The sequence below is a fragment of the Haplochromis burtoni genome, unplaced genomic scaffold (assembly GCF_018398535.1).
Source record: "Haplochromis burtoni strain Fernald_Lab_line unplaced genomic scaffold, NCSU_Asbu1 Contig_81, whole genome shotgun sequence".
Taxonomy (NCBI): domain Eukaryota; kingdom Metazoa; phylum Chordata; class Actinopteri; order Cichliformes; family Cichlidae; genus Haplochromis; species Haplochromis burtoni.
Genome location: NW_024582442.1, coordinates 693,986 through 766,074, shown reverse-complemented (window position 1 = coordinate 766,074; position 72,089 = coordinate 693,986). Strand labels below are relative to the sequence as shown.

At 43.9% G+C, this 72,089-nt stretch overlaps 2 protein-coding genes and 2 long non-coding RNA genes across 7 annotated transcripts in view; all 4 read right to left on the bottom strand.

Annotated features, from left to right (window-relative positions):
* Positions 1-21,079: 21,079 nt before the first annotated feature.
* On the bottom strand, positions 21,080-21,838 carry LOC102306910. Its single transcript, XR_315972.2, has 2 exons — positions 21,440-21,838; positions 21,080-21,318 (listed from the first exon to the last, which is right to left on the bottom strand). It is a non-coding gene; the product is annotated as an uncharacterized LOC102306910 (long non-coding RNA).
* A 1,214-nt stretch (positions 21,839-23,052) lies between these two features.
* On the bottom strand, positions 23,053-40,769 carry axin2 (axin 2 (conductin, axil)). The gene is made up of 11 exons (XM_005925398.3): positions 38,011-40,769; positions 35,736-36,668; positions 33,897-34,028; positions 31,642-31,744; positions 29,660-29,800; positions 29,040-29,572; positions 28,772-28,948; positions 28,465-28,680; positions 28,223-28,351; positions 27,378-27,536; positions 23,053-24,726 (listed from the first exon to the last, which is right to left on the bottom strand). Exons 2-11 carry the CDS (start codon positions 36,542-36,544, stop codon positions 24,600-24,602), a joined length of 2,526 nt encoding a protein of 841 aa, XP_005925460.1. The 5' UTR covers positions 36,545-36,668; positions 38,011-40,769; the 3' UTR covers positions 23,053-24,599.
* Positions 40,770-45,290: 4,521 nt separating this feature from the next.
* The window catches only part of cep112 (centrosomal protein 112), a 139,900-nt gene continuing 113,101 nt past the window's right edge, over positions 45,291-72,089 (bottom strand). For 2 of the 4 annotated variants that reach the window (XM_005925400.3, XM_042222204.1), the window contains 4 exons: positions 61,951-62,040; positions 53,474-53,575; positions 50,729-50,793; positions 45,291-49,936 (listed from right to left, as the gene is read on the bottom strand). In XM_005925400.3, the coding sequence (XP_005925462.1) occupies positions 49,933-49,936; positions 50,729-50,793; positions 53,474-53,575; positions 61,951-62,040 (261 nt within the window). In that variant the 3' untranslated portion in view covers positions 45,291-49,932. The remainder of the gene's footprint in view (positions 49,937-50,728; positions 50,794-53,473; positions 53,576-61,950; positions 62,041-72,089) is intronic. The other 2 variants (XM_042222203.1, XM_005925399.3) reach the window with 1 other exon arrangement.
* Positions 55,074-61,944, bottom strand: LOC102305778. Its single transcript, XR_315971.2, has 2 exons — positions 61,101-61,944; positions 55,074-60,995 (listed from the first exon to the last, which is right to left on the bottom strand). It is a non-coding gene; the product is annotated as an uncharacterized LOC102305778 (long non-coding RNA).

Sequence of the window (72,089 nt, the reverse complement as noted above, 5' to 3'; positions counted from 1 at the left end):
TGCCCCATAATAGGAGGTGGCGGTGGCAGTGGGAGGGGGACTAATTTGAGAATATGAGAGGTGACAGTTATCCTATCTGGTCAGACAGGTCTGACACTGCTGCACACACACACACACACACACACACACACACACAGACACTCAAATACACAGACATGATATGCAGGCATACAGCGCACGGGTAATTAAAGTGTTGGATGACAGTGCTGCTTCCTTTGGAATCTCAAAGTAGGAGCCGCCACCGAACGCTCTCCAGTTTTGCTTGTCTTTTCAATTCTGTGTTTTCTAGTCAGTGTGTGATTTACTGGCTTGGCTGAATGGCTTTTTAACTGACAGCCTGAATAAATGTTCTAGCTGCCTGACTGATTAGCCGACTCATCAACAAGCCGGCTGGCTTCTCAATCCATCAATCCTGCTGTTTTTTCTTTTCTTTTTTTTTTCTGCATCCACTATGTACTCGGATCAGATGATTGTGATTCACAAACATCAATTTGACCTCGATTGACAATTTAGAAAGCTAAAAGCAGAGGGCTTCCTAAAAGGCTTAAGGATTTGTCGATTTTCTTCTTAAAAAGTGGAAATCGTGCCAAGCCCCAACCTGAGCCAAGCCCTGGAGCCAGCGTAGTCTCACATTTCAACCACCAAGAATGGGCAAAGGTGAGACAAGAGGTAGATTCACCACAAAGAGTTGAGTGCGTGTGTGCATACATTCGTGTGTGTTCAGTACGTAATCTAACCCTGCCAGATAGCTCCAGGGAAAAGGACATTCACTGTTGCTGCTTCCCCTTCTCTGCATTCCTGCCTCCCCTTGACGTGTGGCACCAAAAAGGTGAAGCAAGAGGAGGAGGAGGAGGAAGAAGAAGAGATGAACCAGATTGTTTCATGCCAAACTGATTGCCTTGGTGCTCCCTCCCAGTTACTAATCAAATTCATTCCAGCAGGCACCTGGAAAAAAAAAAGTACCATGCAGACATTTGGTCTGCTCTGTCTTCTCTCTGAGCCACCTTCCAACCAGGCTGCTCTGCTGTCAGGACTCAGAGCAAACAGGAGTTGGCCCAGCTCTGAAGTGAAAGCAGCACTCTATTTTTGAGTACAGTGGATGATGATGAGGCCACACTGCAGCTTTGTGCCAAGCGTTCGGGGCTGGGGAAGCTAAGAATATACAAAATAAAAGCAGAGCGTGACAGCGGGAAAAGAAGGTATGCTCAGGTTTTGTTTGGAGTTGAGCCTACTATGTGTGCAGCGGATTCAGAAGTTTGTTACAAAGAGCAAAGTAACTCTGCTCCTGAGGGAAGCTCTACATCAGCCCACCTGCACCGAATTCTAATATCAGCCTCTCAAAGTATGTAAATACACAACATGAAACTGCAAATGCTATTCAAACCGTGTGCTGTGCTAACCGTGCAGGTTACATGTAGATGGTGTGAGCAGATCCGTAAAATATAAGGATTTCTGTTTACACTATTTACACCTCTAGATTTTAAAAACACTGAGGGAAGACAACAAAGAGCCCAGAGTCCCGCAGTGCAACAACACTCGGAGAGAAATGTCTGACTACACAGCAAAAAAACTTTGGTGTGCAACTTTACCATCTTTACTACCATGTATTTGTTTTTGCAAATGGAACGAAACCCTATATACCAAAGATCCATATTTATCCATATTCATTCATTGCAAATAAAGGCCAAGATTTCACCACTGATGAATAGTTCGTGTCATACTACTTGTTATTCCAGTCTGCTTCGAGATTATATTGGAAGCCAGGAGTATTCATGTGGACAAGTGCACATGGTTGCAATAAATGAGTCTAGTCATACATCCAGGTAATTGCAATTTTATTTATATAGCACAATTCATCAAACGCAAACCCAAAGTGCTCAACAAAGACAATAAAAACAAACTGTATAGGTTTCCCTTGCCTTAAGGCAGTGAAGACAGCAAGGAGCCCTCTTCTTCGAGATACTGCCACTACAATGAATGAGTCCTTAAAATTTGTTTATGGTGTCCGCAGCTGTTAGTGAGTGCTTCCAAGTATGATCCCAGTTTTAAAGAGCAAATGTCCACACGAAGACTTACTTTCATCCTGTTATGAAAGAAACTACCTGACTTGGACCCACATACAGGTTTTGCAACCATGTGATGTTAAATTGTCCGCCATTTTGGACATGTGACAATCATGGTGACAGAGTAGGATCGCGTGATTAAGGTCCAAGTCAACCACTGGTCGTGAGGTAAAACTGAGTATGCCCCAACCAGTTGTGAGTGGTTGAAAAGTCCCGCACATTAGACATTAAGTTGGCAGGTTGATTGCAGTGGCTGGGGAAATATCACTAGCTGATAGGTAATGTGTTTTCCCCAGCCAGTAAACAAAAACCTCCTTGTGATTGGTTCGGTTGCCAGCACATTGTTGTCGTCATAATTTGAATGGAAGTAACAACATTTTCTACAAGCACTGGCCAGCGACTCTCCGAGCTGTCGTGAAACTGTTAAAAGTTTGATAAACCTTCAAAGTAAAAGTAGCGCCCTTTTTGAAGGCAAACCTTCTCTATTTCCAGTTTCATCAAGCTGTACCAACACTAGTTGGCGAGTATTTGCAGACAAACATGCAACCAAAGCAATCACAAGTAGCTTTTTGGTGGAGGACCTTTGTAACCCATTTCAAACTGCAAAAACTTCCAGGAAACACTGCCGATCAGCAGGGGAATACACGTTTTCCACACATCAAATCCAATATGGCTAACAACTCTCATGCAACATGCACATGATATCACATGAGAAACCTGAAGAAGACTTTTAATCTTCTTCAGGATCAATATTTTTTCCACTGGCTATTTCTTTGAGGTCTGAAAGTACTTCAGAGAAACAATGTCAGTCATCACGCAACCAACATTTTTATCCTCTTCATGTGGATCCCAAACCCCAGATTTACGTAACAGATCATCAAGTAAGGGTGTGGAAATCAAAAAAGATGGATGAGAAATCTCAGATGCATTTTTTTGTAATTTTTAACCACAATCTTTTCATCATAACCAGGTTTGTGTGTGTGTTTTGGTACAGGACAGCATTTTAGAATCAAGGCTAACATCGGACCTTAGTGGTGATAAGTTCGGTAAATATGACATGCGTGCAGAAACTTCTCAGTTTGTGCCCAGATTTCCAGCAACACTAGCAAAAATATGACGTCGGGGTCAGTTTGGTAAAAATTCATGAAGCGTTCATCAGAAATACAATGCTTTCATCAGAGCTGCCATGCTGAATACTAAACATTTATGGATGTGAACGTTGGTGAGGAGCTGCAGATTTGTGTTGATGTGTTGCTGCTACGAGGCAGACAGGACCTTAGCATGTGTCCCAAACACACAAACACACACGACTGCATCAGCACAGCTCTTGCCCAGCCTTCCATCCGTAGGGATTAGGCAAGCTTTGTTAACACGATGTCAAGCAAACTTCAAAATAACCCCCATCTCAATCCTCTGCCTCTTTACCACCCCTTCCACGCACACACACGTCCTCATCCCTCACTCACTTTCTCTCTCTTTAAAGCATCACTGCTTTGCTGTCAGGGGAGAAAAGTGATCAGAAGCTCACAAGACTGTGGCAAAGACTTCTCTCTCACGCATACACATACACATCTGATTCTCATCACCCACGGTAAGCAGCAGTAATTAAGTCACACACATTAGACAGCTTAGGACGTGCAGATTGATGCTCATCTCTTTAGCAGAAGATGACGGTAATATGTGTATTTCTAAGTTTGTGAGCGCGTTTGTGAGCGCGTTTGCATGTGCGCCGGCTCTTGTGATTCTCCAGCGTTTGCTAATTAAAGCAGAACATGTAGCAGGGGGTTAGCAGACCTGTGTGAGGCGTCCCTGGCATGATTGATTGTGACTGTCAGGACTCTCAGCTGGGTGTCCTCCTGCGTCGGGCCCGAATAAAGGATTACACAGACCCTTGGTAACCTTGGCTGGCTTTGTGGTCCTGGGTCCTGCATCAAAGACCCAACGGGAGACATTAGCATTTTTAATCAGCCAGCCGGGCCCCGTGCTGGCACAGGATGTTGGATCACTTTCATCGGAACAACGCGGAGCGCGGAGGTGGGAGGGTGGCACTAATGGAAACAAACGCAACACGCTACATACATCAATACAGCCAGACACAGGGACGCAAATGTCTATGCTCACTGTATATCACAATCCTATTTGCCTTTCATGCATCTCTGTAACAAGGCTCTGCCCTTCCTCACTTTGTTGAGTGAATGGAAGAGCATGTTATTATGTTGTCTTCTAGTAGATGTAAAGAGAGGATGAGGCTCATTTTGTTCACGGAGCCGCTCAGTTTTCTACTAATTAAGACCCCAAGTTGTCTTTAGAAAGTCCTGTAGACTGAGATTGAGGGTGAGACTGCCTGTTCTACGCACACTTACAGCTGTGGTCAGAAGATTACATACACCCATCATGGGCATGAATGTCATGGTAATTAATCTAATTGGTGTTTCTTTCTGTTCTTTTTCCAGAGTGGAATAATTGTAGAGCAAACATCTTTAAAGACTTAAAAAAACAATAACAACTGTGTGCACGTCTGAACTTATTTTGGAATTTTTCTTAAATTCATGCAGGGTTAAAAGGATTCATATACACAACCCGAGTAAATACAAAATTAAGTTCTTAAATGATGATTTCATTTATTAAGGAGGAAAAGTTATCTAAACCTGCCTGGCCCTATGTGGAAAAGTAACTGCCTCCTTTGTTAAATCTTAAATGTCCTGAGATTAACCACACCACACCCAGGTCTGATTACTGTCAGACCCGTTCAGCCAATAAATCACTTAAATAGAACCTGTCTGATAAAGTGAAGCGAGCCAAAAGATCTCAAAAGGCAACACATCATGCCACGACCTAAAGAAACAAGTGAGCAACAAAGTCATTGACACCTATCAGTTAGCAAAAAAGCTTTTTCTGCGGCTTTGGGACTCCAGTGAGCCACAGTGAGAACCATTAACCACAAATTATGAAAACTTGGAACAGGGCTGAACCTTCCAGGAGTGGCTGGCCTACCAAAATCAACCAAGAGGTCAAAAACCAGCCCAGAATATCATCTAAAGAACTGCAGAACTGAGATAAGACCAGAGTTCATGATTTAACAATAAGAAAGAGATTGGGCATCAATGTCAACCACAGGAGGGCATCAAGGTGTAAATCACTGCTGACCAAAAAGAGCTCAAAGGCTCATCTCATCTCATCTTTTTGATGAAACAAAAATCTGAACTTCATGAAAGGTTTGAGTCCTGTTACATCTGGTGTAAAACTAACAGCATTTCATAAAAATAACATATCAACAGTCAAGCACGGTGGTGGTAGTATGATGGTCTGGAGCTGTTTGCTGCTTCGGACCTGGACAACTTGCAGTAATTGAAGGAACCATGAATTCTGCTCTCTACCAGAAAGTCCTGAAGGTGAATGTTCAGACACTAGTTCATACCCTGAGCTCACAGCACAGAATCTGACTGACATGAAAAAAGGATCATATCCAAATAAGTTAGCGACATATTTCAAAGAAAACTATACTTCCCACACTGAGACTACCCACCTTGGTGCCAAACCGTATTTGTAAATTTGCTCACGACTTCTGCACCAGAACCTCCAGGAGATGATTAATAAATGCATGCCTCCATCCTCATCCTGGGCTGAGTATTTGGAGAGCAGCAGCAACAGGGGCAAACATATGCCATTTGTGCCATCTGACAAGCACATTAAATCTTCATCACAGGAAAAAGTCGCTTTATTGGCAGCTGTTGTTTCAACACAATGCCAAGAAGAGCCAGAGGACATAACAATGCAGGAAAACTGAAGGAAAAGAAAGTACAGATGGAAAACAACACTGACAATAACAGCAACAGCTAAAGGGAAACAGGAAGTAGAATATGGATGAGAGGAACAGTAGATTGAATTCATATCCAGTCCGGTAACATCATCTGAATACCTGACTTTGCTCTCTACGGGGGTTTATCATCACAGATTCCTCGCGAGCATGTGACGGTTTGGAATAAAACTTGATCTGTAGAAACAGTTGAGCCAGTGTGTGAGATGCAAATTCACAACTGAGTGGATAGTAGTTAAATCTCTGCCCTTGAATGGCCCAGAGAGAGACTTCCAAGACTTAATATCCCTTTAGAAGTCCATTATCTCTCCCTGGCAACTTGCTTCTTGACCAAACACACAACCCTGTACGAACAAAGCTTTAAAGTAAACTGCAGTGTCTGGATCTGGCACTTTTAAGTAAGTAAACCTTATCAACAGCTCAGTCCACTGTTTATCCGTGTCTTTACTCCCCTTCTTCTTCTTCTTCTTCTTCTTTTTTCCCCCCTTTAGTGTGTCTTCCACACAAATAAGCTACACACACCTCCCCCAGTTTTTCCTTTGAGGATGACGTTTAGATGTGGACACAGTTTGATGTGACTCATCAAAGCAGAGATCAGGGTGTGACAGGAGCGTCTCCCGATGTTTCCTTTGCTCTCCCGCTGTCAGCAAAGCGGACACACAGTCAGACGCCCGGAGGTGACCACTGGAAACTTTTTATTTGATCAACTGATAGGCGCATACAGAACCCTTCACCAGCTTAGTTCAAAACAAGAAACGAGGATATGGACGTGGCAGGATGCGTATGCAGAGAAAGGTTCCCTGGTGGGCTCCCCTCAGAGAGTGTGTGTGTGTAATACACAGGTGTGGTAAATCTGTGTGTATGTGGTGGTCTTTTGGCAACATCTACGCCGGACTGCGCGCTCTCTCCCGAGAGAACGTAGAGAGAGATGAAATGAGAACAAACAAGTGCAGGAGAAGAGAGGCAGTCCTCAGCAGTATCCCGCCTGTTGGACTTAAAAGAGCAGGAGACTGCTCGCCTTTTCTTGCCTGGCAGCTCCAACAGATAAGCGGAGAAGCAGCAAAAGGAACACGAGGGACAGAAAGCAAGAGGAAAATAAACTGACAAGCGTCTGCGAGATGATAAGCGCTATAAAAGAAACTCAGACTCATTAATCTGTCAAGATGACGGCGATTATCAGCAATGTTTGAGTTCAGTCTTAGAAATTAAAGACGCTTCTTAGAGAACTTTTTACAGAAGAGAAAGCCCCATCTATAAAGCAACTCACTCTTCACCCATTGCTTTGTAGATGACAGCTGGTTGCATTAGTGATAGTGGGCATTGCACTCAACTCAAGTCACCTTTTCATCTGTCTTTGCTTCAAGTCTCTCAAAAACTGAAGTTCTGCTACTTATAAATTGAAGTTGAGGGCGAGTACAACCCTATAGAGTCACCTGGATATTATAGGGCCATGGCCACTTTGATTAACAGAGGTCCCAGTGAAGGCACCTGTAGCCAGTAGCTGTGTGCTAGGAATCACCTCCACTAATTAGGGTCTCTGAACTCCTTTTTTGAGCTTTTTATTGGAGTTATCTGACTGATAAAATGGCTTAGTGAGCAATGCAGGGCATCCAGGGAGATCGTTACGGTGGCCCTGAGAGGTCAAACGGACTGCAACTTAAGAAAGTTGCAGTCCGTTTGACTGCAGAAACGGACTGCAATAAGAAAAACGCTGCAAAAGCACACAAAACACAACGGAAATAGGAAAAAACAAAACAGAAATAAGAAAAAACAGAGTTTCAAAAGCACAGGGGAAGTGTTTCTGGGGAAACAATAACCCGACGGACCAGTTGCAGGAACCACAATATGCTAAGAATTGCGCTGGGAGACACTTAAAAGAAGTGGAGGATCTATTGGTTTTGTGAGGAAAGAAAAGATGAGAGGTAAGTGTGTTAGCTTAACTATTAGCCTAAAAATCCATCATCAGTATTATATGAATCATGATAAAACACACCTACCATGTTTTGGGTTCCTGCAACTGGTCCGTCGGGTTATTGGCAAATGCCCGGTATGCCCGATGGCCATGTCCAGCTATGGCCGGTAGGAGGGAAATTCTTTTGCAGTTCGTCTGAAAGAAGGACTTGCGCTTTGGGATCTTTTAAACATCATTAGGCGCGCTGCTGTGCGCTGCCCTTCCCGTCTGTGAGCGCAGAACAAGCGCTCACAAAGCAAGTTTGGGGATGAGGTCACACACATGGGTCCTCTCTTGGACTATCGGAAAACCTGGACATTTTTATCAGTCTTGAAAATCCCCCCGGACGCCCCGGACAGAACGTGAAAAGAGGGCATGTCCGGGGAAAAGAGGACGGTTGGTCACCCTAAAAGTTTATATACACCTTATATCCTTCTTAATTGCTGGGCCAATATGAACAACTTTGCATGAACATCGACATCATGTATCCGTGCTGGAAATTTATTCAGCTCACGACTAAATGCAGAATGAAGAATCTGAAAAAGCGCCACAGACCTGCCAAACAACTCCTGTAGGCTGGCCTTTTGCTAGTGTTATTAGAGACGTTATACCAAATCTGTTTTCATTTAACCACAAGGGAACATTAATCTGTGCAAAACTTCAAGGCAACCATGTCACAGTCGGGAAAGGTGACTGTAAAAGCAGCGAAGGCCAAGAGAGACACGCAACAGTTCAAATGAATATACCTTTCTTCAGTTTAAAACACTGGATCTACTGTATTTCTCCACAAGCAAAAAGTTGAGCTAAGTGACATCATGTTCGAACCAGTTGTCTGTTTTGCCACATCAAAGGCAAATCCTTGCTTTTATAAACAGAGCTGCATGCCTTCGCCCACTGCTGTGCAGTTAATGCGGCTGGTGTGATGGTCTGTAGCAATATAGCGTTGCAGGCAGTGCAATGGCAACTTTAGCTAGTTGAGCTAAAGTGGTGAAATGAATGCAGAGCCTACAGCTGCAGTTCAAAGCCTATCAGCGTTTGAATCTTAACAAGAAGGAAAAAAGGCCCCTGTGCATAGAGAGAGAGGGCAGAGCCCGGCTTAGATCTTCAACCTCTGTGTGCGCGTGCACACACATACACACACACCAATTCACAGCTTAGGCAAACACATATACTGACATCAAAACACAAACATTAAAGGGCACGCAGACAATCACATCAAGACACACAGCAAGAGCCACAAGAGTGCTGACACACAAATATACAAAAAAAGCAAACAAGTTTCTACACACACACACACATCGAGACATCATCAAGCGCATACACACACACACACACACACATGGCAGGAGTCCTGTGTCCCTGGCTGGCCAGCTGTGGGAGGTCACACAGACATGACAGTTCTGCTATCAGGCCAGCATTAAGGCCTGCCGCTTTAAACACAGTCTTTTGAAGTCACACCAAAGTCAGACACTAGGATCTCTCATCTCCCATCTCCCTTTTAACACTGCAGTGCCGACATTTCATTCTGCCCTCCTTTTCATGCTCACAGCTTTGAATTCTGCCTTTTAAAAGACTAATTTTAACTTCTTCAAGGCTGGAAAAACAGGCAAAGGCGCATCGAAGATTCTTCTGCCCGACGTGCTTCTTTTTCAGCCAAGTAACGGGTGTTCAAAGGTAGCCGAGGTCCACCAAAGTAACGCCATGTCTCTGATGTTCAATGTCAGCAGGCTGATAAACTGAGTGTTGTATCTTTGACAGGCTTTGCACATCAGCTTTTATCTTGAGCGTGTGACTGTTTGTTTCCGTGCCAGCAAAACTTATTTGCATCTTCTGCCGGCCTGGCGCCCCCGTTGGGACTATGGTCCCAGTCTAACCATCATTCCAAGAGCAACATCAATTAAATGGCACAATTTGTGAATTTGTTTGCATAGAGTTCAATCAGTGAATTTGGTGGCTGCAATGATTCATGAGAGATTCAATACAACTGAATTAACTAGCTAGCTCAATCCAAGTTAAGCTAACCCTAAAGAAGCGGTCCACAACTCCCGGGCGGCCTAGTTGTTTGGTACTGGGCCGCCAGAGTTGAGGCTTGGGTGTGAAATTCATGTTTTTCAGGGTTTTTATCGGTCTTTAGCGTTATTTTTTTAAAATCATTTTTATCGTTAACTCGGTTTCCCTGTGTCTTTTCCCATGTGTTATAAATAAATCTTCTTTTTTTTTTTGGTACTGGTTTTATTTTGTTGTATTTATCCGCAACACCTTAAAGGCCAGTCCGTGAAAATATTGTTGACATAAACCAGTCCCGTGGCGCAAAAAAGGTTGGGGACTGCTGCCCTCTACAGTAACGTGAACATGGGTCTAGCTCTGGCACCAGTGGTGGTTCAGATTAATTAAACTTTTAAGAATTTGCTTGCCAGTCTGGAGAAACGGGTCAAAATGTTACTGTATACAAAATTACTGCTAAATACAACAGTGGTTGTCTAAATTGTCAGTTAGTACTAGACCACAAAGTTGTCGGAGCCACGCTCAAACTATCGTTTCTGGCTAAAAGCTTTAGCTGTCGAAACACGCAGAACTGGTTCAAAATTTGGCATCGGCATCAAACACACCCGAGAACTTCTGAGGTGGAGAAGGGATATATGTCCTTAAGGCTTCAGCACTGTCAGCACTGGGAGGGCAGATGGCATCACAGTGTCTTTTTCCATCCTGAATAAGACTTCATTTTATCGTTTTAAGATGAATAAATCAAACAGGAATATAGACTCTCCAGTCACTTTATTTGCGCCTTGCTAGTGCTAGGTTGAGGATTCTTTTGCTTTCATGATTGCCTTAATTTGGAAAACTGGTTTAACTCACTGGGTTAAGCTTGTCAGCCTATGTCACAGACCTCAGGTTTGAGTTGCCCTAGGGCATTTGATGTGTCTTCCCTCTGTTCTCCCTCCCAGGATTCCTGTCATAATAAAGATTAAAAATACTTTTTTTTAAAAAGAAGAACTGCCTGAATTCTTTGTGGCAGACTGACATGCCAGCATCACACAGTTTCTGCAGATTTGCTGGCTCCGCATCCATCATGTCAATCTCCCGTTCCACCACATCCCAAAAGTACTTTATTGGACTGAGATCTGGTGATTGTGGAGGTCATTTCATCTCTTAGTCACAGTGAAATGCCACATTCAAGAAACCAGTTTAAGATGATTTCAGCATTCTAGCATGGCATATTATCCTGCTGGAAGCAGCTATCATAAGATAAGTACACTGTAAGGGTACCCATCAAGGGATAGACGTGGTCAGCAACAATACTCAGGTAGGCTGTGGTGTTTAAACAATGCTTTGTTGGTGCTACGGGGCTGAAAGTGAGGCAAGAAATCCTCACCCACAACATTACACCACCAGGAGGATGAACTGTCGATACAAGGCAGGATGGATCCATGCATCATGTTGTTTATGCCGAACTCTGACCGTACCAACCAAATAAATCCAACAGACATTGAGACTCATCAGACCAGGGAACATTGTTCCAATCTTCTTGTGTGCAATTTTGTTGAGTCCATTTAAAATGCAGCTTCAGTTTCATGTTCTTAGCTCACAGGACACGCACCCGGTGTGGTCTTCTGCTGCTGTAACCCATTGTGAATTCAGAAATGCTCTTCTGCAAACCTTTGGTTGGAACAAGTGTTTGTTTCAGTTGCTGTTTGACTTCTTGCCATCAGCAGTGGGGCCATTTTCCTCTGACCTCTGACATCAACAAGCATTTTCTCCTAGACCACTGCCACTCACTGGATATTTTCTCTTTTTCAGATTATTCTCTGTAAGGCAAGTTTATTTATATAGCACAATTCAACAGCAAGGTGATTCAAAGTGCTTTGCAGAGACATTAAAAAACAAAAACAAATAAAAAGCATGATATAAAATGGAAAAAAAGAGAAATCAACAGTAGATATAATCAGTAGTTAAAATGTAAGTTTTGAAATGTAAGCTTAAAAGTAAAAAAGTGCGGATTTGGTGCTTTATTCAAATGCATCTGAGAACAGGTGAGTCTTCAACCTGGATTTAAATAAACTATGTGTTTCAGCTCATCTGAGGCTTTCTGGGAGTTTGTTCTAGATATATGGAGCATAAAAGCTGAATGCAGCTTCTCCATGTCTGGTTCTGACTCTGGGAATTGATAAAAAACAAACAGGATCCAGGTGACCTGAGGGATCTGGAAGGTTCATACTGGGTCAGGAGGTCACTGATGTATTTTGGTCCTAAACCATTCAGAGCTTTATAGCCCAGCATCAGAACTTTAAAGTCTATCCTCTGACGGACAGGCAGCCAGTGTAAAGACCTCAGAGCTGGACTGATGTGGTCCACTTTTTTGGTCTTAGTGAGACCAAAAAAGTGGTAAACCTGTGTGTGAAAAATCCTAGCAGATTTCTGAAAGACTCAGAACAGCCTGTCTGGTATCAATAACCATGCCATGTTTAAAGTCACTTTAATCACCTTTTATCCCCATTTTGATGCTCTATTTAAACTTGAGAGGTTCATCTTGATCATGTCTCAATGCCTAGATGCAGGTATTCACTGCCATTTGATACATGGTGGTTTGATACACTAATAACGTTTCATCTTGGTGCACTGTACCTAAGGCCTTTGCAGTCTTTAGATCTCAATCCAATAGATCACCTGTAGTCAGGTGGAATGGGGAATTTGCATCAGAATCCGACAAATCTGCAGCAACTGTGTGATGCTATCATGTCAATATGGTTTAAAACCTCAGAGGAGCCTTGCTCAGTGTATGTCATCAAGATTTAAGGCGGTTCTTAAGGCAAAAGGGGGTCCCTCCTGGTATGCTGAACCCCCTAAATAAACATAAAACATAAAACCATCTTCCTGCTATGCTGCTGCTATTTAAAGATCACTGTGAAATGTCTGAACAAATGACAGCTAACAACTTTTGCTTGAGTTTTTCTGGTGAGGACAGCTCCCATTAACATTTATGTTGGATTTACATTACTCAGGCCATTCATTTGGTAGAATAACATCCTTGTTTAACTCAGAAGCTCACTTTGCTGGAAAGCTCCACGTTTCATTGGAACTCAAAATAAGTGATGACAGGCCGAGTTTGAGGTGCTGAAAAGTGGTCGTAACAGACGATGGTGAGAATCCCCATTCGTTTGCTTTTGGGTTGGAACAGCTCACTTGTTTTGGTGTGTATGTACTTACCCCCCTACCAAACACACACACATGCACGTACAACCTCTACAGCTCCCCCCTGTAGCTGACCAAGGCTAATTTTTCTGTTTACTCCACTCAGTGTTTCATAGTCGAACAGATCAAACATTCTGCAAAGCTGTGGGTTTGTTTACTCCAGCTCTGACCCACACCCAGCCAGGGACGCACAAGCACTGCAGCTCTTTTTCCACATTTGGTATTTTTTGCTGTCATCACAGACTTCTCCCCTCTCTCATTTCTAATTTTTATGCCCCCCACCCCACCTGTCTTTGCCCTTAAAAACGTTCCAATACTTCTTTTTAACCATTCATCTAATGTTAATCAATTACCCCTTTCATTTCTCCCCTTCTACCCGTGTAGCCATCGTCCATTTTTGCGAGCCTCATGGCTTCTTTTATCACATTTATGAGGTGTTATTTTTGAACTCAAACACTCTCCTTGATTTTGTTCTGCCTTCTCACACCTTCCTTGTTATCCTTTTTTTCCTCAGACTCTCCAGCTACTTTGAAGCAATCCCCCCTCTCTTTGCGAGCTCTCCCAGTCATGCACAAGAATACATACTGCCGTGCCGTGAATCCACTCACGTGCATGCTCACACGTAGCCTGTGCTGGTGCAGCTGCGTGTGATGTGAAGCCAGATCCATTCTTTTCCCAGGCAGACCATCAGGAGTGAGGACTCCGGCTCACAGTTCACCGCGCTCCTTGGCGCTCTCACCTTCCTCCCTTTCTTTCTTTCTTTTTTTTTCCAGCTGGTGAGATGACATAATTCAAGGGGGTCGCAGGATGGCGACAAGATGAAAAGCAAATAACCAGAAATTATAATTGTGTACGGTTAGCATGTAATGACTTTTTTCATTGTTCTTTTTTTTTTAAAAGCTTACCTTATGGAGCAATCTTCATCTCCTGAGGACTTTAAGAGCTTAAAATCTATCAAATTGGCAATGAGTTAGGATTAATTTGGTTTTGTAGTCAAACATATAAAGCATCTGCCTCAGGTAATTATTAAAAATTAAACAGATATTAAACAAAATTATGATCTAACTAGTTTGTAGTCAATATACTAAAATGTAAAATTTAAGTGACACCGCATCATGTTGCACAGATGTATGTACTGTTTGTGCAGACCAGCATATGTACTGTATGCCTGAGTAGTAGTATTCATTAAGGTTGCCTGGTACCATTATATTACTCAAATTTAACAAGTAATTATAAAAAGACGAACTTACATTCAATTTTATCAGTGTAACTACAAAATCAGGGTATTATTACAATGTTATTACATCAATTGAAATGTTTAAAACAAATAAGGTTAGCGTATTCACATTTTAGGGCCCCCATGTTACCCCGCTTACAAATGTAAGATACAAACAGAAGACATCACATTAAATTTTGTTTTTAGAGGCGCTGTCAGAAGCGGTTGAGAGAGTTTTCTCCCCTAAGATAAGAGGGAGCGAGTATAACATCAGCTCTGTTTGTTTATTCGTCTGATTGTTAGCAGTGTAATTCAAGATTAATTTTGTGTGATGGTGGATGTCAGTAACAGCTCGAGCTGATTGAATTTTGGGGAAAGGTCACACCAAATGTGAAAATGAGTAAAAACTTGAAATTACCCACAATACTTTAATGGATCACCTACAAACTTCACAACAACATGCCAGGCTGTTTGAGACATGAATACTTTTGGATGAGCGTATGACCGTGACCTTTGATGTTAGCTCCCAAGTTCAAAGTTGACCAAGAAAAAAAATGTAAGAAACCATATTAAGTAATATATCACATGGCAGGGCATGGACAGAGCTGTACAACACTTTTTAAATTGTTTCAATGCCTTTTGACGTCAAAATGAAACCATAAGATTTTGCAAAGTTACACACTACATGAATATATCTTAAAATCTTAGGTTTGACAGCTCATAGAAGCCAAAGATTTCCGCCAATGCTGCTCCAATCACATGGATAGAGATAAAATAAAAATACACCATTTTGTTATGTAATGCTTTCAGGGTCATAGGTCAAAGGTCAGGCTCACATGAATTAGGAAAATGCTTTTGTTTCCACTGGATCATCTCCAAGCAACATATTTGTCATTGGGGGGCATAAGTACTTTGTTTGTTTGAGCTCTTAAAACATTATTTTTGCAAATAAAATATATAACTTCACAATAACACAAGATTGTATATAGATGAATATACTACACTAGTTTTCTATAACAGCAATGCTAATGGTTGACGAATGGTTGTCTGTCTCTGTGTGTTGGCCCTGTGACAGGCTGGCGACCTGTCCAGGGTGTACCCCGCCTCTCACCCTGTGACAGCTGAGATAGGCTCCAGCGCCCCCCATGACCCTGAAGAAGGATAAGAGAAAGCGAATGGATGGATAATGTCCTCATGTTGTAATAAAAAATCAGAGGTTTAGGTTTTTGGAAAAAAACAAAGCAGTTTTATTTGAACCAAAGCAAAATGAGTTTTTAATTTACAATTTATCTATAAAATATTATTGCTGTTGACAAAATTCATGTTTACTTCTTTGATTAACTTGCAGTAACCTGGTGCTTATTGAAAATTATCCTGTAACTCCTGTATGACAAAATGAATTTTGGTTAATTTTCCCAAAGGTCCGGCGGTATGATCTGGTGGCCTTTTGGTGTCCTCAGGGTGTGCGCATGTAAAACAGCTCATTACTGAGTGGAGTTGTGTGGGTGATGCTTGTATCCAACAGACTGAAGGCGTGCTGTGATGTTTGATGTTCACGTGGTCCAACTTTACTACATTGTGTATCGAGGCCAGACTCTTGTTGCATAATGCTAATATGCTCCCATGTAGCTACAACCAACAAAAAGGATCAAATATTACAAAGAAACAAATATTGATCTGTAAGAGCTGCCTTGTGAAAAGTGGTGTGTTCTTGAATTTTGCTTGTTCACTGAGGGAAAAAGCTAGTCTTGTGACTCTCAGATTTTAAAAAAGGAGAGCGTGCTGCTAATTCGTTGTGATCCTGCTGTGTTTAGCTGGTTCTGGTTCACATCGAGGGGGCATGAGAGGCATCCATATTGTTTAATAATCAGTGGGCTGTTTAGATTACACATGCAGGTTGGAGCAAAGAGAAGCCAGACCCACCATCTCTGCATGTAGCACCCCAAACAAGAACCACATGTCTGATTTCTGGTTCTTTAATAATTTCTCTCCCCTGCTCGACTTCCCTCTCTCCACCCCATCCTCGTGCTATATACTTCCCCCGACTCCTTACCCTGGGAAAAAAAAAAAGAAAAAAAAAAGTGGAAGCTCAAAGATTCAAAAACACATGTGGTTAACCATAAAACTTCACATGCACTCTGTGTACTGCAGCCCCCTCCACACCCCACACTCTCATCCCCTCCAACCACCCAACCAATCGACACACACATCGACCTAGAAGGAGAAGAAAAGTCATACATTAGAGGAGACATGGAAACAATGGGAAGAGAGGAAGCAACATCAGGCAACAATCTGAGCTGTCTGAGGCAGGGAGCAAAAACAAAGAGGTTTGGGGGGGTTGGTGGTGGGACAATGGCGACAGTCAGAAAGAAGGTGACTGCAGGCTACCATTCCTGCACGGGGCCCAGAACAATGCCTATCCTGTGGCTTGGTGGGGCCGCGCTGTGCACTAGGTGAAATTTAAGACAAACGTAAACACCAAAGGAGGACAAAGGCGCTCCCTCTCTTTACAAAAGATGCCTTCCCTTCAGTTGTGGGGAGGATGCACGCAAAATTCCCCAACGCGGCCCGGCCGGCTATCACGCCTCATGTCCTCAGTGCCCTTTGGCAGCATAGCATCCGGGCGCTGCTTCACCGCAGCGGCAGCAGATTGGGTTTCTGGCTTTCAGTGTCATGCCCCTGTCTTCTTTATTCCCCAAAGCACAGTGAGATACATAATCTCTTCAGTTTCTTGCTGTTTGATTGGTGAGGAAAATACAACGTCTGTACCGTTGGATAAAAGAGCAGCTACTCCTCTCAAGCCTTCCGAGAGAATGTTTATAAGCCCGCAATGACAATGCAGATCCAGTTTATGCCTTACAGTGATAACTCTGTTAATTCCTCTCTTATGGGTACCGTCCAGCTCACCGTGGCCAAGCAGCCGTTGTCTAAACATGACATCGTTAGTATAAAGTGGTGTAAGGTCACTTGATTGGTTAAACGGTGAAGGGATCAGTTTCCACAGTGGCGTCTACTCAGGATCCAGACGTGGGCCGCTGATTGACCACAGTCACTGGTTGTCTGGGTTGATGGTTGCGACTGCAGTTGCTGATGCAGGTTAAATGATGGGGTTTGTTAAACCTGGATGGAAAATTGGGGGTCTCGTTCTCTTTTACAAGTCTATGGTGAAACGACTGAAGGGTTTTTTTGTCGTTTTTTTAAAAAAAGAGGTTTGCGGTGACAGAAAGCGAGCAACTCAGCTGTTCTTTAGGTTTGTGTTTCTAACTCTGGATCAACTTATCGTGTGCTTTAATGTACACTGCCGTGCCATTTCGCCGTAAAATCCAAAACATTTAAGGCTCAGGAAGGGGATGTGGCAAGTGCATTACCACTGCTTTGAAATGGCTTTACTCCAAAGGGGGGATGGGATCAAGGTCACACCTTTTCTTCACTAACAATCCATTTTTGAAAATGGGCTTTGTAACGGCCGCACACAAACGCCAACGGCTCGCATTTGCCATTCAGCGTGCCTCTGTGAGATTTTGGTTCCACATCCTGTTTAGGTTCCTGTTTGCCATTGTTCCAAGTCAGAAGCCTTTGATCTCACATTGTGTGGGCGGGACAGGTAGCAGAATTTGGATATGAACTGGTGAAACAATAGCAGGCAGAGATGTGAGGGGGAGGCTGAGGTGGCAGATTAACTCAAAGTCGTGCCAGTTGATTAAAGTTCACAGCTGCTTACTTTGAATTGTGCACCCAAGTATGTGCCAGTACTTACTGCATAAGATCCAACAGAAAGATATCAGTGGATAAATGTAGAACTGGACAGAAAACAGATTAAAGTGTAAAAGTTCTTGCTTTTGTTCTCAATTCCATGAACTTTTGTTTGCCTTCTTTTTTTAATCGGCAAACACACTTTGAATGTTTTTGTGAGAAACGGGCCAATGGTCTCGATCCTGCCGGGTTCACTGTGATTTGATTACATGCAAATTTATTTGGGAAATTAGATCTAGCACCTTTCTCACACATGCTCACATGCATGCATTTTCCTGTCAACTATCACATGACACAGCATGGCTAGCAGGATGATCACTGCGTCAAATGTGGTTTTACAGCCATAAATTTTTCCCTGTAAAGCAGACTAAACGCTGGGCACCAACCAGTCAACCTGTCATTAGGAAGGATGTATCAGGGGGTAACCTACCAAAGATGAGACTGTAAATGAGCAATAGCCTTGGAAGAAAGGGGCGCAATATGCTAGTTTTTCAGCCGGGATGTTGTGAGGCATCACAGATGTGGCATCCCCTGTGATACGCTACGTGCCCGTGCGTTGTGCCCATCCCTCATTGTGCATTCCTGTCCTCCTCAGATGGTCACATTTCCTGAATCCTTCCTTTCCTGGGGCCCGTTCTTCGTACCTCGCTAAGTAAGTTAGCTGGATTAGATTGTTGACGATTTCGCGTGATCCTGGATCGTTCGGTTCCCCGAAGCCCATCCGGGACTTGCTGTCATAGCAACAGAGCCGTAAGCGTAAACCTGCTGGGGAGCAGGTTTACTTTATGTAAACAGGATTAGATCGCGGCCACGCAGGTATGCCCGCGTCATTTATACGAAAGCAACAGCGATATTCCACCACTGTTTCACCATAAATAAATAACATCAATGTAACTAAAGACAATGCAGCACCTGATCCATTTATTGATGTCACACAGATACATACAGGTCATTTCCTAAAAAAGGGAAATGTACTATTAACATACTATTACATGTATGTGATTATTACAGATGTAATTCATATTTCAGAGTAGTAATTGCAAATTACTTCGTGTAATCAAGATGAGAGACCACGGCTATAAAAGCGAAGGTGGATTTGGGAAGCCTGTCGCAGCCATGTCCTGCGGAAGGTGCAAGATTGATAAGGAGAGTTTTCAGAATTCAGCGTATATTGCGGGACAGACAGGATCCTTTAGCTCAGCGCGACAGTGTGCTCATAGAGAGATATCGATTTTCCCGTGAGGGTATTATTTACTTAACCAACTTGTTGACGAGGGGGTGCAGGACCACCACCTGTCTTTTTTTGCTCTGCCCTTTTCTTGGTTGCTGTTATAAACAAACAGATTATTTCAGGGTCTCTTTCCAAGAGACTAAAAGCAATATAAGTGATAAATATTACCATTCTGTAGAATATTCCTATATTTCACTTTTACCTGTTCCCATGTTCTAGTGGGTCCTGTTGTGGCTCTAATGTGAAAGGGGATATAATATAACATATTATAATATAATGTAATATAATATTGGATAATATAGTGTAATATAATAAATCTACCCTACCGCCTACTGGTGTTGGCCAGAGGGGCCGATGGCGCGATATGGCAGCCTGGCTTCTGTCAGTCTGCCCCAGGGCAGCTGTGGCTACAACCGTAGCTGCCTCCACCAGTGTGTGAATGTGAGAGTGACTGAATAGTGGCATTGTAAAGCGCTTTGGGTGCCTTGAAAAGCGCTATATCAATCCACTCCATTATTATTGTTCTTATTAAATTACTTACGAGTTTAATTTGTCAGCAACTTTCTGCCAGCCCTCTCTCCTTGCTTTTGCAGCCTTTGCAGTGTTCCCTTGCGTTTTAATTAAACTCTGAAACTCCTGAAATCCCTCACTCAAGAGTTCTTGCTCTGCTGCCGAAAAATACCGAGCCGAGCGCGCTCCGTCGACATTTTCGCCGACCAATCAGAGGGTTGCCGATCAATGTTTCTACTATCGATGCGTAGCCCCTTTTACGACACCCAGTGATGTCACATTACTGCGTCCAGCTGTACTAATCGTCAACAGCAGGTGTGTTCGGGGAACCGGATTAGCGCGCTCACGGTTAGCGCGATGGTTTGGTCTTGGATGTTTCATTTGATCTTGGATGTAGTGAGCGACGTACGAAGCACAGGGCCCTGGTCTTTCAGCTGCAGTGTTTTTCTTGTCCTTTTAAAACATTAGAAATTAGATTAGAAAGAGAAAAAGTACACTTTTCTCCATCATGGATATGAACAGACCAAGCGAGGCTTTCTAAACTCTCTAAGCTGTTGTTCAGACTTGAAGTAGTGTTTATGTGCATTCTCCCATTAGAAACCCATTTTAGCCACAACACATGAACGCACAATCTTTAATGCCAATAACTCTGAACCAGCACAAAGGATCACTGCTTGGTTTCAGGATTTCTATGGCACTAATTGATGATAAGCTAAAAGAGATATAAAAGCTGACGGTGAAAAAAAACAACCCCAAAATGCATCACTCACTCATGTTTAAAAAGCCTTCCTACATTCATGAATAGCAGTCTAGAGTCTTCCCAACCCCATGAATCCTTCAAAAAGATGACCCCATCTAAAATAGCTCCCCATACAAAGGTGGGTTCACAAGGCCTTCTGACAGTGGAGCGCCGCTCTGTGAGGGCCTCTTAGTTCTAAAGATTCTAAAAGATGCCCTTCAAGTGTATGCACTGACCTTTGCTGATGAAAGGGCTGAAAATGGTATTTTAACAATATCATGATGCCCTTTCAATATGAAAGGCAGCATAAGCAACACTCTTAAGCAATGAAACTTGAAGGACGCGAGTGTGACAGAAGGACGTGACGGGTAAAATAGCATCGGGGGGCATCGGTGTGCAGGTGAGGCTATAGCATAAGATGTTAGCTATTTAAATGCTGCCTGCACGCTAGTTTGAGTTAATTACATCACCATACGCAGCCGGAGGTTTCACCTGATGCGCACTGAGGAACAGTTTTGCAAAAGATGGACAGTGTTAATTTAATATGTCCCATACGTGCAATGAAAAATCTGAAAAGGAGTTTCTAACAAGTATTGCACACAGTCATGGTAGAAGGAAATCAAATGCACTTTATTGATTAATTGATCATCAGCAAGTGTGTGCAGCTAAGTCTGGTGGTCTGGTGTTAACGCACACTTAACTGTCATCGGCATTGCTCTTAGAGAGGCAATTGCTGCCCATCGGTCTAAGCAGAAGATCATTTACAGCTGCCAGTCTTCCCAGGGATGGACGTCCAAGTAAAGTCGTGAAATGCTCAGAGAAAGGGCTCCATCTCAGACTCCACAGGCCTCAGTTAGCATGTTAAACATTAAAGTTAAAGACAGAACAATTAGAAAAAGGCTAAACAAATATGGGGCAGCGTGCCTCACAGCATGAAGAGTTGTGTTTGAGTCCTGAGTTTGAATCTACCATCTGGCTGGGATCTTTCTGTGTGAGGCCTTCAGACAGCAACAGATTGGCAGAAATTTGGTGATGCAACAATGATCCCAAGCACAGCAGCAATCCTACAACAGAATGTCTGAAAAAGAAAAGAATTAAGGTGTTGAAATGAACCCGTCAAAGCATACACCTCAAGCCTGACTGCAATGCTTTGGTGGGACCTTCAGAGAGCTGCGTGTAAACGAATGTCTTCAAACCTCGATGAACTGAAGCAACACTGTAAAGAAGAGTGGTCAAAAATCCCTCCACAACAATGTGAGAGACTACTCCAAGTTATAGTCGCTAATGGTGGTTGTACAAGCTACTGAATTGCCATTTAGCTTAGTTATTGTTAAACAAATAATGACACGATGTAGCAAGTAATGTCATTTGAAGCTGTATTTACCTCATTTTAAAACTTCCTGAGAATTTGTATGTCCTCATACCTAAAACCTTCAAACTGAAATAAGAATACTTTCTTTTTTTTTACCATGACTGCATGTAGCCAGAGCCTCCGACAGACCTCTTTCACGTGAAACAGTAAACACAGGTGGTACTAATCACTTAGATTAAGGCTATATTAAACAAAACCTTCATTAATGTCATTAGCAACACCTGTGTTTACCTCATTTTTAATGTAAAAAAAACAACCCACACACATATGCTGAATTAGCTTCACCACTCCTACTCACTTTTGCATCAACTGTGTTCACCCATAGTTGCTAATTGTTTAGAAAATGATGGTGCTGAAAAACTTCTTAAAAACACTGCATATGCACAGTAGTCTGGAGTTAGACGGGAAATCACGGGGGCGTAAAACCAGGTTATGAGAATCTATCAGGGGAAAAAAGGTTTGACACGTGCACGGCACAGTCATATCCCACTCTTTGCAGTCTTTAATGCCCCACCGCTGCAGTGCAAAGTCCATATAATATCTGATCGTGCCGCTGAATCCACAGCGAGCGAGCGGACATCACGTGTCCCGTCTCCTGGACTCACTTAACCAAACATACCTTTTTCCAGTAAATAAGATTATTTTTTACCGTTCAGTTCAGAGACACAAAGTTGATGTAGCCCATCAGACGATCTTGGGATTCTCTGTTAATGTCAAACAGCATTATGTTTGAGAGTTCTCATCCCTTTGCCCTAATTGGGACTGAGCAAAAGTGCACGTTATACCCTCACACGCAGTTCATAAAGTGCCACAGGAGGCCAAAGATTTTACCATGTAAATAACTGGCTAAAATGTACTTATAACATATATTTGCCAAATGTCTCATTAACACACACTTAGCTCTCCCGGTCTCTGTCTGCTTCTTCCCCTAAAACACACGGAGGCTCTAGTGGCCAAATTAATGCTGCATGTTTTCATTTCCAACAGGGAGTACATTAAGAGCTGATAATGGATGCAAATTTCTCACTGGATCCAATGAGTTTTACTCTGCGCAGCAGGGGTGTGTGTGTGTGGTGAAGCTGCTTCTAAACACAAGCACACACAGACGCGCCACCATCCTAATATCCCAATTAGAGCTAGCAAAGTCCAATCAAAACTCTCTTTCCCTCACACACTCACACACACACAGAAACAAGAGGAAGCAATTTGCTAATTTGAAAAATAGAACATTTTATTAAAGGCTACATCTCTTCATAATTACAATAATTAAAGTACCGAGGCATCTTTTCAACTGAGCTCTATAGAACGCATAATTTACAGTTTACAAGAAGAACCAAGGAAGCCATGAAAAATACCATAAAACATAAACATGATGATACTAAAAGGCATAAAAATATCTTTTCAACATAAGGCCCCTTGTAAAAACCAAGGGAGTAACAGGACCCTGAAAACTGGGTGAAAAACATGGCAAGAATCCATGTAGGCACAGCTACTGTACTCAAATAAAGACACTATGAACATAGTGTATATATATATATATATATATATAGATATATATCACCACCATCATTAGCATCTGCAGCTCATAGTGCAGGCTTAAAATACTCTCAGTCACGCACACACACACACTCACTCACTAACAGGTAAGCACATAGGGGAACACATTATAGAACTTTTTCTTGGTAAATATGAATATGGTGTAAACACATTTTGGGGACTCAAAGACCTGTTCAGGGCAGTTTCCTCCTCGTAAATATATAGGCTATTTGTGCGATGCCTGCGCCGCTGAAACAAAGGCACTAAGACGTGACAGATCAAGGCTAGCTGGGCACAGTCCCAGAGTATGGAATTAAACATTAATAGCATTTTTTTCTTTTTTTGTTTTAAATTCCATAGCACACTGAAGACCCCCCCACCCCTAAGAGCAGACGGGGACACATCCACAAATAGCACTGCAGTAGTAAATATATTATCGAACTTTTAAGTGATAAGAGAGCCATTCTCAAAGCTTCAGCAGTAAGCTCTCCGGCCAGGAGAGCGGAGATGTCCCGGAGTGGGAGTGGAGTTCTTGAAGAGGTATTGTTGATGTTTACAGTTCAATATGAGGGGCTGAAAAGGAATAAAAACCTTTGCTTGAGAACTGATGCTCAGAAGGAGAGGGTTGGGTGGAGTAGGGTGGGGCGTTCACAGATGTGGATAATTCGAGAAGTTTGTCCAACTCCAAGCAGCTTGTCCATGGAAGTAGAAAATGGATAGGATTTGGGAAAGGGGTATTTCCAATAAATAGCTATAGAAATCTTTACACAGCAATACGAGCATCACAATACAATGCAATGTACATGTATATCTGCGTATACATATTAGTAATGCGCTAGTGAGCAACTATAGGCAGACACGGGCACGGGGAGGGTTCAAGTAGGCTCTCAGTTTCAAATTAAACCCACAGCGCCCTGCTTCTTTGACAAGTGGTCATTCACCTAGAGTCTCTAGATATTCCTCTTCTGGGAAGTTTTGAGCCCAGCAGCATAAAGTCCACGTTTTCTTCACTTCTAGATGAGCTTTTCACTTGATAGTCCGGTAATGTGGAGATCTTGTCCCGCTTCCAGTCCGCATGCCCAAAAACCAGCGTTCCTTCAACAACATCTCCAGTCCTTCAAGTCTTAGCTTAAAAAACACACACACACACACGCTGCGTACATGTGTGAGAGCACATGAAGGAGGCTCATCCGCAGAGTTATTGATCAACTCCGGCAGCGCTCACTCCATCCTCTCCACCTTTCCCAAGATCTTCCCCTCGTAGGTGGGGAGCAGGGAGCAGTCGTCGGACACCTCCTCGAACACGGCACCGCACTCGAACTCGTCGCTGGCCTTCTTGAAGTAGTACCTGTGACCGAGAGACGAAAGCGTTAACACAAAATACTTCTCCCTTTGATTCAAGATACTTTAAAGCTCATAAACAAAAAGTCCAAAGAAAAATAAGAAAGAAAAAGAAAGCCTGATAAGTCTAACGCTCCCCTTTTAAACATAAAGTTTCATTTCCGCTATCTGCAGCCGAGCCACTGAGTACACAATCAGCCAAGCCTGCTGATACCAGGGCAGGGTGGAACCTGCTGCTGACAAGACTTGGTTTTAAACAGCAGGCTTCCTCTCTCCACATCCCTCCCTCCACTTGTTCTCTTTTACTTTTTCTCCCGTTCCTTCTCTCTCTCCCCCCCTGTGTTGCTGTGAGTTTTGCCCTGGCTAACAGGGGCCAATTAGACCCGTGTGCAAATGAAGGGGTCCTTTGACAAAGGCTGAAATTTTGGGTGCCTGCAAGTCTGCCTGTCATTACCCCTGACTCCTACACACCCGCTCGTGCACAGGGCTTTCACTCACTCCTCATCCCCGGTTCATTATTACAGGGACAAAGAAAAGAGACAAAGTAGAGGGGGAGGAGGAGGAGGAGAACGAGCAAGCAGTATGCCGTGTGTCCTTCCTCGCCCGTGTTGACAGTGTGAGCGCTTACTGAGACCTATAGGAAGGGCAGCCGACTTTTGTGTATGTGTGCAGAAGAAGCAAACTCAGGAGGGGCTTCTCGTCAGCCATGACTTCACTGGGCCATAATGATGTAACCCCCCCCCCCCAGTCCTTATTTTAGAGGAAGAGAAATCAGCAGGGGTGGGTTGGTTAACCGGGACTCGAAATTCACTCATTAACTATGTAATGGAAAAATTCCTCGATCTGCTCGGTGTGTGGTGACTGGAATGCGGGCATGTTTGCGAGCATTTTTTGTGGTTGTTCTTTGTTTTTAAGACATGCAACACTTATAAAACCAGAACTGCAGCATTGCAGAGGTGCACAAGCGTGCACGTGTGCTAATTAACACGAGGGTAATCACTAATAAAGGGCAACGACACAGGGTGTGAAATAAAGCGACCTCCTTTTAGGAAAAAGCGCGCCGATCAGATGAAATCAAAGAGCGAAGGACACGCCTGATAACTGTTCCCTCCTTGGAGAGGAAGAAAGAAAAGTCGAGCCCTCCTACTTTTAAAAAACCCCCCAAAATCTTCAAAGAGCTATGATCGCCCTCTTTTTTTTTTCTTGCTAAGAGAGACAGACAGAGACACAGAGAGCCTGAATTTCCACTGGAACATGTTTTATGTGGCTGGATCTGCCTCCCCTCCCCTTCTCCCTCCGTTTGCACTGACATCTGGCACCAATATCGTCTGGCAGGACCGAGCAGTACTGTTCTTTGTTGAACCGCTGCCATGTTGAAATGACCCAACTCCACACATTCTCTGGCTGCTATTAAAGCGCCGTGCAGCTCTCTTTCCAAAAAATGTGGATGGTATGACAGAAGAACTGAGACTGTGAGCCAGAGAGAAAAGAAGAGTAAGTAAGGGGTGTAAGGAAGGGTGGGGGCAAACAGACAGATGTGGAGAACTCAGCGCTAAGTGCTTGTCACGTTTGTTGATCTGAAAATGTTGTGGACATCTGGACAGGAAGAGGTTTTGCTAAGTTCTTTTGCTTTTTCTTCTCTACCCCCATCACCAGTTTGATACCTGTAATTATTAACACAATACTTGGGCCGTGCTTATCTTGGAGACCGTGGCAGTCTAAACAGTAAATGTTTGATCTTTTTCCCCCTTTAATGCCCACTGGAAAGAAACAATCAAATTAAATCTCTCTCCAAAAACACACGTCGAGGCCGAGCGGCCTCGGTGAAGGCCCCGTAGCAGAGCAAACAAGCGGATCTGGCATTTAACTGTATGCCTTTCAAAAATATCCATAAAATGATTACAACATGTGTAAACACTGTGCGCGTTCAACGCAAAGCACATTAATGCGCGCGCGGGTACACGCACGCACGCACACAAGACCCCAGAGCAGGAAAAAAAGAGGCCCTGATAGCATCAGTGAAGAATTTGCACGCTGGCCATTTGTGTGAGTCTTTGTTGGTTGAAATGAAAGGGGCTGGGGCTTCAAAGCCATGTGTATTAAGTGTGCCTTAGCATGGAAATCAATACCAGATGGGACCCAAAAATCGCTCCAGTTCAAACTCTCCCACTAACCCATGCACCACCCTCCCTCCCTCCTCTTGTCCCTTCCTTTTCACTGCACCCCTCACACCAAACGCACACTTGTCCAGAGGCCTGCCTGAGTGCAGACACCGATGGAAACAAATGCTGATATCGGTCCTTGACGTAGTCACGGAGACAGTATTTCAGGTTTTTATGCTTGCAGGTGCTGACCGCCATTCAAAGGCAGAATTTTACCACTACAGAAGGTAGTAGGGTTTATGTCTCCATCATTCTGATTGGTCACTGTGTCTAAAATGCCCTCAGTAATGTTGGACATGAAGATACTCCCACACCTTAGAAATCAAATGATCCCACTGTAAACTTTGTCTACAAGTCAGCACAAAGACTGTTTTAAATCAAGGCCAATGAACTAATCCCAGTTCATAAAAAGTTAACTGTATTTATGTCACTAAAGCTGCATCACTACTGTAAAACTTTAAAACTGATCTGTATATTTCAATGTGCCTGCACACACCTGTAGTTGCCCTTCTTGCGGAGCTGCTCTTTGAAGTGACCCAATGTCAGACTGTGGCTCTTCATGGTCCTCCGATAAGGAATCTCCTCACCGCAGAAGAAGTACGTCACCACTGTCTCCCCGCTGCTCACCGCGTGGCTTCCTGAACCCTTCTTACACCTGCCGGGAAACAAAAGACAGAGAGGAAGGGCGTCAGAAGCAGCGAGCGCTTTCGCTATACCAGACAACATCTCGACAAAAGAGAAATAAGAAGTTCTCCAACAAGCAATCTACTAAATTTTTCCCACAACAGACCAGAAATACAGTAACTAAGAGCATCCTGAGGGACGGAGTGACCCAGTGCCGTCTATAAGTTTGCGCTTGTGTTTGCACGGTTATCAATTCCCCTTCAGCTACGTCCAAGGCTTTGTAGGCCCGCTTCAGAGGAACCCTCCCTTTGCTAAGCTCTGCTCGCCCAAACCTAGTGCCAGCTCACTGAAGGACAGCCAATAAAAATGATACAGATATATGAAAAGGGATGTCTCGGTCAGGTGGTGCAGTGACTGCACACACGCACAGACACACGCTCTCCATGCACAGCACAAATGCACGCGATTCATGCAGACGTAAGAGGCAGTGCTAGGTGTACAAAGCTTTAAATAAGTGAGTGTCTGTGGGGTGTAATGTGTGTGTAGCATAGCTGCTTCTCATCTATCTGTGTGCAAGCAAATGGTGCGGGTGACAAGTGGGAAGAGTTAAAAAGGGTCAAAGTACACTTGGAAGTTGGAGGCTAGAGCTGAGAGGAGGAGGAAGAAGAGCAGAAAGGAGGAGAGGAGAGGGAGGGCAGGACTGTAGAGGCATCGTACTCTTCTGATTGGAGACTGGTCGCGGGGACGCCAGCGGGGCTGGGACTGACGAGCGGCAGGGGGACAGACGCCCCGTCCTGAACAGGCATGAGGTGGGTCTTCTCTCGCTGAAGGCTGGACGCTGAATGCCTGGGAAGAGAAATGAAATAAGACTTGAGTTTAAAAAGCACATCTGGAATAGTTTGAAGTTATAACCAAGAGCGTTACTTAATAATAATCTGCTCTTTGAAGTCTGTGTGTACCTTTGCTTGGTGGGCTTGGTGGATACCTCCTCCAGTCTGCGGCAGGCCTCCTCCAGCTGCGCCAAAGTGTTGGGAGGAGGGAGCGGAGGCATAGCTGGGTCTTGGATGAATGGCTGGGCCGGCTGGTGACCACGTAGGTGGCCGCAGCTTCCACCCCCGCCCCACGTGTGTGTCTGAGTAGATGAGCCTCCAAAGGATTTCTTGGTGCTCTGGGTACTGAGAGGGAGACGAGGAAATTTGACTTTAACAACATGAAAAGGTGTCCCCAACACTCACACAGATACTCCTAGTATTATCCTCCACTCACCTGTGAGACTTGTGTCTGCCCTGTCGTTTACTTTCCAGGATCCACTGCAGCACATTCTGGGTGGGATCTGCTGTGTCAGTGGGCAGCTGTAAGGGTCCACAGTCCTCCATGCACCTCTCCGCTACTCCATCCTCAGCCCCTGAGCGGCACACCCGCCTCGATAGAGAGCTTGAACGCCTGGAAGAGTAATTGCACTGCTTATTTTAAACACTGACAGAAAAGAAAAAACAAATGGGAGACAAATATGAAACAAGTGCTTGGGACTGACCCCATGCTGTTGTCTGTGGTGATGGCCCCACACATCTCTCTGCCTAGGCTGCGGCTGCGCTGGTACGGCTGACAGGGCTGGCACTCGCTGCTGCCGGAGCACACGCTGTGCACCCTGAGGGCTGCCTCCCTTTCGATCTGCTCTTTAGACTTCGGACCAGCGTGATGGTGGATGTAGTGATGGTGGATGTGTTTCGTGCTCTGCCTGCTTACGAGGGTTCTGTTGGGACCCAGGGACAGGGTAATCGCCCCTTGGTCGGGACTGGATGCAGACGAACTGGAGGGCCCGGTTCTCACCAGGCCCTTGACACTGAAGCCAGCGCATGTGAAAGGCCGGTGTTCTGGCGAGCTGGATCGAGGGGAATGCCGGATCACGGCCGGGGACTGGCACCCGGGGGTCTTCAGGACGCGGGAAAGGTGTTCGTCCAGGATGGCCTGGGGGTCCTCGTCAGAGGAGCCAGAGAGGAGGGGTAAGGAGTGGGGTGAGAGCGCGGGAGCACTTCCCATGATCTCGGCATCTTCTCTTTCCTCCTCCTGATAAAAACAAGGCAAACTAAGTCAAGGCCAGAACAAAACATCTTCATCTTTCATTTCTTCAGTAAGAACCAGAGTCACACAAACCTCCTGAATCTGCTGCAGCCTCTCCTCCAATGTGTTCATGGTTTCCTGCTGCCTCTTCAGGTTCTCCAGGCGGGCGATGAGCTGGGCTGCAAACTGTGCTGGCTCCATTGGTATCATCTCTTTTGGTGGATGGCGAGTACGCTGTAGAGGAGATATATAAAAAAAGAAGATATATAAGAAACTGCAAGACTCATGCCATCCCTCCATTACTATAGCACTTCACATCATCTATAGCATGCATTTCCCACTAAAGGCAGTTCTGATCAGGGCACTCGCACTGGCACCTATGGCTACAGGGCTGTTTTCAGGGGTTGGCAGGCCTGGTGCATGGTCATGCTGGGCCAGGGCCTCGGCTGGTTCCTTCTGTCATCATCAGCAGGCCTCTTTAAAGTCAGCTCACTTCAAAGCCTTCCTCGTCAAATATCAAACACACAGTGGGGGGAGAATAGAGCGGCTGAGGGGGGGATGGAGGGATAGATTGATGGGAAGCAGTGGCTTTACATCTAGAAATAAAAGCCACATATCGACAGGGGGTGGAAGAGAACTCCAGGGAGGAAAAGGATGAGGGATTAAAAAAAAGAAAAAGAAACTGGGAGAAGTTGAGATGTGTGTGGGAGAAAAACGAAGAGAGGGAAGGACTGAAGGAAAGAGATAAAGGTGCCAGAAAAACAGGATGGGAGATCAGAAAGGTTGAGGTAATTTAGCCCCACCCCCCACACGCTGGGCATCTTTAACGTACAGTAAAGTGACAGCATGAGATTGGGTGCATACGCACGCATCTTAAATTATTTTTGCAGTTGGGTTTTCTTGATTCTCTCCCCCCCCCCAATTTCTCATAAGCCTTTGTAGTCGGGATAAAGGGGAGAAAAAAGTGAGAAAAAGAGGAGCTGTCTGATGGTGCCTGGAGCTGGTGCACCATGGGAATGGCAGCCATCGCCAAAAATCAGACGGGAAACAAAAACAAGAATAAAAGCCAAAAAAGAAGAAAATAAAGCAAAAGGGGGAGATTGAGTGAAAGCGGCGAGATCCAACAGCAACAGTTACTGCATACCTCATAATGTGGAGAAAAAAAAGGGAGTTACTTTAAGTTTGTTTTAACAAGCTGCTTCTGTTACAGCTACTACTGCAAGTTGTGCCCCCCCCCCCGCCTTCGATTCGGACTTTTTTTTTCTCTCAACATGAAGTTAGCTTCTCTTAAGCCTTAAGCTACAAACTCCCCTCTGACCTGTTGAGAGCTCACATGACATGCTCAAACTCTTCCCCTTAGATCCTTCACTTTTAGGGGAGGGGGCTGGCTGAGCATTTGTGTTTCTGTATGTGTGTGTGTGCTGGGGGTTGGAAGGGTGGCGGGGCTGTGAAAAAAAGGGGGAGAAAAAAAGGGGGCCAGCTCTGCTGGAAGTTGTCACTTCCCTGTGCGTTTGTTCCATTCATCCGTGGATCAAAGCGCCGCGTGTGCGTGAATGTGCGTGCGTGTGAATGTGTCTGAGTATCTTTGTGTTTTTGTTGAGGAACCGGGCTGATTTCAGAGCCCTCGGGATAAAGCGGCAGAGATCTTCCTCATCTCTCTCTGTTCTCCATATTTACACCATCGGTGGGGAAGAAAAACCCTGGTGTGTTCCGAGCGCTGTGGCGATAAACAGCTTAGAGACCCCCCCGTCTCCCGCAGACTTCAAGGAACCCTAATGGGGGTGCAGGTGACACCAAAGGTAGGGAGCGGGGTTGTGTTTGCATGCGAGCTTATGTGAATGTGTGTGTATGTGTGTGTGCGAGAGAGAGAGTGGGAGGCTGGGTCTTTGACGTTACTCTTTAGATCTTTGCTGGCGTTGTTGAATTGAAGATGCCAAATACAGTTTGTGCAATACTATTCATAGAACCCAGAGAGACCCGAACACAGGGTGGTATGGAGACTTCTGAGCATGTGTATGTGAAGTTATGCATGTACGTATGCACGTGTGTGTGTCTGTGTGCGTTTGTGTACTTACAGGAAAAGCAGGCAGCGAGACTTGGCTGTTCATCCTCATGTTTCGCTGCATCTCCCTCTGTAGCTGCTTCTTGGAGCCCAGTTTATATGGAGGGATGCCATCTCTGGGGAGGGGGAGAGGGGGGTACGCAGACAGACCACAAAGGTCAATTACCCAATCGGATACATCATTAAAGACCAAACAGACATTCAGGAAGAAGCTTGTTAGCCAAATGGGCAGATCAAACACAGTTCAGGCAAGAACAAATCTAATTTATTAATTCTCCAATTCATTTAGCTTTTCATGTTTCAGTCTTAATCTGAGAACAAAAAGGCTACTCAGAGGTAAATTATGACAGCATTTCCGCCTCCGAGCGGCTCGGGTTACGCTGCAATGAGTAAGGTTTTATTTGCCCTAGAAACGACACTCATTTTCAGGGCTGGCTCCAGCACAACACTGGGCACCCTGCTGGTCATTTCCTTTCACCAGCATACACACAAATGCACACTGCAGTTACTGTGCTCCACTTTACGGGCCAAAAGTAGCGTCAGCATTAGCATCTCCCTCCTGACTTTTATGGTAAGCTGAGGACACAGTTAGCATTAGCTACTCATTATGCTTTTCCAAAGAGTTACTGCAGGATAGGACCCAAGGGTGCAGGTAACCTGGTTAAGTCTGAGGGGATGAAGGGCTGACTGACTCAAACAAAAAACACAAAAGAGGGAATCAAACAACAAACAGCAGAGCTTCAAACTGAAGCACTTGACAGTGTAAAACAATCTCTTTCCTTCCATGCTAAACAGCAGTTTCCTGGTGACCTAGCCTAACTGAGAAGCACTTTTCCACTTTTGCTTTGAAATGCCACAGTCATGCGCATAAGCAACCACCCCTCCCTCCCCTCCCCAATCTTCATTTGGCAAGCGCTGCTGCAGCCAGCCTCTGATCTCCGCACATCAAAAGGCTGGTTTGTAAGATAAGGTAATGTTTGAAGTCTGCGCAGCTGCATTCCCCAGCGTCCAAGCAAATCCATAAATAAGATATAAGCAAAAATCCCCCCTCCGCTACTCTCTTTCTCTTCCCACCCAACCGCCTCCTCCCCCGTTGCGTTTTCCCTTTTCTCTCTTTTTTTCTCCTCTTTATCTGTAAATGAAATTCAAATGTTTATGGGTCTTTTTTTAACTGACCTAAAGCGGCAAGGCAGATATTCAGATCAAGGCCAGAACGGGCAGAAAATGAGGTGGAGAAGCTGCGCCCCTGTGGCCAGGGCTTTGTCACTGGCTCTGGGCAAAGTACAGCGGAACAGGGCAATATAGGCCTCGGTCTCTTTGAAGTAAGGCTGTGTAGTGATATGCCAGAACAGAGGACGTCCCATTGTAAAAAAAAAAGCCTTTACAGCTGCCATACTTATGTGTAACCCAGCCCCATTAATTCAGCTGAACAACCATGTGTCAGTCTTTGAGTTTCATTAGCTTGGTCATAGTTACTGCATCCATCCGTGCCTCGACAACCCCGCCTACCTCCCAGGTGACTCGAGGTAAAGAGCAACTTGTTGCACCAACTTTTCTTTTTGCTTTGCGTCCAAAAGCCAGCTGACTAAAGCACATCTGGCCTTGAGCTGTGCACCACGCAATGACTTCACAGCACCTTGTCACTTGAGAGACACGTGATTACGCCAAGCAATCCTTTAGAAGAACGAGCGCCAAGGCACGTACACAGATAAGCGCAAACCACATGTACAGCATGAGCGACTGATTTGTAAGTTCCTCGATAAGTGATCAATCAGAGCTAATTTAGACAAATGTCAACTTTTAAAAATGAGGTTTTCTTGATTTTCTTCACCGCAACAAGCATCTTGGTGACAGTGGAGAAGAAATACTCCCTAATAGCAGGAAAAGAGAGCCCCAGCAGGGCAAGACTCAGCAAGAGGCTAATCAGAAAGTGTAACAAGCAAATCAGCTGACATCAAAACACTGCTCATGCCCACAGATGCATAAAATGTAAAGTTACTATACTCATTCCTTCTAATCGACTCAAAGTCTTCCTGCATATACACTCCAGTGGCAAAGTCAAAAGTGTGTTATGGTGGAGCTTAGCATTAATCTAGACCACGTCCTGGATACTGGAGTGCATCTTTGGTTGTTTTTTAAGGTGCCACAATCCATCAATGGCAAGCTATTCTTCCAGTATGGCTACAGCTTCAAACAGAAAGCTCTTTGGGATTTGCTCTCATTTTTGCACACACACACATAACGCATGTTTGGATAATATTCACTTACACACTGCTGTCAGTCACGGACATGGCGTCATCAGTCAAGGCGTCACTGGAAACCTCACTGTCATTCGTGCTGCTGACAGGAGCGAAAGAGCCTGAATGGCAGGGGTTGAGTGAGTCTCCTCTCTTGTATGACCTGAGAAGTTTCCAACAAAAATCAGATTAATATGAATCAATATCCAACAGGTGGGTACAATTCACTGTGTTTCTGTCATTTTGAGAAGGTGACATCAAAACAAGCTCCATCTTCTAATGTTTCAGAGAACTATAACTATAGCCTCACTCATCTGCTCCCAACAACAACGAATGGATGTGACAGAGCAGTCTGAGGCCTGGGAAAACTTCAGTTTTCTCCTTATTGCTTCTTAAATATCCCATAACTTCTCTTTCCATTTCCCCGGCATACATCTCCCGCTGTGTATGCATTCTTGCCACGGTACAGGAGGAGAGGAAAGGAGGGGGAATGACCCAAAAAAGGAAAAAAGTATGGAGTGGGATGCATGAGAGTGTGTCAGAGAAGGAAACAAAGGGGAGAGGTGGGTTCTTCACGAGGAAGCAGAAACGCAGCATGACTAAAGCTGTAGGCCCCCAGCTCCGGGCTGACCTTCAGAGGGGCTCGCAAAGAGTCAGGTATTTAACACAGCTGGCCTTGCATTCTTCCCTCCCTGCCTCTTTCACCCCCTCATTTATGCTTTTTCCTCCCTCCCTTTCTTTTATGCATCCCACCACCACCCCTACCCCACCACCTCCTTTCCCTCTGTCCTTCCTTCCTTTCGCTCCCTTTCCCCCTTCCCACCTCCTCCTCCCCATCTTCACTCTCGCTCCAAAAGCATGCCTCGTAGTCCCTATCCCTGAGTTTTCAAAGGAAAAAGATAAAAGTAGAGAAGGCGGGTGGGTTGGGGTGGGGGGAACGCAGCGAAGGAGGGAATCAGAGGAGAATTGACGCAAACAAGAAAAGAGGGAAGAAGAGAGTGAAGAAGGTTTTTTGGTGGGGAGGTGGTGGTGGTGGGTGTTGATTCTGCACTGTAGCTGCTGCCGTTTGTTATGTTTTTTTTTTAAAGAGAATCTGAGTCAGATGAGAAGAGGTAAGGGGAGAGGAAAGGAGAAAAAAGGGGAGGGGGAGAAATTAAGAGCACATGTTTTGAATCTGAAAGGGTGACAACAATGGGAGGGCAGAGAAAAGGGAGAGCTGCCAATCCCTGCTGTCCTGAGCAGGTAGCTGTCAGCTTAGCTCAGCCTGTCACTGTAAGTTAGCAACAGGAACATCAGAGGATGCCCCAGAGTTGACACTGCTGTCTTTGCTGTCCTTTAAACTCATGAATCACTTCAATTTATTTGGGATGCAGTCTTAATCTAAAACACCCTCCTTTAAATGCAACGTGGAAAAAACGAGAAAAGGGCCTAGCAAGCACCCGAGTGAGACTACAAAACAGCCACTTCAAAGTGCCATCTATAGCTCTGCTATACATTTATCTCTCTGCCAAAAGCTTGAGGACAGTGTGGTACAAGAGAAGGCATAGCACAGCAATGTCATCATCTATTATTTGCTGGCTGGGGCCAGAGCCAGCGTGCTCTGTGAACTTTTCCTGTGGAAGACGATCCCTCACTCTGCGGAACTATTTCAAAGCCCCGGAAATCCAGGCGAGCGCCAGCAGAGGGCTGCTGCTGCTGGAGACGGCGAGAGAGGGGGCCAGAGTGAAAGACAGGGAGGGGGTAGGCTGACCAGTTTTCTGCAAACTAATGTGGTGTTGAGAAAAAGCACTTGTACAGGAGAGAAATGCTTGCACGGTTGCCTCTGGTGTGCAACAACTTTGCACCAGAAAACAGAGTAAAAGCGCCATACCTGAATCCCCCGTCCATCACCTCCACTGCCCTCAGGGAAATGGGGGCCCTCTGCGCTTTAGCCGAAAGTCCAATAAGTGCTTTAGCTTTCAAATCACAACTCCACTCCTCCTCCTCGTTGAGCGTGGGCAGGTATCCACATACAACTTTCAGGTCCGCCAGCCCGTTCGAGTTGACATGACTCGGGTTCTCTCCCCCAGTTCTCACGAACTCGAGGTAAATGTCAGAGGTCAGAAACATCTGGTACGCGTTCTCCTCCATGTCGGTCTGGATCTCGGTCTGCGCCTGGTCGAACATGGCAGAGTCTATGTGTTGCTTCTTAATATTATCCCGTATGTAGGTTTTCGTCGCGGGCTTCAGCTGTTTGGCGACAATGCTGTTGTTTTCGATGTAGCGCTTGTAAATTGCTTTGGCGACTCTCTGCGTTTTGGTATCCTTGAGGTCCATCTGCCTGAATCCATTGCAGGCGAACCAAAAGTCTAAAGTGTCCACACATTTTTCTCGCTCCAGGAATGTCCTAAAAAGAAGAGCGCCGTCCTGGTCCCCGAGGAGAGAGTGCAGAGACTTTGTCCACCGGGAAAGCGGGGAATCCGGGGAGGCACTCCCCTCTGGCTCCCCGAGACCATCCTCGTTCCTCCTCGCAGAGGAACCCGGAGAGCCGAGCAGAACGGATTTGGGGGACTCCAGGGGTTTCATTACTGGGAGTTTGCCGGGGTAGCAGGGCGCGTCGCCCTCCTCCCCGGGCACAGGGGGTCGAGGCGCATCTTCGCGAAAACTACTGGCGATATGGTCCATAAGCGCCCGGCTCATGGCTCTGACGGCAGAAAGGAGAGAGCCCGCGTGTGTGCTGTTCCACCTCCTCTGAGCTTCTACTGTAATCTCCTCACTCTCTTATGTCAGCGGGGGGGCTTCTCTCTGGCTGCCCGGCTTCTCTCTGAAACACAAAGTATTGATCTAATCAAAACCAGATCCGCCCCAACTTCAAAGGGGGGCAGAAACGCAGTAAGAGCCTTTTCAGACCCTCGCTGACTTTTACAGAAACAGACAGACTAGTTCAGATTTGGGGGGGAGAGAAAAAAAAATCCAGCTGCAGCAGAATTACATAAACAGCACTTCTTCATATCTCAACTAAGGGATATGATTTCTACAGAAGGCGCTGTTGGTTAAATTAAAACATTTAACAAGAGGGGAAGGGGGGCACCCACCTAAGCGATGTCTGTACTGGATCGCCGCCATCCTTTTCCATAACATCACGAGAAGTAGTAATTGCATGCACGTCAAAGTGGGTTAAGACCTGAGCGCCAATTAATAAGACATGTACCCTCCCCAACTCCTCTCCCTCCCAATAAAATGCCAAAGCATTACGCACGGACGCCGCTTCCTGATCGTTTTACCCCTACCATCCCTGCCACTCTCTCACTTCTCTACGTCTCATCTTAAAAAAAAAATACACCAAATCGAGCCACTGCTTCAAGTACCTGTAGGACACCGATGTGGGACAAACTCCAAGTGATGGAAAAACGTGACCGAAATAGTTAATACGGACAGCAAGGCTGCTGCTTGTGGAGCTTTAGCCTCCACAACTGTTTAAAACATCCCCCAGTTTGTTGCACAGACGATCGCTACAACGTGTCCCCGAAGCATCAGCGGTAGTTACAGTGTATTAGCGGCTGCTGTGCAACCTTGAACATGTCACTTAGTATCACCGATCCACCGCTCGACTGTTAAACATGTCAAGAGATTAGAAAAAAGAGCTCGTGGCACAGCTACAAGTCAAAAGCTTCCCACAGGATACCGAAAAATGAAAGAAAGAGAATGATAACGCACATTACACCCCCACACACTTGTCACATATTTCTTTAACGCTGCGTTTAAAGACGAAACAAGCCCTGGTTTAAAAAATAAATAAATAAACGTCCACACTCCAAGTGCACCGAAGTCTCTGATCTGTCTGATCTTGTGAGGGGAAGAAAGTCACACGCACACGCACACACACACACACACACACACACACACACACACACACACACACACATAGAAACGACCACTTACTTCAATATGTACAAATATAAGTACGAAATATTATCGCAAAGGAAATTTCCGTGAACACGGCACAGAGATGACTCAGTTCCTCCTTGGGCTTTAAAAGTAAGAAAAGCGACCAATCATCCCCCCTCCCCAACCCTCAGAACATTACTTCAAAGGCGAGTCAACAGCACATCAAAGAGAACTCCAATGGGGGCCACTTTGAGGAGGCACACACTCTTGCAACTTACCATCGATCCACGAGTTCTTCAGCTCGAATTAAAACTCCGGGTTTCTTCTTTTTTTCCCTTCTCCCTCCACAAATACATACACACACATACAAAAATTCGCTTATAATCCACAATGCTGGTCTCCTTAGCGCGTCCACATACAGTCCGTTCAGGTTCGAGTCGGTTTACAGAGAGAAAAATGCACTCGAGAGAGGAAGAAAAATATATATATCGCTTTTCAGCCTCCTCCTTTTCTCCTCCCTATGGTTTCAGGCTGCCATGCCGCACGGTAGATCTCTCCTGTAGGCGACTCCAACACCAACTGAACCGAGAGGCTGGAGCAGCGCACTTCAAAGTGAGGAACCGACTGCCGGGTCCCGGCAGCTGCATAAAAAACAATTGCAACCTCGTGCCTTCAAAAAAAAAAAGAAAAGAAAAGAAAAAAGCGAAACAAGTGGTGGAGACCCCACAGTTTTGTGCAGTTACTGGTGATGAAATATTGTTTAAAAGCTGCTCGGTTTATTTCCTGACCTTTCCCTCCACATCTTTTGGCAAGCTTTCCTTAGACCACGAAGTTGTAGCTACAGTGTGAGGACCTTATCAAAGACAGGCAATCTTGAGCCAACTCCCCGAGGCTTTGGAGCGTCAGAAGTAACTGATCTGCCGCCCCAATGGCATTATCGCTACAATCCCTCTGTTGCTACATAAACTTTAAAGACGCGGGCATTTTTTCCTTTTCTTTTCTTTCATGGGGTTGCACAATAAATGCAACGGCGCGTTTCAAAATAGCACGTGTAATATGGACAAATATGATTTGGGTTTTTTTTAGGGGGTTGGCTGGGGGGCAAACATCCTGCAGAGTAATGAAAGTTTCATTGAACCGCTGCAGGATTCAAAGATACTGAAGGGAATTCCCAACAATGGAAACGTGTGTTTTGACTCAAGGACAGTCACTTTACCATCTCTAGTGCTTATAAAGATACAGTGTGTTGCCATAGGAAAGGAAATCACAGTGCTGTTATCACTCCACAGCTCCTACCAGTGGCTTAGAAGGGCACGTGCATACACCGCAGATTAAAACATCTGCTCACTGTGGATAAGTTCACTGACAGATGTTATCACATCATTTAAGCAGCACAAGAATAAGTCCTCTTTGCACTTCTGACTATGAAGCTCTCTACTCCTTAACTGCACTGTTGAGATAACACGAAAAGGGGGTTGGAAAGCAGCTCAGGCAGCCAAAATGTCCATCAAGATGGACATTTTAGAAGCTGCACTTCCTTTATTTGTACCGTGGTGGCTACAGTAGTGTTGATAGTGTTTATTGGACAGACTCAGTGGTGTTTTGGAGGGGTCTTTAGTGTTCAAATGAGCCACCACAAGGGACCCTTTGTGCAAGATGCCTGCCTATGTTCTTGAAAGAGAGACAGTAGGTGTCTGTGTGTGTCCTTGTTGTCTCACCGGACAGGGATCCAAAAAAGAAGGGAAAAAAAGTACAGTACAAAGATGGAAACCACTTTGATCAGCCTGTTTGCTAAAGGTGCTGTGAGACTTTCTCCCTTGATGCCTCTTTTCCCATCAAGGTTAATAAAAGAGAAAATTGGAAGAGGCCATGATGACTAAGGGATTACTCATCATTCAAAGGCCACTTTACCGCCTTCAAATTCTGTCACATCCTGCACATTCCCATTGTGTCTATTTCAAACACGCTATCCCGGCAAAAAGTTGAACAGCCGTTTAGCCCAGCAGATACTCCTACAGTTTCTCAGGGAGGACATATGGAAAATTTGTCATGTAAACTCGACCAGCTTTATGAGGAAGCTGTAACACTTGAAAAGCAATGAATAAACACTGGAATTGGGTCAAAAGAATAAACTGCCACCATCTGTGTGTTTGATGAAGGAGAAAACCCTGTCCCATGAAAGACATTAATAATAATAATAATAATAATGAGTCAGACTTGGGGCGAGAGAAATGTTAGCACAAGCACAATTTCTTATCTCACAAAAATCTACATAGCAGAGGTCTCTGTGCAGGTTATACAGGTCATCTGGGTAATATACCAACAGCACCTCTGACAGAGTGAGTCTTTGTTAACTTTGGACAGCCAGGGCTGACCTCTGACAGTAAACACATCAGGGTGGAAGACATCACCAGGGTGATGGTAGGGACCCCCTGCCGGTACCAGGGGCCAGTTGGACCCTCGTGTCCTGCCTCTTCAACCCCCTCCGTGGTTCAACTGGTCGGATTTTCCCTGCTGCCCCTCAGGAGCTGACCTCAGGTCTGTGACCAGCCAGAGACCGGGGCTGCCCAGGGGTTTCTGTCTCCTATAAAAAGATCTTTGAAAAGAGAGGCTTCAAGGGGAGAGGTTATGGGATGTAACTGTCTCTCTTTATGGGCAGATATTATTACAGGGACAGGTCAAATTCAGACCTGCTACAAAGAGCTCTATAAATAGAGACGGTTGGATTGGGAGGGAGGGGGAGTCACATAAATCAGGTGTAAGCCCATTACTTCTTTAATGTTGACTGCTTTTTTCTCTCCATGCACAACATGGATCTCAATACTTCACCTTAAGTCATATTTGATGGGAAACATTCTGACAAATGAAAGACAGAGCATTTTTCTCCCATATTGGCTTCTCTTCATTGGCTCCCTGTTAAATCCAGAATCAACTTTAAATTTACTTTATCTTTCGTCTCACACACAAAGTCCTGAATAATCAGGCCTCATCTTATCTTGAAGACTTCATAGTACCATATCACACCAGTAGAGCACTTTATTCTCAGAGTGCTGGTTTACTTTCTGGGATATTTAAAAGTAGAATGGGAGGCAGCACCTTCAGCTTTCAGGCCCCTGTTCTGTGGAATCAGCTCCCAGTTTGGATTGGGAGACACTCTGTCTACTTTTAAGATTAGGCTTAAAAATGAGCTTTTTGATAAAGCATATAATTAGGACTGGATCGGGTGACCCTGAATCCTCCCTTAATTATGCTGAATAAGCGTAGCCTGCTGGAGGCTTCCCATGGCACTGAGAGTTTCTTCTTCACTCACTATGTGTTTATACACCTCTCTGCATTTAATATTTATTATTAATCTCTGGCTCTTTCACAGAATCTTTTATCTTATCGTCCCCCCCCCCTTACACCCATCCAGTCACAGCAGATGGGTTACCTCTCCCTCTCCTCTTCCTGTTAAAAGGGAGTTTTTCCTTCCCACTGTCGCCAAGCGGTTGCTCATAGAAGGTCGTCTGATTGTTGGGGTTTTCTCTGTGTTATTATATTTGCCTTACAATATAAAGCGCCTTGAGCCGACTATTGTTGTGATGGTAAATGGTAAATGGCCTGTATTTATATAGCGCTTTTCTAGTCCCTAAGGACCCCAAAGCGCTTTACATATCCAGTCATCCACCCATTCACGCACACATTCACACACTGGTGATGGCAAGCTACATTGTAGCCACAGCCACCCTGGGGCGCACTGACAGAGGCGATTTGGTGCCATATAAATAAAACTGAATTTAACTTTAGAGGAGAGGAAAGTTTTTCTTTTTTTTTTATGGATGGGTTATGAGTAGCCTTGGGCTGCCCCAACTGCTGATGGCCACTTCAGCTGTAGCTATAAACACTAAGAGTGTGTGCGTGTGTGCGAGTCCACCGGTGCTGTCCTCTCTGCGCAGAAGCTCTGTGATCACTAACTGCTCTCAATTACAGTATTGTGTGCTGTTCCTTTTCGGCTCGGGGTTAAACTCTTTGCAGACCCCTTTGAAGTACTCATCCCTTTATCTCAAGCCAGAGCCAAGAATTTGGGGGAGGACAATGGAAAATGAAACCAAGAGGGAAGCTTATGGCAATTATCAACCAGGGCCATGAGGTGTAAGTCAGCTCTCACAGACAGAGAGGGGGAGAGAGAGAACAGATAAAGAGGCTAACCAATGTAGGACAGGGGGTTACTGTTTCAAGTTTGTTTGGTGTGTACACACTCCAGGCGACAAGCGACTGCCGAGAGAGGAAATGGAGGCCACCTCTTCAAAGCAGGTGACAACTGGGGGGGCAATGGTCTCTAAAGGAAGCAAGAAGCTGATGAGAGAGGTGCAGCAGTGTTGATGGTGGTGCAAGGTGTCCACACACAACTTAAGGAAGGACCAAGATGAGTAAAGGTGGAGAACGATGGAGAAGAACGGTGGGAGAAGTGCTGTTGTCAGCAGAATCAAATAGCATGCAGCGAGCTGGGGAAGATACAATTAAAGTGTGGAGTTAAGACAGGCTTTGAAGTTGGACATGGTGCATAATACCCTTAAAAGTTAAGGAAGGGCAACAATTCACCAGTTTGTTATGGGGCTGTTTTGAAAGAGGAAGAGGAGGAAGGGAGGGGAAAAAAGAGTGCGAGTTGTGGAGGGGGTTTGTTTTTGAAAGGGTTCAGTTTGAGGGGAGTAAAGTTGGATTTCAAGCACCAATTGGCCCCAGAAGGATGTATTATTTTTATTTTTTTTATTTGCAAAACAGAGAATGTAAAGTGCAAGTGGGAGTCTGCGCCTACGTGTGAATTATGATGATGGGGAGGAGTGTGTGAAAAGAGCAGAAGTAGGGAAAGATAAACGTATCCCAGAGAGCAGAAAAGGGGAAGTGAGACAGGTGAAAGAGAAAAGACTATGAAATAGGCAGGGAACTGGAAGGTAGGGAAGACAGAGAAGAAATAAAAGAGGCAAAGGGGGGGAGCGTGTTGGAGGTTATTTATTGGTTTTTTCCCCTCGTTTTAATCCCATTTTGCGCTTGACTTTTAAGTCTAACAATGTATAGAAACAATGTCGGATGCACCGTCTAATCCCGTTTGGGCCATGAAGCTCACTCCACACTGACAGTAATGACTTTCATTTCCTCTGCTGCTTGCACTGAAGCACCATGCAGACACTTCACAAGCAGGACGCCCCAGTTCTACCATGCTTGACAGGACAGTGATCCGTCTCTGAATCAGTCTTAACCTAACCCCCCCCCACTCATCCCTAATTTATCACTTTAACCCCGTCTTCCTCCTTCCTGACTTGGAGATGTAGGGTTCCCCCCCCTCTGACCTGTGAAGGTGATTAACTTGCTCGTCCATTCATCAGATGCCAGATTTTATCTTCATCCCCACTTCCTGTTCCTCCATTAAAAGGGTGTGACATATCAACAGAGTGAGTGCCATGGCAACGGGGGCATGCTATGATGAGGGCTAAAACGCTCAACGAGTGTCTGTTTTTAACTCCCGGAAAAGTCTGATGTTGTTCATCTGTCAGATGTTAGTCCAAATCCAGAGAAGAAATACCAAGCCATCACATTGTCTGTGCAGGCAAATACACATGACAATCAGATCAAGGCTGAGATACTTAGACATCCCCTTTTAGGACTGCAGCTACTAACAAGCACATCGAAACTATTTAATAATAAAACTCTTCTGAAACCACTTTTTAATGACAAAACTAAAAGAAGCCCAATTTCTGCTTTGAAAACCAATTGACATAAAATTTTATATCAACAGTTCTGGGTCTCCTTTTAGTTTCATAAGTTGACAATAACATTATGACATAATTCAAAAAGATGGCTGTCTGGATACCAACGTACGTCTCTTTTGTCTTTTGCCTTCATAACTGCGTTAATTCATCATGATTCAACAAGTCGGCGGACACATTCCTCTGAGATTTTGCTCCATATTGACATGACAGCATCACGCAGTTGCTGCAGATTTGTCGGCTGCACACAACGGGAATCTTCTGTTCCACCACATCCCAAAGATGCTCTATTGGTTTGGGATGTGGACTCATTGTGGTCATAAAGAGATGGACATGGACAGCAACAATACTCATGTAGGTTTGGTGTTTAAACAATACTCAGTTGGCACTAAGGGGCCCAGAGTGTGTCAAAGAAATCTCCCCCACACCATTAAACCACCAGCAGCAGCCTGGACAGTCGATACAAGGAAGCATGGATCCTAAACTGTAGCCTTAGTTGTTCTTAGCTAATAGGAGAGGCAGCTCTTCTGCTGCTGTAGCCCATTTGCTCCAAGGTCTGCCATGTTGTCCATCCAGAGATGCTTTTCTGCATACCTCAATTGTAATGACTGGTTATTTGTGTTACTGTTGCCTTTCTATCAGCTTGGCCATTCTCCTCTGGCATCAACAAGGCATTGTCACTCAGAGGACTGCTGCTTACTGGAGATCTTCTTTGTTTTTGGTATCTGTAAACCCTAGAGATGGTTGTGTGGGAAAATCCCAGTACATTGTGAGTTTTTGAAATATTCAGACCACCATTCAACATTCAAAGTCTCTTAAATCACCTTTCTTCCCCATTCTGATGCTCGGTTTGAACTTCCGCAGGTCATCTCCACCATGTTTACATGCCTACATGCACTGAATAGCTGCCATGTGATGGACTGATTAGATATTTGCATTAACTGAAAAACTAAAACAGATGGAAAAAGACAAAATGTGGGCGGGTGCATGTGCTTCTTTATAAGCTTTATTGCTTAGCATTAATGCGCCATGTGCACCTTATTTAAACATGAATGGTGCGATGGTGTCAGCAGCGTCAGAGTAAACAAAGTACTTGTGAGGATGAGGAAGGTGTAGATTCAATATAAGGTGATGGAAGAGCTTTTATAGATCAACTAGATGATCTAACAGCCCTGCCATGCCAGTCAGTCCCCCAGGACAGTGGGAGTACCGTGACAGCACAGAGAAAATCCAAGGTAAATTATCCAAAAGCCTGCAAAGGTTTGAATGGCTAAAAAACAAAACAAAAACAGATGCATTTTCAGGTGATTAGTGCCAGTTTTGCAATTGTCTACTGACCCATTATCACTTTAGGTAGAGAGGCTGAGCAAGATAAAAAGAAGGAGTGAGATATACCGCATACCCAGACAGAGACATAGGGCAAGTGGTACAGACAAAACCTCCCACACTGTCTTGAATGCATGGACGTCTGTCCCTCTGCTCAACCCACACGATCAGCCCAGACGGCAGATCCGTGTCACAATCACACAAACACAACCTGCTGTGCCTTCTTCACTCCAGCCTGTAACCCACTTCTTCCTGAGATCACACAGCGGCATATCCTTTTCATAGCTCCTGTTGCGTTTGAGTGACAAGGGCCCAGGAAAAAAGGAGGGGAGGTGGAGTAGGTTGGGGAAGGGGGGGGGGGGGGGGGGGGGGGGGGGGCGGGATCACTGCCATAAATACAGAATCAACAAAGGTAAAAAACAAGATGGAAGACAGAATAAACAGCGTAAGTGAAACGTGTTGAAGGCGTTGTGTGTGTGTGTGTGAGAGAGAGACAGAAGTGCTGGCGATAAACAGGTTTATTTATGCAAGCAGTGTACAGCAGCCAAACGCCGGCCTCCTAGGGTCTGACTCACAATGAAGCTCTATAAAAAGACCCAGCTGCACGTATGATCACACACACACACACAAGCAGCAACTTTGTCAATCAAACACTGATGTACAGTCATTCCCGGCGGCTTGTCACAAGGGCTGAGACTAAGGTATATACACGCACACGGCAGTCTGTTCGGTTTGCCAGCGACTGAATGTCCTCAAATAACCTCTCTGATATCCTAAAGGTGTAAAACACATACAGAAAAGAACAGTTTAAGGTTCATCTGCACAGAGAAACAGCATCATTTCAGATTCAGTGACATGCAGCACTTTTGATCTCGGCTGCGGCGGCATTTAAAATTCCCACGCGCTCGAGAAAACCCTCATTAGGACAGCGAAACACCAAAACCTCCAGCTGAAGCGAGCCCCGTTAAAAATCAGCCGGAATCTCAGCTGAACGAGCGTCACACATCAGCCGTGAGCAGCGGCAGCAGCAGCAAGGAAGAACACGGTGGATGAGTGCAAACCTCTGGAGCTGCCTAACTGCCCTTCACTGTTGTCACATAACAGTCCGCTTGTCTGATGTGGAGATAGCCGAGAGGAAGCGAGGGCTTTGATCCTTAATGGGGCCATGTCGGCTCTGTGGAAATGACATTCATGGCTTGTATTTACACAAGCACAATTATGGAGGTAATTTGGTTGGTGGACAATCAATTAGAGTGAAACTATGTCCGAGTAATAACACAGATTAAAGGAAAGGTTATGGCTGGAGCCTATTTGGGTGTAAATGAGGAAAACGGGCTTCTGCTAAATAAGCCCAAGAACACATTAACCTTTAGATCTACAGCCAACCTTAATAGCTCCGTATGCTTCAAACAAAGTGCCCGTCTTATTGTCTAACCGCGTCTGCAGCCCTCTTTCTAATGACAGACTCGGGAGTGGGTGTTTGACATTTTTTATAGATGATCTTTATGCAGAGGTTAAACCAGATGTGGCTTGATCTCCAACTTTTAAAAAAAAAAAATTTGCACCTACTTCTGTCAGTTCTCGTGTTTACAGTAAAAAAAAAAAAATCACCCAGGAGACAATATCCGGGCGTAAAACATCTCTTTTTGATGTAAAGGTAAAAAGAGGACGCAGATATTGTTACCGTTTGAAGCAAATACCCATCAGCAGGCGCAGGTTCAGGAAACAGCAGCTAATAAATACCACGTGTGTCGGCTCGGTTGCGTCAGTTACAGTGATGACGTCAATTTTGGGGTTAATGGGACTCTTGCTGATTCAGATTTTTAGTTCACTGTTACACTTCAATGGATGAGAGCAACACTACAACCATATTGAATTTAATCCCCCCATGCCTCACACAACCCAAGTTTACATTCTTTCCTTCACGTTGCATGGTGCCTCGTGTTAATCCTTACATTTGTCATAATTACGTTGTTTATGTAAGGTTTTCTCTAAAGCTGCCTTAGTCGTGACACGCTGCTTAGTTTCTGTATTTATGTACCAAGGCTCTGTAGCTAGCGTGCAACCTCATAAGGCGCAACTATAAATCAAGCTGAATTTATACAGGCTCACTGTCACTTCAGTAAGTACACCTGTTTTACTGCTCGTTAACGCAAATATCTAATGAGCCAATCAGCTTCTCAACACATTTAGGCGTGTTAGACATGCTGAGGACACCTGCTGAAGTTCAAAATCAGCATCAGAAAGGGGACAAAAGGTGATTTAAGTCAGCTGGATTGTGGCATGGTTGGTATGAGTATTTGATGGGATTTTTACACACAGCGAACAGCAGTTTTCAGGGAGAAAATGCCCTGTTGATGTTGAAACTGAGGTATGCAGAAGAGCATCTTTGAGCGCACAACATGTCGAACCTTGAGGCAGATGGACTGCAAAAGACCACACCAGGTGCCACTCCTGCCATAATATAATGAAACCCAGGCTACAGTTCACCTGGATAAGATTGGAAAAATGTTGCCTCTGATGAGTCGTGATTTCTGCTGCAAAATGCCAATGGTAGGGTTAGTAGGTTTAGAGCAGTGGAGTTGGAGTAAACAACATAAAGCTTGGATCCATCCTGGCTTATATCAATGGTTCACACTGCTGGTTGTGGTGGAATGTAGTGGGGGATTTCTTTCTTAGTACAAAGTAAGAATCGTTTAAGCCTGCCTGAGCACTCTTGGCGATCATGTCCATCTCTTTATGACCACAGTGTGCCGATCTTCTGATTTCTGCGTCCAGCACGATAACACACCATGTCACAAAGCTCAAATCATCTGGTTTCTTGAACATGACATTGAGTTCATGTTAGTCAAATGGCCTTTAAAGGCTGGAAATCTCAATCCAATAGTCAGCTGCAGCAAGTGAGAGATGCTGTCATGTCATGTTTCCAGAACCTCCAGTCATGAAGAATTAAGGCACTTCTGAAGGTAAGATGTCCTTAATAAAGCGGCAGATGAGTTTATATTTGAGCATTAAGAGTAAAGAGACGTGGAAAGGAAATACAATTCCTGTAGAAAATGGTGCAACAAGGACACGATTATGAGGTCTTTACCCCCTTCAAAATGGTCCCATACTGAACATATGTAAGTAGGTAATGGTTTATGGGGACTGTACATAAATGTATGAGTAGCTAACGTTGAAGCAATGCAAGAACACAACCAATGTTATCATTATTACTTATTAACAACTATCAAGATTTTTTAAACCAGTGTTGCACTGTCAGCATCTGTAAGACTGGATGATTCTGTGTTAGTTCATCAAATGTCTCCCATCTGACTGTCTCAGAATTACATGAGAATGAATTTGTGTACCGCAGCCAAAGATGGAAAGTCAAAATCTTGCTCTGCTTTTGAAACAATTTGTGCACGCTCACGGCCCAGAAAAACATTTTTTTTGGCTAAGACGAGAGGATGTGTGCCGGGTGCTTTTACAACACTCACTGGCCATGAAACACGCCAACTTTTTAAAAGCTAATCTGTGATGGATCGATGAAAGTTTTCTTTTTAAATTTGATCAAAGACACCAGCTGATCTACCTGAAATTTAAAGACTCAGGAGCTCAGTACCACGTCCCAACCTAACTTGAATACTGAGCAGCAGCCATGTTCACATACAGTCCCTGCTATTAAAACTTGTCTCTGTAAGTGGTTGGAAATGATGTATAAAGTACTTTCATTTGGGTTGGGTGCTCCCAGAGACACGAAAACCCTCGGCACTTTTTCTTTTTTTAAAACTATGCAATAATAATAATGCACTTTAACGTGCAAAACCCCAGACACTGTCAATGAGAGGAGAGGCAATGTAATTACAAACACCATGCAAACCACCCTTTCGCATACTTCCTTAGATGTACAGGCATGCGCTGAAGATGCTGTGTTGTAATAGCTATGTTTCCTCTGTGCACGTCGTCCAGAAACAACACGCTCTACAAAGGCTTTGTGCTGAAAGACTAAATTCCTGCTGGTTTGACACTCCTCTCTCCTTTCTGTCTCTTTTTTTCTATTCTTCTTCTCCTCTGTCTCTGCCTGGGCAGCAGAATCAGCACATCAAATAAATACAGAGCAAAGGGAATCGTGTTTCATTTGGAGACAGCGGGAAAAAGGTCACGGACAACGGCAACACGCGAACTGCGGGCGTCAGAAGAAAAGCCGTTCCAGTGCAAATACGTGCAGACGCCTCTCTTTGAAATCCAATCTGATTTAAGGGATTTAATAACACCTCCAAACTGTCCAAAAATCAATTCGAGCCCATGCATTCCTCACCTAGCATACAGAGCACCCAACAGACAATGGCTCATTATGGAGCCACCAAATGTTATTATCATCAAAAAGCCTCTGAGCTGGAGACTTTGGAGACGGGGTGACCATTTTGCGGACTCCATCATCGGCTTGGGTTTGAGCCGCTGGTAAAAACACAAAGTGGTGCGCAGAGGCAGAAACACTGGGGCCGAGGACTGTAGCCTTTGGCCTGAGATTCAAACAGTCGACTTGCGGCGGTCTTTATCTGAAACAACCACAAACCCCCCCAACTACTCTTTACAGTTCAAATGGGGTCTTAAGCAGAAAGGCAATGCTAAACAGTGATGGGGAGATGGGATTTCAAGGTCTGGGACTGTAGTTACACAGCTAATCTTGGTTAACATGCATTTTGTGGTCATTGAAAAACAAAGGCAATGGCACAGCTCCCCCTAAATAAGGGATTAATTATGAGGTATTTGAAGAAGATGAAAAACATGCTCGGAATAAGGAAAAAATAATAGGAGGACAATAGAAAACTGAAGCAAAGTGTTTTATTAAAAGCAGTTGATATATTTAAAAAAACATCAATAACATCAAGTTAATAATGATATGAAAAACAACAATACAAAAAGCTAAAAACATGAGAATTTTTTTTTGAACAAGACAAAACGAAAATCTGACAATGAATAAATATTTCAGATGTTAAACCAATGGAGAAAGAAAAACAGTCTTTCAAAGTAAAAGATGACGTGGCAGGTGTGTGAAATACTCGTAACAGCCAACAGTGCTCACACCTGATCGGCGACGCCGTCCTTCATGTCCGGGCGGAAGATCAGCCTGACGTTACCGTGCTGTTACCTGTGCAGAGAGACACTCGTCGTAATTTCAACACAAATGCAAACCGGCTCTGATTTACTCACTCCTTACTGACTCACAGTCACTTTTAGGAATGAGGGCAGAGTGCAGGGAAATAACAGTTTTCCTGTGATCTGCCGTGAGTGACAGTCCTGGGAGCATTGCGCACACAGACGTGAGCTGCGGCATTGTCTGACAGGGCGCTGTCATCGCTGCACATGTATATAGTTGCAAAAACATAAATGGCTCTTACAGTGTGATGGATGCAGGGAAAGCAATTAAAGCCCTTCAGACTGGAGGCTGTCTTAGTCAAAGACAAAGCTCGTATCTGCACCTTTAAAGCAAGGCAGCAGACTGATTATGATGTGTACTACACACATGCATTTCTGTAGGTTCAAAACCGGGGATGTCAAACGTAAGGCCATGGGGCTAGAATCGGTCCGCCAAAGACTCTAATCTGGCCCACTGGACAGCTTCAAAATATGTGACTCAATGCACGGATTTGGACTTTTTAACTGTATTTTCATACATTTTACACCATTTTCTGTTGATTTATGGTCATTCATATTACACCAAGGTAATTGTAAGTAAAGAGAAACAATGAAATGACAAAAAAAATCCTGGTTTTCCACTAATTTGTAGTCTTTTTTTTTAACGGTCCACAGTAAACACAAAAACTTCATATATTATGATTACAGAATAGTTTGGGAACGAATTACCAGAAGCTTTTCTGTCATTTTACTCATTTCTCATAAAGTTTTACTGCTCTGGCCTACTTCAGATCGACATGCTCACCTGCTGCTGCGACAGGCATCCAGGTCTTCCTGTAGCAAAGAGGCTCTCATCTGAAGGAAGTTAACCTGAAACAGAGAACGGCACGGGGTAATCTTCAACTCTTTCCACCATTATGACGAGTTTCGAAAACGAAACAAAGACGTGGTTTGGTGACCATTAGAAGAGTTTTCTATGTTTTTACAAGCGTAACTGCAAAGGCAGAGACCACCTTCACTAACTTCTAATTGCAAATCCAATCATATCCATAATCAGGCCTGAAACATGACCGAAACCACTCAGGTTAGAAAAGAGCATCAAAAGCTACTCCTAGTTGGCTTTCAAGGGGTAAAGAGTTCAAATATATTCAGTATGAAGGAAGCAAGAACTGGTTCATCAGGACACAGGAATTGGAAGTGGAGAAGGGTTTGATTGATTTAGGTCGGTTGTGCTTTTTTAGAAGAAAAGCTCGGTTGTTGACTCCTGGGGTCACGACAGTGGGGGCCGGGGGTCAGGAGATTAGGGCAGCGAGGTTAAGGCACGCTGGGAAGATTACAGGCCCAGGTTAGCCGAGGTTAGGAGGCAGCACCGTTCTTTTGTTTGGCTACAAAGTGCCGGTTTATTTATGAAGTGTGCTTCGCTGAAGTGAAAATAAACTCCATCTACATTTACACGGCATCTAGAGCCTGGCAGAATAATCACAGCTCCAAAAGAATCCGCATTGTTCTGGGACTACCGTACTGGAGCCGAGGGTACATTCCTTTCTGTGGGGGAGACCTCAGTTCAAGTTCTAGCATTTCATTTGGCACTTCGCACTGGGAAAGTATATGCAAAACCATACCCAAATGTGGTTGGATGCCTCCAGAGACACGGAAACTCTCTGCACCTTTTTTTTCTTTTCTTTCTCAAACTATGTAATAAAATAATGCACTTTAATGTGCAAAACCCAAGACACTGTCAATGAGAGGAGAGGCCGCTCTGGTCATGAATCGCATTTTATAAACATTTCTGATCGCAGAGCTGCGGTCTGTCCAATGAAACGGGATCTTGGAAGCGCTATTTGAACAAGGCAGGGGTTAATGATGAGAGCGTTTTATAGAGACCTGCACTGCACGCTGTTATTATTATTATTCCAACGAAATTATTTACAATGTAAATGCTGAGACAAAGGACACGGCTCGGAGGAGAAACGTACGAGTGCGGTTATGCAAAGGCTGACTGTTTGATCTGAGGGGAAGACAATGAGAGATTAACATTTGCAGAGAGGATCAGCAGGGTCCGAAGTGAATGCCGAGGCCATGATCGAGTGCTACGCCGAAACTGCACGGAAGAGAGGTCTCACTCAAACAAATAAGTCTACATCTAGTTTCATACAGAGGGCTTTACCTCAGTTTTGATTGATTTATAACAGAAGAAAGTGAAAACACACAAAATCCTGCAATAACAACAAAAGGAAGTAAACACCGCAATAGTTTAGTAGTTAAAATAAAGAGAATGCTCTCCAGATCTCAGGCAATGGCTTATGTCCAACCTGATCTGTGATCACTTCTACCTGAGGATGGTATATTGTTTGTATGTGTCTTTGTTATGTGTGGTTTGTTGTGGATCTGCATACGATCACTTCCATACTGTATAGTTTCATGGGACCTGCCTGGGGGTTAAGGATGTAAATCAGCAGATATGATCAAATCTGGCATGTTTGCAGCTTACATCCATTGTCTGTATATCTACACCCAGCAAACTAAATCCACCCAGCAGTACCATCTGGAAAGTGTCTGAGTGGCAGAAAAAAATCATTTTTCAGGATGACAATAATCTCAAATACAATGCCAATCCACAAACACACAATGAAACATCACTCTCAGTCATGGATTGCCATCCTCAGAGCCCAAACCTCGACATTATTGAAGCAGTGGGGGATCATCTTGACAAAGAATATGAAAGACAGCCAACATCCAAAGAAGAGCTTTGAATACCCTTGAATAAGCCTGGAGATCTATTCCTAAAAACTACTAACAGATACAGTCATGTTTTCTTTAATAGAAATAAAGAATATTGTACTCATAAACATATATAGATTAGTGTGTAATTACACCTTCCAACAAACTGATGCACTCTCATAAACTTAAAAATAATCCATAAAAATGCAAAGGAGCAGCTGTTGGCTCACGGGAGCCACCATGGCGCCCCGCCAGCTTGAATACAGTGGCCGACACGAACATCGCCGCTTTGCCTAATGGTGTTTCATGTATGTGGCTAAAGACCAGCCAAGTGAAAATTTTAATTTGTGTCTACCGCTTCAGATATAAAACTATAGAGTTATATATGAAGGATGGTACCCATTTCTCATTACGTTTTTTTTTCCTGCCACAGTGTCAGAGCCACTTCAAAGTTTTTCACTAATGCCAGCTAACAGCAGCTATCCTTAACTACTGACCTCAGTATCGCTCAGTATGAGTGTCATCAGGCTGAAGTGAGCTTCACTGACTCATCGGACACTATCAAACTCATTTCACCAAGTTTTACAACCTCCTCCAGAGTAAACAGACATGGACACATACTGAAAGCTGAGGTAAAGAGCTAAAGACTGTATATCCATTTAATTTTTTGCAGATGTCTTAACAAATCGCTGTACCTACTTCCCAGCTCAAGACTTTATAAGTTATAATGCTGTTAATGGAAGAAAATGAATGGATTCTCAATGAGATGTTCAACAGACTGAACACATCTTTCTTGCTCTGGCTTTGCCTCTATCAGATCAAACCTCACCTGAGCTTTCAGTGAGCTGATTGTGTCCTCCAGCTCCTGCCTGAGCTCCACCGGCATCAGACCTTTGATCTTCTCCTCATACTCCTTATGCACCATGGTTACCTGAGAAGACGGAGGTTGGAAAGATGCATAGTCAGCAAGAAAGTAAGGCACCACATTAATCAAATAATACTTATTAAGTAATATATAGTAATCATGCACTCTCTTGTTGTCTCTGATGCCCCAGAGACGCTCAGAGACGGTGTGCCTCAACTGGATAACAATTGTGGTATTGTTGCTGAATAAGTATTTCTTTCTTTCCACAGACACACTCACATGTATGCATTTTCAGGCCAAACCAACAACTCCCTTAGATGAGGCGCGCACACACACACACTGTGGGTATCCCCTCTTTATTCATGGCTCAGAGTATTCCCTCGCTCTTCACAGCTCCTTCACATCTCCACAGGGGGTCCGCAGACTGACATTACTCGCTCTGCGCAACACCCCCTACTGGATGATAGTGACTACAGCGAGATCTGACACAAAGCACTTATGGGCTCAAGACAGCTGGGTTTGGAAAAGGACAGGGCCATGGTGGAGGGCAGGACACATCAAACGCAGCAGCAGCTCAATAGCTAGCTAGCTATCTCCACTGGGGAGGACTGGAGGAAGTCTGTCTGGGGCTAAATTACACTCCACTAAACCAGAGTCTGATTATAGAAGTTGAAAAGGGTTTGGTTAGCGCAACCCCCACTTTTTACCCAGAAACACACATGTATGGACACACACGCACGCACGCATGCACACACACACAAACGCAGATACACGCTTTAACAGTATTGTAAAAACATTTACAGCATTTTTTGAAGAGTCGCCGAATCAATTAATTCAGAGCTTGATGAATAGTTTAACAGAGCTCGGGGGATTAATTCGACCCGTGAAAAGCAACAGTTGCCCCCCTTCCTCTCCAACATATTTCAAGGTGTAACCAGGGGAGAGAGTCTGAGCATTTTAAATGACCATAATGTGTTTTACAGAGCCAAAGTCCACTAGCGTTAAGAATATCCCCACAATCCCCACCTCTCATCAGTCTTTCAAGTGAAGAGAGCGTGAATGAGGTGGTGGGGGCGGTGGGTGGGTGGGGAGGGGGGGAAAAAAAAAGAAAAAAGATTGGTTTCCCTAAAATAATCTTCCTGTTGTGGATTTAACTGATTGTTCTGGCTTTGGCTAATTAATCTTCCTGGGCACAATGAAAGGGATTGGGAAGCACTTCAAAGCAACCCTCAGTATAAATGATCCCAACATGAAGCAGCTCACTTTGTCTCGGCACAGTGTGCTGTAGATTAGTCTGCCACAACTTTGCCAATTTTTCAGGCTCTGTCTGCCCTATTCATTTGAAAGTGTTGGACCAATAACGTCAGGCTGAGAATCCATCAGTTTACAAAAATATGTCTTTTTTTGTCCACGCTGTGTGAGAATGAAGTCAAGGATAATTTGAAAGAGAGGCCTTTAAAAAACAAGGGCTAAAAAACCCAACAAAACAAAACTTGGAAGCTTTAATTTGAATGTTCAGGATTTTTTTTTTTTTTTTTTTAAAAATGGGCTCAAGCGAAGAGGAGTGCAGATTTTCAAAATGTCTGTCTCTATCTATAGCAGCTCCTGTAGTCATAACAAAACGGCAAGCCAAGACAAAACACACTTCACTACCTCAGACCGAAGCAATAAACAATGGTTGAATAAACACATCCCTTTCCAACCACTCTGAATATAAGTCTTAGATTCTTCAAAAGCCAAGTTCCTCAGTGTTGCATTCTTGATTCATGTATGGTGCCGTCACCGCAGCAACGAGAAATCCGCTTTGCCTAAATTACAAGCTCCTTTGCGGCAATGCTGTCTCCGTTTTCTGTCCCATACATTCGGCAAGGCAGCAATAACGCATTCACGGCGGCTGGATGATAAACATACGGTCGTAAGGGCGACAAACTAGAAAATTTCATGTATTATATGACACGGTAAGGTCATACAGCTTACATTCGCACCAACGACTTCATGGTTATGGCGCTGAAAGAGTGGCTGTGAGAGAAAATATTACTTGAATTTTCTGTTGCTGTTCCCATCATAAAATCATATGATGGGAACAGCACAGCACATACATATTCCATGAACACAGAAACACAAAATACACCTCAAATCCAGATGAATTATACCTGTTATACAAATTTCCAGCTGCATATTTGTCATTCTTGGATTGTCCTAGAGCAGCTTTGGATGAGTCACAGTTAAAATAATACGTTTATCTTTCACCGAGCCCTTTGTGCAGCCCTTCAGTTCATCCTCTGAAACAAGATGTTTTATAGCTCAGTCACACAAGAGTAAAAATAGAAAAGCAGCCTGCATGTGATTAGGAAAAGTGGCGTTTTCCTGCTGATTGCATTGATCTTTTTTTTGGCTGCAAGTAGTTGCGGTGACTAACCGGTCCCCCAGAGGTTGAGGGTGTTGCACAACCAACTTTTTCATTGCAAAGCGATTGGACAGGTTGCCTGATAGGAGGTAACCGACCTCCAAACAATAGTGATGTGACTCAGACTCACTACAATCGCTCTTAGACAGGTTGGTGAAGGCTTTGCAAATAACTGCCATCTAATTTATAAACACAAGCAGATTGCTAACATGCTGCACCGATGAGTGTCCACTGTCTATGACGCTTTTCTTTGCAATAACAGACTCACCATAGCTGGCTGGCAGCTGGTTGTATTGGATCTTATATAAAAATCAAAGTTTGCCAAGTGCTTATGTTGTGCTGCAGTTAAATCTTAACTATGTCACTATCTGTGGAGGAATTGTTGAATTTATGTTTCAGATCCAAGAGATTCTGGATGGACACTAAATTTCTGTAGATGACAAGTTTGTCTTATACAAACAGATTACAAGTAATTGCCAACTTGATCTCATTTGACTGCAAACTGGTAGCAGAGCGACTCCATCTAACGGACTCGATTTTATTGCCGTCTTGATGCACTAAAGTCGCTCTGAAGACAGCAGCTGACTGAGAATAATTGCAGACCTGGTCTCCATCTTCAAAGCTGCCATTTCATAGGCAATAAGATTGCAAGTTAATTGCATAGCTTTAAATCTAATTTCTGATTGGCTGCCCCTCGTAAAGAGAACGTTTGAATAGCAGGTGATGGCAGTGGTGGTGGTGGGAGAGGCAGGGCTGCTGTGTGCCTGATGTCTATACTAACATTACAGGGATCCAAGAGTAGAAACTTGTGTACAATTTAGAGCAGCCTGAAGCCTGAGCTTTTGGCTCGCTTGTGCATACCTCATTATTTCAAACTTTGGCCATGTTTAATTTAAGCATCCACCACTGTAAGAGAGTACATAGGAGTACATAGGGAAAAGCATATATATAGGGCTCCTTTAACCTGAGGGTGTATTTCTGCTCTTTCTACAGTGTAGCAGACCACAACATTTGCCTTCCCTGATCTAAAGCTTAGCCACAGTTTACTATGCAACATGTGTGGGTGGAAGCAGGACTCTTTTTTTTTTTTTTGTTCATAACAACACATCTAACAGACAGCAGTTACAGCATAAAGCAGACAAGAATAGGTATAATATCAATTCAAATTTCTGACTCCACCATGTCTCACAATGGAGTTAAAATTCAAGACAGAAGCATCTAACTCTCCGCAGATGTCTGACTCGTTTCCTAAGAGACGCCTTTTCTTCGACTTTGCATTTTCCTGCCCTATCCGAGGTCCCTCTGCTCGCATCTCTCCTTTTCTTCACGCAAACACATTTTACTTTTCTTTCAACATGATTTTTGCAGCAAAGGCATGTTTATTTTTCTGACAGGTGGAAGGAGACGTGACGGCATCTGAGAAAAAAGGCTCCTCACTTATTAGGACAGATGTTTGATGCCTTTGAACAATACTGCTGATCAAACCTTCCATGAGGTTCTTTGGTCACTGACGGACTGCAGATGCAAGTGAATAGGAAAGAAAAGAGAGGAAGGGAATCACAGAGAGAAAAAAAGTGCGCCACTATTTTCTCTGAGCAATGAAAGGGGACGCTGACTTTCTAAAGAGAAATCTGGTTTCATCTCAGAAGCTCTTTGAGAGATGATTTTGTTTGTTCTTGATGAAGCGTGATTCTCTAGTTTTGAAGACTGTGAGGAGCAGCAGTCGTTTTCCCCTCCCAGTCATCTTAAAATGACAACATTTCATCTATATATAGTCTTTAGATTGTGGTTTTGACTTTCCCTTGCGTTTGGTACCGTCACATGGCATGGTTTTTGACAGCTGCCAGCAGAAAGGAACAAGCCCTCAACACTTTCAACGTTCAAATGAAGTTTGTCACATTGTTGGGGAGGCTTGATGTATGCTAATGAAGTTGGGGTGTATGTGTGTGTGCACAGGCTTGCGTGGGACAGGTTGGGGGGGTGGAGGTGGAAGAGGAGTGGGGGTAGCTGCTGGAAAGACATTTTTGATATACACCCTTGTTCCGGAGTGACAAAAACCTTGTCAGGAACAAGGGTGTACATCAAAAATGACGCCACTCACAAAGTTTGCGCCTCCACATCCACTGAGTTGGCACTCAGTGAGTTCACCAAGGAGCGATTTGAATTCAGAAACGCTTTGCTGCGAGAGGGAAAAAAGGAAACCGCTTCACAGAAATGAGGGAGAAAAAATAGAAGGAAAAAAAAAAAGGAAAGGCAGAAGGAGATTAGAACTGGCTACAGATCTTAGTGAGGTTGTTAGAACTATGGGATGGATTGGTGGCTGCTGATGTAATGTGCCTCAACAAAAACAGCACACAGGAAAAAGGCTCAGCCTACAGAACTTAAGTTCAGCTCCTCTGCATTTTTATGTCTGCATCAACACTGAAAACAACTAGAGACATGATTTATTTTTTATTACACCGAGCTCCCGTGTTGCACAAGGATACATCTCTAAAACTTGTACAGTTCGCCATGCCCACTGTATCATTATGTATTTATACAAAGAGCTGTAGTCTTCAATATTCTGCTCCTGTCTTCAAGGAGAATTGAACCACACAGCGAGCTGATGATCTGCCATTTTAGAGTGGGGGAGCCTGCGAGGGCCCTGCTAGTGTAAGGCAAGCAACATCTGTGTGAAGTCTGGGCAGAAAAGCTGTTTTAGCATGAGAGGGATCGGATTACAAAGACACATCTTGGCAGATAAACCAGGGCAATATTATTGGTGTGTGGAGACTGGATACCTTTAGGTTTAATGGCAAATAAAAAACAATGCGCAGACTCTGTCCACAGCATCTCTAACACATGTATAATGTACATTAATCCTGATAGGTGCATGCAAACTATGTCGTTTTCTTGACCAAGAGCATTATATGAGGCAGGAGTCATTCTTGGTCATATTTATCCATAAGTTTGCTTGGTAGTGTACATTTTGTCATTTTGAGGGTCTGGGTCAATGTCTGCATGCCTGCAAGTCCACGGAGAATTTACATTACAATGCACCAACAATGCATGCACACCAGGCAGTGGACTTCAAAGATGGCGCAGGAGGAATGACTCCTGGGCCATTAGACCTCCAGATGAGTTAGCTCGAGTCCTAAATAGGGAGGTCAAGACACTAGAAATTTAGTAGTTGGTACCAGTATCAGCAGAATTCAACTGAATTGAGTAAGGTGAGCAATCATGAAATAATGACCTTTTATACTTAAAAATAAATCCTTTTATTAAAACAGCGCGCAGACTGAAATGCTAGGATGGTTGACAAGTAGCTAGCTAATGTTATTACAAGATATAATGTCAGTTTCATTACATTAGCTGAGCATCTATGTAATTAGAGCTGTAGTAAACAAATGACAACGAACCACAGTCAGCTTATTTTCAGGGTTCTCAGCCTGCTTAGCCTCACTTAGGACCAACATTCATATACAGTAACATGTGCAGGTGCAAAACCTGCACCTGCTTTTGTTGGTTAAGGTAAAATATGTCAAGTAAAGAATGGTGTACAGCAACTGATTTTCAGTTAACCATCTGTACGTCTTTCCTTCAGCACAGCACTTTGTTTTCTGTAAAACTCTGATTTTTGTTTGTAGAGGGTGTCAACAGAAGTTCTTTGGGGAAATAAATCAGCAAAAATTGGCATTTGATCAACGAGTTGCGAGAGGAGCTAATGTGGCAGTTTTCCCAGGTCACTGTCTTCCAGGTGCACTTTTTCCTCTGCTTGTGGGCATCTTTCCTCTTCAGCCTTGGAATACAGGCTGCCTATGCCTTAAAAAAAACAATCAAACAAAAAAACACTACGGTCTTGAAAGTTATTCTAACTATTGAGGTACATCACGCCACTGTCTGCAGAGATTGAACCGGAAACACACTCTTGTGCCTTGTTGTGATAGAGGGGTCACAACAAGCCGAAACAACACCAAAGTCTGCTTCACATCAGCAGTTGTGACGTGTAACAATTCAGGAGCAGGACATTGCTGAGGTATGAACGGGTACAATATCAGAAAAGTGAGGAAAAAATTACCCTCAAGTTTCGCTAAAAGCAGCAAAACTTTGGTGGATAAGATAAAAGAAACGTACAACTTTCATGAGTGATTATTCAAGCATAAAAAGAGCAGTGGATAGACATGTCTCACAAACCCAGGATGTATAATAATACATTCTTTCGGAATAAGGTATTGGCTAGACACACGTAAAACCTGTTCATGCTATGAGAGACACTTATTAGCTGGGTGCAGGCACTCTGAACATCCACACTGCCAAAGCCTCCTCTTCTCCCTCTGATGAAGTCATACTCTGTGCTGAAACATTAGCTGCTGTACCTTATTAAAAACCTTCAAACCCCATCATTCCAGATCCTATCTCAGCTGCCCTGCAATGTGTACCCTGTAATGGGTTCTTAGCTCTTCTGGCACATGCACACATTGCTTTATTTCTACGATGGCTCACTTCCTGTTGATCTCTGCGCTGCCAACTTTGCTACAGCAAAACAATCTGTGCTGGATTAGCAAAATGTGTTAGTGGCTGTGAAAAAAAGAACTGTCAAGCACCTAAAATTGGAACCAAATGCTAAACAGATTTTTAGTCGTGTTTACCCGTTCTTTGCTTCAGTCGCAGTGTTGCTGTTTTTGCTTCAGAAGGCAACATTTTTGGAATCAGCATCATAATTCATGTATCTTAGTGGCACCGCAATCAAAAATTTAGCAAGACTAATAAAACTGTGATGAAGCTTTGCAAAAGAGGAGAACACTGTGGAAGTTGCAATACAACAGCTGTACCCTTTAAGGGGAACTAGTTTGTGTTCCATTAATTTCTGTCATACAACTGTTACAATGGACTAAATTCAGACTGTTGTATAAACACTTGGTTTCAGACAGCTTTTTTCAAGTCTGCATCTGTGTGATGTCAGCAACAGTGGATGTACTTAATATGGTCATCTCAAGCACAGCAGCCTCAGCCAGTCAGAAGAAAGTTGGTGCAAAGAGAGGGCAGCCTCAGAGCTACAAGATGCACACTTCACACAGTGAGGGTGTGCACTGAGGACCCCTAAAACAAATGAGGAATTATACACTCACTTTAAGTATACTTTATGATATACAGAGATACTTATTAATGCTGAAAACACTCAGAAATTTCAACCCAACCCCTCACCTGACATGGGAGCAGGTAGATTCCTGATTCAGCAGCTCCTAAGTCATAGGAAACCATATGACCCTGCTTCTGGGACTGGCACAGTGATCAATGGCTCCTAAAAACCTCTGGACTCTTCCTGAAAATTTGCGAAGGCTGGACACTGAGGTGCGCAATGGGTGTGTGAAGTGTGTACAAGGGTCAGTGGGTGGATCAGAGGGGGACGCAGGAGAGCGAATGCCTTTGGTGTACATACCACAGTACAAAAGAACAACCTCCTGTGTGAGTGTAGTCATTAGTGCTTTCTTCTCTGTGTGTGTCAAGGTCAAAACAGAGCCTGATTACAGGGCGCTCTAGAGAGCTGTGGGTGTGTGTTTGTCGGCATGTGTGCACACAGAGGCTTCCCTTTTGAACGCAGGCAGCGGTGGCATTCCTGGCCCTAGGCGCTGGCTCTTGAAGCCAGATCTCAAGGAATTTGGGAAATGTGCGAGGGGGCATATCTCTGGTTGTGAACAGGAGAACGAGAGATGGCAGAGTGATGAGGGGAGGGCAGGAAAGGAAGGGGGGAAATCTATTTTGTTTGCCTTTTGTGGCCCCCTGGAGGATCAAGTAAGGTTGGTAAATTGCGAGGGAGGGACTGGTGACATAAGACGACGAGGGGCCAAAGATGAGGCCTTGTGTGCTTGCACGAACCAAAAGGAATTCTGATGAAAAAGGGTTAAAAAAGGTAATGCTGGGCAGCGAGAGGGATGTAGCAATACTGTTGGCGAGAGAATCAGTTTGGGTAAGGCGGTCTTGCCTCATTCGTACATTTCTCAGAAGCATTTGAAAGAGATGGTGAGATATGGAGAGAAAAAGAGAAACTCGTCACCTTCTCTTCAGTCTCCAGCTCTTTGCTTAGCAGATTCTTCTCTGCCAAGTGCAGCTGTCTCTGTAGACTTTCCACCTTTTCCTGCAGAGCCTGAGGGAAGGGAGAGACAGTCAGTCAGCTGACTGACGCAAAGAGAAAAACATTTCGAATTCGGTGTGGCGTTAAGTGTTACGTGGCACAAATTGATAGACAATCTGCAGTTACATTTGAGATTGCAAACAGATGCACACTTTATCTCAATAAGAGGCTACACCAGACTCAAGACCAGAGCTAAAAAAAACAAGTAGATGGAGAAAACTAATAGGAATATAGAGTACACAAACATAGACAGAAGGACAATGAAGAGAGATACAGCTTGTGATTACTTTTTGGGAGGTAAAAGGCTATTAACAAAGCAATCTCAGTAATTACTATGAAGCTGCCCTCATTAACCCTAAACTTATTTTTAGACAAGGGCATAAAGAAAGACTTCCCCAGTATGGAAACAAACAAACTTTCTAGTCTTTTATAAAGCTGCAGTTCTTATTCCTTTCCTTGGCAGTACTAAGAAACATACACTGTATCATTTAGTGGATAACGAGCCCTCTCGCATGTATTCCAGTACCTGTGCCGATCAAATTTCCCCACAAGGTACCAATAAAGAATTCAATCTATTTTGCTTTCTAAGACTCAGGCAAGAAAGAAGAATAAAAAAAAAAGAAAAAGAAACGCACAAAGCAGTTTTCCCCCCTTTCTGCCCGTAAGTGATAGCAAGGCACAGTTCCTGCGTACGACCCAGAACCAGATGTTCCGAGTGCACATGTGGACACTTCATCTTTGATTAGCCTGCATGGAAAGCAGGGACTGATATGTACACACGTGCAAGTGTGCGTGTGCACACACACACACACACAAATATCTTAAGATGAAAGCACGGGCGTGCATTTACACTTGCATGCACACACACCTCCAAGAAGTGTGAGTGTAGCACTGGCTAACATCAATATCCACAGTGTCTCCCCCCACTGGAGTTGAGTGAGCAGGCCAGGTGTTGACTTGTTGATTCTCCGAGCCGAGGGAAACGTAGTCCAGGTGATAGGCATGACCGCCTGATCTACGATTCAGTCCACTGACATAAATCACGCGCAGACTGCAAGGCTTTAGGGCCGGGGTGAACTTTTAGGTAGAGCTTCTCTTGAAACTACACCACGAAGTAAAAAGGAAGAAAGAAACACAGACTCGGATTTGTTAGTTAGATTTTTATACTGAATACACTCCGATTTCACAGTGTCTGATCCTCTTGGCAATTTTATCTCATATATGACCATTTTCTTTCACTAATTTAAAACACAGTGTGAACTAACCTCAACTGCACTGACGCAGGTGATTTAGGCTTCATTTAGGCTTCTGGTAGTTGGATTTTTTCCCCCTCAGCACACATTAATCGGCCAACATGACTCTAGAGCACGTCGAGGTCAGTTTCAGCTCTTCAACATGAAAGGCGGCCCATTTCCAGCGTGCTTATCCTATTAATCAGGGTATTTCTTAACTAGTCACGACCCCACTGTAGCCTACATCTCCATTCTGTGAAAGCCTTTGCCTTTGATTTCATCATTTCATTTTGTTTACTGACGAATCAAAGTCTCAGTGACACTAAGAAAAGCATTTTCAGTGGAGTTGACATGAATTACAAGAGCTTTAAGTAGCTGTAGTGGTAGTGTAGAGAAGGCATGCAAGGACTAGTATTTATTTTTGGGTGGGAGTGGGTTTGGAGGAGAGGGGCAGAGAGAGATGCACAGCTTATTGTGGTGATGGTCTCTTGAGACGAATTAAACATTTGGGAGAGTGTAGAAAAAAAAATCTTAAAAAATACTTTCCCATGGTAACAGTGACCATTTCAACTTTGGATTGTGGGTAAAGCACTTCTCTTCCGTGATATCACAAATAAAATGTGTTTCTTTTTAAAAACAAGGTTTATATCCTACATACCTTCATTTTATAATGTTGTAAACTCGTAGTAACTCTACCACCCCCCACCCCGTTATTTCTTTTTTTAACCATCATCCCAACAGGGGGCCCATTTAACAAGTGCTCTTTTAGTGACTGTACCTTCGTTTCTGTTTGTGCTGGAGACAAACTTCTAACAGTTTTAGAAAAGAGAGACGACGAGATTTACAGGCATATCCGGTGTCCCACAGTAACACAAAGTGTTCACAAGGTACTTCTGTCTGAAGTACATATCTGGACACTGACACAAGTTTTGTTTTTTTATACCCATTTACTGAAACATATTCCGAATATAGTTATATAATAAGTAGACTCCCATCTTTCAAATTGGATGAATGGTTTAGGAGTTCCAGCTCTTTAACATGTGTCACTCTCTTTTTAAAGGGAAAGGTAATTGGACATTTGACTCAAAGGCTGGGCAGGTGTGGCCAATTCCTTTGTTATGTCATTATTAATTAAGCAGCTAAAGGGCCTGGAGTTGATTTCAGGTGTGGTGCTTGCATTTGGAAGATTTTGATGTGAACAGACAACATGTGGTCAACGAAGCTCTCCATGCAGGTGAAACAAGCCATCCTAAAGCTGTGAAAACAGATAAAACCCATCTGAGAAATTACTACAATATCAGAAGTGGAAAGATCTACAGTTTGGTACATCCTGAGGAAGAAAGAAAGCATTGGTGAAGTCAGCATCGCAAAAACACCTGGAGGTCCACAGAAGACAACAGTGGTTGATGCCCCAGTGTGTTTGCCCCAATATTAAGAAATACACTTTTATTAGTGATGCTAACAAACAGTCCCAAGAAGTGATATTGAGAATAATTTTTATGGTCATGAGAAACCCCTTCACAACAGCCCACCAAGTGAACAACACAACTCAGGAGGTAGGCGTATCAATATCCAAGTCTACTATAAAGAGAAGACTGCATGAAGGTAAATACAGAGGGTTCACTGCAGGGTGCAAGCCACTCATAAGTGCCAAGAATAGAAAGGCTAGATTGAACTTGGCTAAAAAAAACAAAACCCCAACATCTAAAAAAGCCAGCACAGTTCTGGAAAAACGTTCTTTGGATAGAGTATTAACCAAGTATTAGAAATGAACATTTTATTTTCCTGTATTTAATCTGTCCAATTACTTTTGAGCCCCTGAAATGAAGCGATGTTAAAAAAACGCTTTAGTCCCTCAGATTTTTATGCAATCTTTTTGTTCAGCCCACTGAATTAAAGCTGAAAGTCTGCACTGCATCAGAGTTGTTTAATTTAAAATTTATTGAGGTAAAAAGTTGTCTCTTACCAAATATATATGGATCTAACTGTGTCTTACTAACCAGGCTCGGTAACAGCAGCACCGTTTCTTTTAAAATATAATCACTTCTGGCTGCAAAGAAAGTAGCATAGCTGTCGTCAAAATGCAAACATGAAGGCTTCAAACAACAGAGACCAAAAACTAGTGGCTTACATCAAGTTGGCTGCATCCATCTCTTATATACAGTCTATGATTAAGCTGCAAACGTCTGCTATCATCTTGTAAAACCTACCCACTGTGACCCTAATGTCACCTACAACTATTCTTAAAACAGCACCGTTGCAGACAATATAGATAAGCGTCCTTAACAGATCACACCCCACCCATCTCTTCCTGTCCAACTAGTGATTCCCCGCAATGTGACACAAAATTTCTCGACCTCATCTTCTGGGAAGTGAGGCTGACCTCACTGGTGACGTGTTTTTCTCTTTCTTGTGGGTTCTACGTTTGATGTACTCAAAGCAAATCTAAGTGCAAAAGTTCAACCCTGGTTCCTTCATTAATAGAATCATATGGGATGTTTCTGCTGATGAACAGTACAGCTTTGTGAGTCAGAAAGAGCTGCAGATACTCAGTCATTATTGCCGTCAGACACAATGGTCATATTAAGCGAATTAGCAACAGATACTGTGCTGAAGCTGATGTGCATGGTCTGTCTGACCTTGACTTTAATCAATGAGGGCACTTGTTCAGACACAAAACCTCCAACTGGTGCTTCATTATTGATTCTTCATTTTCTCAGTCTAACTTCCACTGTTGTAACTCTGTACTGTACATATAACATGTACTGCATACACACAAGTAGTCAACATACGCACACAGTTCTTTTCTTTAGTACATGAATGACCATGTGTATAATATTCAGCAAAAATGTCTCCAGATGCTGAGGGTGATATGGTCTGTATCAGTCATGCAGACTGACTGGGATCATTGAAAACAGGGTAGGAAGAGGGGGTGGGGGTGTAAGGGAGGAGGAGGGGGGTCTGATTTCCTTAGGAAGACATGTTGGGTATGAACGAAGGAAGCCTGAAACTGAAAGGTGTAAAAAAGAAAGTGAGAAAAGCAAATTGCAAAGGAAAAGCTTGAGAAGACAGCAAGAGAAATGTGACCACATCCAGAAGAGTGCAAGAGGGGAGAAAGTTCAGAAAGGTGAAAAATGAGAAACAGCAAGATACCGAAGAGGAGGAGGGACGTGAAGGAGGAAAAAAAACAACAACACGTGGCCGGAGTGAAGAGATAGGGGCAGCGGTTCTACTTCTGGCGCACGGTACATCGGTTGGGGGCTTAGAGGTCTCTCTCACCTCTCCATCAGCAAAGTGCCTCTGCCTTTCATTCCAAACTTTGGCTCAAAGGATTAGCGAGGCACACGCGCACACAAGCACCAACAAACATACCGCTCAGAGCGATCCATACAGGTATAGGCATGCATTAATATTAACAGCAAAAGTTCTAAAAATGTGAGCGCTACACTCTGCAGTCAAATGAGTGCGCAGTTACTGCGTCGTACGCACACAAACATACACGCGGCGTCACACAGGCACAACGATGCCTTAGTCATCTTTCCTGGGTGGTCCTCCTGCGCAGATAAGGCGAGCATGTTTCCCCAGGGTGAAGTAAAAGCAACAGAGGGCAAGGATAAAAAAAAAAGAAAAGCAAAGAAGAAAGAAGGGAGGGAATAGTGGGAGGAGGAAAAAAGGCCAGGGGCCTCTTTAAACTTGGTGTTTTGTTAGGAGCTGAGCTGCTCTTCATGTGCGGCGGGGCCTTCTATTTGCAGCGTGCTGTCAGAAGTTTCTCCCAAAGTCTGGATTAAAGAGATCCTCTAATGACACTGAGGCTGGACGACTTCAGACAGCAGCAAAAACCTCACACTGCACCGCCTCCAGCCAAGGACACACACACACACACACACACAAAAACACACAACACACACACACACACACACACACACACACACACCACACACACACACACACACACACACAAGGGTAAGAACAGATACATACACAAGGCGCACAAAGCACACAGACATACATAAGCAGAGACAGTTTGTGGATTGCGCCCACACACACACACACACACACACACACACACACACACCAGCTTTAGTAGAACAAGGCGGTGTGTGTGTGCATGGCTACTGATCTAATAGTAAATAATAAAGGAGGTGCTAACCTCAAGGAGAGATGGATGGCCAGAGAGATGAGCACAGACTTTCTTTTATCTGCACTTTTATCAAAGGATTGTGGGAAAGGTAAAAAAGTGAGTGTAAGAGAGAAGCTGTAGGAGGAGGAGAGAGGTCTCCCTCCTGAGGTGTTAAGAGAAGAGAAACTTTTGCTTTTGCTTTGCTGTTGGTCTGTCTTGTCTGTGTGTAGGAATGAAAAAAAGAAAAAGAAAAGTGGTTTAGCAAGTCGACCAGGACAGCCCCACTGAAAGATAACACCGATGTTGGTGTGAATTGATTTGCTTTCAGTGCTTTAATGCTTTTCAGTTCTTCTTCCCAGAGTTGATTTAGAAGTAAAGTGGGAAGATAGCGTGATGGCAGCAGTTGTGGAGCAACTCCTGAGCAGTAAATCGAACGGTTATCTTGCCCGTCTTTTCTGGTACTGATGAAAATAGTAAGACAATTGCCACGCTAATGAAGACATGTTGCAACCGAGCTGTGCCCACTGGGGGGAACGCGCTGTTCTCGGTCTTCCCGTCTCTTTCAGCTGCTGTGAGCTGCGCTAGAAAGAGAATAGGAAACGACTATAAAACATACACCATATGCCTGCTGTGTGTGTGCGTTTGTGTGTGGGCATTCGTGCATTTGTTCTGCTTATCGAAAAGGACGCATATCAAGTGCATCCTAAAAACTCTTGACAACATCTTATGAAACATAGGTGCTCTTTTGATTTAGGAGTAAATCCTCAGATTCTTACCAGGATTTAAAAAAATCAAGATTATGCGATACACATCTATTTAATATCGTTTCACTGCACAGAATCAATCTGGTGTCCTGCTGATGGCTAACCACTGTACAGCACTGTAATTTATATTAAAATAAAAATAAGTGGTTACAACAATAAATAATGTTGTGGCTATTAAAATAGTAAATCACCATTCTGTGAATGCCAAAAATATCTTGCATTGAACTTACTGACAATTTTAGTGGTTTTCTGAACTATATCGCTAACTCTTGTAGCTCTTATTAAGTGATATTATGCAATCTGTGACCTCAGCCAAGTTCTATGGTATCCTTCAAACTGAGGAGCCCAAGCCAAAGCGCAAAAGAGCTCTTGGTTTCTTTGTACATTGCATAAGGTTTGTGGTTTGGTGAGTAATTTCCATTTGTTGTCTGCAAATATGCTCTCTATGAGCTACTCTACTTCCCACGTTCTTTTATAGCATCCTGGAATGTTATCTTTCTTCTACTTCCACCTCCTCTGATATGTGGATCAAACGCTGCTGGGAATCGGCCCCATGGCCGGAAAACTCATCAATCAGCCGACACAATGCACACGTGTGGAGCAAGCATGCACGCACACAAATGCATACAGGAAAGAGTGGGAAAGAAAAAAAGAGGGAGAGCAACCTTCGCTTTCACACGTGCTATAAATACAGTGTGTATACAGATCCAAGACTATAACTTTCTGGCTAACGCTGATGCTGACATAAAGGACAAACCGGAATTAGCTGGAAGTTGGAATGTGGGCTTACTTGACAGCACGGAGTTAAGATTTAAGAGAACAACAGCCATCGGTGGGGCACGAGTACAAGAAGTGCCCCAGTGTGTTTGCTCTTATATTAAGAAATATACTTTTATTAGTGATGCTAACAAACACACCCAGGAAGTGAGAAAGTCGTTGGAGGAAACCACAGATTTAAATAAAAGTCACTCAAAACAAAAAGCCACCGAAACAGAAAGGTTACTGAATGCCTCTTTTAGCTCTCTCAGTGTCACAGTGTCATCATCACTACAGCCTTTCAGTCTCTTCTCTAGTCTCATTTAGCTACTTGCTGGTGCTTCTTCAACATTTACAGGCGGATTATTGACTGAGGTTTTTTTATGTTGTAGAACGAAACTGGAAAATGTCTAAAACACGTTAACCACAGATCTTATTTCAAGCATCTAACCAAAAAACCCACGTAAAAACAAAAACACCGACTTTGAAGCAAGAGAACAGGAAGTGGCACTCTGTGCTCACCATTCTCTCGTCTCTGTATTGCCAGTTGGTCAAAAGACATGTAAACATCCCTACCAAAGCTAGCCAGTATCTGACCAGGGTCCAACGGCGGCTGAGAGGAACGTCGTGGACCAAGTTGAGGGCTGATAATGGATAACTACAGACCCTCCCTCATTGCTGTGTCATACCAAAGAGGGGTATGAGTCTCACATCTTTAAACCACAAGTTCAGATAATTCCACAAATCACATAACATTTTCTGAGTTAACTCAATCTGTGGTTAGCATCAACAGTTACGTATATTTTGGCTAACTGGACCGATAAACCTAAACCTAGCTAAAAGTAAAGAGCAGTTTAGTTTATTTTCAGGAAGTAACATCAACCATTTCAGATACCAAACACACAACACAAATGAAAACTGTATTCATGCCCACACACATACACACACAGAGGAAAGAGAAGAAGAAGAGAGGAAAATGATGGTTCAGATGGTTAACAAACAAATGTGCAGTTCAAGGTTGACACAAAGAACTCGGATGTGTTGAAGGACGTGGACGGACACAGAAACACGGGAGACAAATGGACACTCGCGTACACACACACAACTACTGAAGCAGCTCTTTGCCTCTGCTACACAGAGTATCCAGCGCACCTGTTCTTGATCCACTGCTGCCATTCCTTCCCACAGGCAAAGTCATCCTTTCAACCCCCTCAGAAACTAATGCATATATAACTACAGAACTACAGACAAACTGCAGTTGCTACAACTAGCCTCCTTAATGTGTGCATGTTTGTATGGCTGTGTGTGCGTGTGTGCATGTACAGGATCCCTCATTGTTATGCATGCACAAAAAAAAAAAAACAGCGTTTAGATCACATGGACTACATCTACTGCAAATTTAACCAAGAAACACACTGTCTAATGCACAAAGAACAGTGCACCTCACATATTCACTCTCATCCTCAAACACTGTGAGACAATGGTCACTGTTGCATTATGTAATGTGTCTCCTGTCACTTCACCCAGAGGACACTACAACAGGACCTTCTCTTTGACTCGCACTAGAAGCTACTGCTGGAGGAGCCTGGATCAAAGGTGTGTATCCCTGTCTTCAGTGTGTGTGTGTGTGTGTCTGAAAACACTGAATATATGTGGGTGTATGTTAGAGAATGCAATACTATTGGAAGATGTACTGTAGAGACAAGGGCACTAACTCAAAGCTGTGTTTGTGGGAGAGTTTGAGGGAGGGAAAGACACAGATAAAGACTTAGTGAGAAGAAAATGGGAGAAAGAGAGTGTATGTAGGTCCACGAACACTAAGTTACAGAGGTGTGTGTGTGTGTGTGCGTGCGTGCGTTTCGGGGGACGTGCGTGGCAACATTCGGCAGGCAGAAAGACAGGAAGCACTGCTGTGGGGAGCAGGAACAGCGGTGCTGATCAAAGCCCAGGCGGGTGACACTATGGGCGGAGTGCCATTGTTTATTCACCAGCCACCTCTCCCTTTTGGCAGGGCGAGGTGAGCATGTGTGCTTGTGTATGTGTGTGTGTGTGTGTGTAGAGTCAGAGTTTGAGACAGAAAGAGTTCGAAAGATACAGAGTTGGGAAGATAGGCTCTGAGAGAGGGTAGAGACAAGCCGTGTGTATGTGTGTGAATGTGTGTGTGTCTTTGTACCTTTTTTCTTGGCAAGCTAATGTGGGCTTCAGTTCTGTCAGATTTGGCAGCTGCACATTTCAGGCAAGTGTACATGCACACTCATAAATACGGTCTGACACACACATGAACACACAGACCAAAAAGAAAAGAAAAGAAAAGACACTACCTGCAAACACGGCCACATAGACACACATCATGTGGTCAAATAATCCAGATAACGTCACTATTAAACACATTTACCTCTAACCCTATGCATCAGAAACGGAAAAATCCACACAAATATGCAGACACTTAATAACAAAACCACAAGAAGAGAAGCGGTTGACATCAGGAAGTGAATAATCCTCTAAACAAACCACTAGCTATGTGTCACGGTGGACCAGTGGCCAATATCAACTATATCAATGCTATAAATAGACAGGACGCATGAAAACAAACAGAGAGCATTGTATAGCTTTCACCTTGCACAGTCCTTTGACACCAGCCAGGTTCCAGTGCACTCAAAGAGACTTGCCAACTGTTATGAGATAATTGGCACTCTAAAATTAACTGGATTAGGAATGGTGAGTCACCACCATAGACTGTATATAATAGATGGCTTCTGGCCTGAAAAGTGAAGTCAACAACATAAATCTGTATTTCTCCTTTTGGCCATAAGCGGGTGACTCCAATGGTTGCAAAAGAAGTCTCATGAATTAATTGATATATAAATAAATAGTCTCCATATTAGTCTTAATAGTTAATTTTGCAGATTAGCGTTAAAAATGAACTATAAAATCTGGCATGTTTTATGGTGGCCCGACATCGCGATTAGTAGGATGCCACTGTATGGGTGTACGGTGTTCAAAGGCCAATATACCGAGCAGAAGACTTCCACATGGGGTTTCACAGTGCCAAACTCCCTCCTTAAATTTCAGTCTAGAGTTATTTACCACACTTTAATATGACTACACTGTATATGGGATATTACTCATAAAAAATGACATTAGGGAGAAAGGTGAAGGTACCATTTATGACACTCGAGCTTTCTAATG

Excerpts from the sequence above, each read along its gene's own strand:
- axin2 (XM_005925398.3), bottom strand. The coding sequence starts at position 36,544 with ATGAGCCGGGCGCTTATGGACCATATCGCCAGTAGTTTTCGCGAAGAT. Across the intron at positions 28,681-28,771 it reads GGCAGACACAAGTCTCACAG|TACCCAGAGCACCAAGAAAT; the intron begins GTGAGTGGAGGA and ends TCTCCCTCTCAG. Across the intron at positions 24,727-27,377 it reads CGCAAGAAGGGCAACTACAG|GTACTACTTCAAGAAGGCCA; the intron begins GTGTGTGCAGGC and ends TCTCGGTCACAG.